The sequence below is a fragment of the Salmo salar genome, chromosome ssa11 (assembly GCF_905237065.1).
Source record: "Salmo salar chromosome ssa11, Ssal_v3.1, whole genome shotgun sequence".
Lineage (NCBI taxonomy): Eukaryota > Metazoa > Chordata > Actinopteri > Salmoniformes > Salmonidae > Salmo > Salmo salar.
Window position 1 is genome coordinate 84397951 of NC_059452.1, and position 71621 is coordinate 84469571.

At 42.8% G+C, this 71621-nt stretch overlaps 3 protein-coding genes across 8 annotated transcripts; 1 reads left to right on the forward strand and 2 right to left on the reverse strand.

The window, feature by feature from the left end:
• Positions 1-7786: 7786 nt before the first annotated feature.
• On the reverse strand, positions 7787-20066 carry LOC106563236 (general transcription factor 3C polypeptide 5). The gene is made up of 11 exons (XM_014128632.2): positions 19649-20066; positions 19124-19322; positions 18291-18489; positions 17811-18006; positions 16812-16916; positions 16228-16342; positions 16021-16101; positions 15819-15904; positions 15611-15693; positions 12772-12914; positions 7787-8059 (listed from the first exon to the last, which is right to left on the reverse strand). The coding sequence occupies exons 1-11, from the start codon at positions 19883-19885 to the stop codon at positions 7908-7910; spliced, it is 1596 nt and encodes a 531-aa protein (XP_013984107.1). The 5' UTR covers positions 19886-20066; the 3' UTR covers positions 7787-7907.
• A 7713-nt stretch (positions 20067-27779) lies between these two features.
• Positions 27780-34402, reverse strand: LOC106563235 (zinc finger protein Gfi-1b). 6 transcript variants are annotated; one of them, XM_014128627.2, is made up of 7 exons: positions 34156-34402; positions 33457-33521; positions 30165-30335; positions 29770-29999; positions 29448-29585; positions 29087-29252; positions 27780-28575 (listed from the first exon to the last, which is right to left on the reverse strand). In XM_014128627.2, exons 2-7 carry the CDS (start codon positions 33512-33514, stop codon positions 28397-28399), a joined length of 942 nt encoding a protein of 313 aa, XP_013984102.1. In that variant the 5' UTR covers positions 33515-33521; positions 34156-34402; the 3' UTR covers positions 27780-28396. The 6 variants fall into 6 exon arrangements, with proteins under 6 accessions (XP_013984102.1, XP_013984106.1, XP_013984104.1 ...); XM_014128631.2 differs by having other exon boundaries at positions 30165-30246; positions 34156-34355; XM_014128629.2 differs by having other exon boundaries at positions 34227-34344.
• A 3000-nt stretch (positions 34403-37402) lies between these two features.
• Positions 37403-58577, forward strand: LOC100380649 (hamartin). Its single transcript, XM_045690001.1, has 22 exons — positions 37403-37690; positions 42297-42499; positions 42667-42770; positions 42927-43079; positions 43241-43385; positions 43540-43694; positions 43838-43911; positions 44062-44240; positions 44553-44665; positions 45306-45471; positions 49888-49988; positions 50112-50190; positions 50342-50431; positions 51803-52421; positions 53042-53085; positions 54181-54347; positions 54689-54871; positions 54974-55084; positions 55261-55383; positions 55701-55888; positions 56038-56214; positions 56356-58577. Exons 2-22 carry the CDS (start codon positions 42391-42393, stop codon positions 57095-57097), a joined length of 3822 nt encoding a protein of 1273 aa, XP_045545957.1. The 5' UTR covers positions 37403-37690; positions 42297-42390; the 3' UTR covers positions 57098-58577.
• The last annotated feature ends 13044 nt before the right edge of the window (positions 58578-71621 follow it).

The window sequence follows — 71621 nt, forward strand, 5'->3', positions numbered from 1 at the left end:
CGAATTGCCGCAACGAAACCACTACTAAAGGACACCAATAAGAAGAACAGACTTGCTTGGGCCAAGAAACACGCACAATGGACATTAGACTGGTGGAAATCTGTCCTCTGGTCTGATGAGTCCAAATTTCAGATTTTTGGTTCCAAACGCTGTGTCTTTGTGAAACCCAGAGTAGGTGAACGGATGATCTCCAAATGTGTGGTTCCCACCGTGAAGCAAGGAGGTGGTGGGGTGATTGTGTGGGGGTGCTCTGCTGGTGACACTGTCTGTGATTTATTTAGAATTCAAGGCATATTTAACCAGCATGGCTACCAGATCATTCTGCAGCGATACTCCATCCCATCTAGATTGCGCTTAGTGGGACTATTATTTGTTTTTCAACAGGACAATGACCCAACACACCTCCAGGCTGTGTAAGGGCTATTTGACCAAGAAGGAGAGTGATGGAGTGCTGCATTAGATGACCTGGCCTCTACAATCCCCTGACCACAATCCCCGACCTCAATCCAAATGAAATGGTTTGGGATGAGTTGGACCGTAGAGTGAAGGAAAAGCAGCCAACAAGTGCTCAGCCCATGGGAACTCCTTGAAGAGTGTTGGAAAAGCATTACAGGTGAAACTGGTTGAGAGAATGCCAAGAGTGTGCAAAGCTGTCATCAAAGCAAAAGGGTGGCTACTTTGAAGAATGTAAAATCTAACATATATTTTGATTTGTTTAACACTTTTTTAGTTACTACATGATTTCATGTGTTATTTCATCATTTTGATGTCTTAAACTATTATTTTACAATGTAGAAAATAGGTCAAATGAAAACCCTTGAATGAGTAAGTATGTCCAAACTTTTGACTGGTACTGTATGTGCCAACTGTTTTGACTGAGAGCCATACGGTATCTTCCCCTAAACCCATACAGTTGGTAACAGAGAAACATAAAACATGGGAGGGACGCTGTCACTGTAGCTTCCATGGTGGGCCCTGGTATATGACATGTTAATTTTCAGCTGATTCAAGATGACCATTTATACTAGGGTCTATAACCCTCAAGTTCAAATCTGGACCTCGAAGGCGTTTTTTCATTGATCCCCTCTAATCAGGGACAAATTTAGACCTGTGATACCAGGAGGGGGCAATAATTATCAGGTAGAACAGAAAGACCTTAGGGTAACATTTGAATACCCCTGGTCTATAAGATGTTCAGTCACACACACAATAATGTAATTTCCTGTCACAAACTCAGATACCTCCAGCTGTTGTTTCTGAAGTTTAACTTTTTATTTAAAAAAAATTGATAAGTGTTTGTGTCAACACCTTATACCAACTAGCCAGCTAGGTTGCAATGGAGCCCACATCGCCTGGAATAGCTAACAAACGTGTCCTGCGCTGTAGAAGCTGTGTTTATTACACTCTTGTCCAGGACAATATTGACAATCAGGAGTTACAATGTGGCAATTGTTTGCTAGTGGAGGATTACAGGAATGAGGTGGCTACGCTTAGCAAGCAAATCTCAATTCTGTCTGAATATATGGGAAAACCGCAAATTGGAACTTTCTCGTTCTCAACTCTTATGGCTGGACGCTGCTCGGGCCTGATGGATGTTTCCCCGCCTTGTCATTTGTCCCTATCTGAATGGCCTGTGCTACCTGGAACTTGCCTGCCAAGGAAGTCGCCTCCATCTGCTTATCCTGCTGACTCCAACTACGCTGACTCCAGTAGCAGCTTCGTCGTTGAGTTTGGCTCTTTTCCCTCTTTCTGGATCTGACGGGGCACTGCCTGCTGTGGGAGGTCTGGACCTATCGCCGGGAGCAGCGGCCGTACGCTATCCTGCTTCTCGTGGACCCTTGAAAGATTCAACAAATTATGTGAGGGGTAGGAATGGGCAGATTTCTCTATTCCCTTCTCAGGCCGTTGTACTGGGCAGTTCAATGGTGAGAAATGTCTCAGTCCCTGGAGTAAAAACATTGTGCTATCCAGGAGCACGAGTACAGGACATCAATAAGCTGCTCCCAAACATTTTAAACCAGCATCAGGAAATGTTGTCTATCATAGTTCATGTGGGATTCAATTACATTATGAAGGGCAGCTGGATTTTAAAGAACTGATTGGGTCACTGCTTGACACCAACAAACGCCCCATAATATCCGGCCATATCTGGCCCTCCCTAAATCATGGCATTGAACGTTTGAGCAGACTTATAGCCCTCCATAACTGGCTACGAGACTATTGCAGCTCTGTGGGTGTAACATTATTGACAATTGTGATACCTTCTTGAAACAAAGCACGCTTTATAAGGAGGATGGGATCCACCCAAATCATTTGGGTTCCTGGATCCTTTCACAGCATTATAAGGCTGCGTTGAGACAATGACTTACCAATGACCCAAACCCAGCTGAATTAATCCCTACCATTGTATTGCTGAGTTATCATAATGCCTCAGCAAATGTACATAATCCCAGGGGCGTTGGAAGACACAATGTAAGTAACCTAATTTATGTCCCTCTAACTGCCCTGAATGCCTCTGCTGGTCCCACAGCTAAAGTATGCAGTATGTGTGCCTATATCATGTGCATATGAACTAGAGCTATACTGTTAGCACTGAGGCAGTGTGCACTATTAGGAATCCACTGTGTGCAGCACACCCAGCACTAACATAAATAGCATGAGCATGTCTACTTCTGCTAAGCTTCCCAGTAAACTAATGAAAACAATCAAGCATCTCAGAAAAGTGCTAAAAATAGCCCACGTTAACATATGTAGCCTAAGAAATAAGGTTCATGAAGTAAATAACTTGCTAGTAACTGATGACATTCATATTCTGACAATCTCTGAAACACCTTTGATGATACAGTGGTTGCAATATGGTTATAACATCCACAGAAATGCCAATGGGGGCAGTGTTGCAGTCTATATTAAGAACCACATACAGTGGGGGGAAAAAGTATTTGATCCCCTGCTGATTTTGTATGTTTGCCCACTGACAAAGAAATGATCAGTCTATAATTTTAATGGTAGGTTTATTTGAACAGTGAGAGACAGAATAACAAAAAAATATAGAGAAAAATGCATGTCAAAGATGTTATAAATTGATTTGCATTTTAATGAGGGAAATAAGTATTTGACCCCCTCTCAATCTGAAAGATTTCTGGCTCCCAGGTGTCTTTTAAAAGACACCTGCCCACAGAAGCAATCAATCAATCAGATTCCAAACTCTCCACCATAGCCAAGACCAAAGAGCTCTCCAAGGATGTCAGGGACAAGATTGTAGACCTGCACAAGGCTGGAATGGGCTACAAGACCATCACCAAGCAGCTTGGTGTGAAGGTGACAACATTTGGTGCAATTATTAGCAAATGGAAGAAACACAAAAGAACTGTCAACATCCCTCGGCCTCGGGCTCCATGCAAGATCTCACCTCGTGGAGTTGCAATGATCATGAGAACGGTGAGGAATCAGCCCAGAACTACACGGGAGGATCTTGTCAATGATCACAAGGCAGCTGGGACCATAGAGTCACCAAGAAAACAATTGGTAACACACTACGCCGCGAAGGACTGAAATCCTGCAGCACCCGCAAGGTCCCCCTGCTCAAGAATACTTATACATGCCCGTCAGAAGTTTGCCAATGAACATCTGAATGATTCAGAGGACAACTGGTGAAAGTGTTGTGGTCAGATGAGACCAAGATGAGGCATCAACTCAACTCGCCGTGTTTGGAGGAGGAATGCTGCCTATGACCCCAAGAACACCATCTCCACCGTCAAACATGGAGGTGGAAACATTATGCTTTGAGGGTGTTTTTCTGCTAAGGGGACAGAACAACTTCACCGCATCATTTGACGGGTCAATGTACTGTCAAATCTTGGGTGAGAACCTCCTTCCCTCAGCCAGGGCATTGAAAATGGGTCGTGGATGGGTATTCCAGCATGACAATGACCCAAAACACACGGCCAAGGCAACAAAGGAGTGGCTCAAGAAGAAGCACATTAAGGTCCTGGAGTGGCCTAGCCAGTCTCCAGACCTTAATCCCATAGAAAATCTGTGGAGGGAGTTGAAGGTTTGAGTTGCCAAACATCAGCCTCAAAACCTTAATGACTTGGAGAAGATCTGCAAAGAGGAGTGGGACAAAATCCCTCCTGAGGTGTGTGCAAACCTGGTGGCCAACTACAAGAAACGTCTGACCTCTGTGATTGCCAACAAGGGTTTTGCCACCAAGTACTAAGTCATGTTTTGCAGAGGGATCAAATACTTATTTCCCTCATTAAAATGCAAATCAATTTATAACATTTTTGACATGCATTTTTCTGGATTTTTTTGTTGTTATTCTGTCTCTCACTGTTCAAATAAACCTACCATTAAAATGATAGACTGATCATTTCTTTGTAAGTGGGCAAACGTACAAAATCAGCAGGGGATCAAATACTTTTTTCCCTCACTGTAGATAATTATTCTGGTGCATGCTGTTTCCATTGATCATCCTTGATATTTTTCTACAACTTCGAGTCCACCTGTGGTAAATTCAATTGATTGGACATGATTTGGAAAGGCACATACCTGTCTATATAAGGTCCCACAGTTGACAGTACATGTCAGAGCAAAAACCAAGCCATGAGGTCGAAGGAATTGTCCCTAGAGCTCCAAGACAAGATTGTCGAGGCACTGAGGGTACTAAAACATTTCTGCAGCATTGAAGGTCCCTAAGAACACAGTGGCCACCATCATTCTAAAATGGAAGAAGTTTGGAACCACTAAGACTCTTCCTAGTGCTGGCTGCATGGCCAAACTTAGCAATCGGGGGAGAAGGGCCTTTGTCAGGGAGCTCCAGAGTTCCTCTGTGGAGATGGGAGAACCTTCCAGAAGGACAACCATCTATTCAGCACTCCACCAATTAGGCCTTTATGGTAGAGTGGCCAGATGGATGCCACTCCTCAGTAAAAGGCACATACAGCTTGCTTGGAGTTTGCAAAAGGGCACCCTAAATGACTCTCAGACCTTAATGACTTGGAGAAAAACTGCAAAGAGGAGTGGGAAAAAATCCCTCCTGAGATGTGTGCAAACCTGGTGGCCAACTACAAGAAACGTCTGACCTCTGTGATTGCCAACAAGGGTTTTGCCACCAAGTACTAAGTCATGTTTTGCAGAGGGGTCAAATACTTATTTCCCTCATTAAAATGCTAATCATTTTATAACATTTTTGACATGCATTTTTCTGGATTTTTTTGTTGTTATTCTGTCTCTCACTGTTCAAATAAACCTACTTTTTTTTTCACTGTAAATAAGGTATGTTTTTTATTTTTAATAAATTACCAGAAACTTTTTTTTTTAGATTATATTTGTCATTATGGTATATTGTGTGTAGATTGATGAGGGGAAAATGTATGGAACCAATTTTAGAATAAGGCTGTAACAAAATGTGGCAAATATGGTCTGAATACTTCCCGAATGCACTGTAAGTCTGTCTGCACAACCGATTTTCAAAAGAACTGCAAATTGAGAAATTATGTGACTAAACTGAAAAAAAGAACAAGAAACTACACGATGAAACAAATATAAATTATATAACGAATGATAGTAAAAAGCTTTGGAACACCTTAAATGAAATTAAGGGCATAAAGGCAAACTCCGCTCCATCATTCATTGAATCAGGTGGCTCATTTATGACAAAACCCACTGATATTGCCAACTACTTTAATGATTTTTTCATTGTCAAGATTAGCAAAGTTATGCATGACATGCCGGCAACAAAACGATGACACTATACATCCAAGTATATTTGACCAAATAATGAAAGACAAGCATTGCAATTTTCAATTCCATAAAAAGGAAGAGGTGAAAATATTATTGTTGTCTATCAACAATGACAAGCCACCTGGGTCTGACAATTTAAATGGAAAATTACTGAGGATAATAGTGGACAATATCTTCAATTTAAGCCTACTAGTGTGTGCCCTCAGGCCTGGAGAGAAGCAAAAGTTATTACGCTACCTAAGAATAGTAAAGCCCCCTTTACTGGCTCAAATACCAATCAGCCTGTTATCAACCCTGAGCAAACGTTTGGAAAAAATTGTGTTTGACCAGATACAATGCTATTTTACTGTAAACAAATTGACGACAGACTTTCAGCACGCTTATAGGGAAGTACATTCAACAAGCACAGCACTTAAACAAATGACTGATGATTGGCTGAGAGGAATCGATGCTAAAAAATATTGTGGGGGCTGTTTTATTAGACTTCAGTGCGGCTTTTGACATTATCGATCATAGTCTACTGTTGGAAAAACTTTAGGACTAACTTATTCCTTGCCAGCCATTCTTTAACAAACTGAAGCTCTTTGTTAAGTGTTGCAGTCATTTCAGTTGCTGCAGTAGCTGACGTGAAAAGTGTTGAGTCATCTACATACATAGCGACATTGGCTTTACTCAAAGCCAGTGGCATGTCGTTAGTAAAGATTGAAAAAAAGTAAAGGGGCCTAGACAGCTTCCCTGGGGAATTCCTGGTTCTACCTGGATTATGTTGGGAGAGGCTTCCATTAAAGAACACCCTCTGTGATCTGTTTGAAAGGTAACTCCTTATACACAATATAGTGGGTCTATCGGATGACTCAACACTATACACGTCAGCTACTACAGCAACTGAAATGACTGCAACATTTAACAAAGAGCTGCAGTTAGTTTCAGAATGGGTGGCAAGGAATACGTCAGTCCTAAATATTTAAAGAAAACTAAAAGCATTGTACATTGGACAAATTATTCACTAAACCCTAAATCTCAACTAAATCTTGAAATTAATAATGTGGAAATTGAGCAAGATGAGGTGACTAAACTGCTTGGAGTAACCCTGGATTGTAAACTTACGATCGAAACATATTGATACAATAGTAGCTAAGATGGGGAGAAGCCTGTTAATAATATAGCACTTGTCTGTGTTTTTAACAACACTATGAACAAGGCACTACAGGCCCTAGTTTTGTTGCACCTGGACTACTGTTCAGACGTGTGGTCATGGTGCCACAAAGAGGGACTTAGGGAAATGTTGAATGCACCGAGCTGTCTGTTTGAACTACTGGCACACCTCTCAGACCCCCATGCATACCCCACAAGAAATGCCACCATAGGTCTTTTCACAGTCCCCAAGGCCAGAACAGACTATGGGAGGCGCACAGTGCTACATAGAGCCATGACTACATGGAACTCTCCCACATCAAGTAACTCATGCAAGCAGTACAATTATTTAAAAAAGAGATAAAATTACACATTATGGAACAGCGGGGACTGTGAAGAGACACAAACACAGGCACTTGCACACACGTAGATTTTGTGTCATAGATCTGTGGTAGTAGTGGCCTGAGGGCACACAATGTGTTGTGAATGTATTGTAATGTTTTAAAAATTGTATAACTGACACTTTTGCTGGACCCCAGGAATCCATAATAAATACAAATCAGAGCTCATCACGTTACTAAATATTTCGCAGCTCATGCAACTCAATCTATACAATTTAGAGATAAGTTATGTGTCAGAGAATATGCAGACAGGCAGCAAGACAAATGGCATCCTGGTGGATGGTGTACAGGTATGTGACCTTGGGTGTGGGCAGTAGTATGCATGGTGACAGAGTTAGATTGCAAACACATGCTATTTTTGGAGGTGTGTTGACAGTGTTTCCTGTCACTTTTTCCATTGGTTATGTGTACAGCCAGAAACTCACCAACTGATAGCTTATTGATAATTGATACACTTCTCCTGAATACATTTTTCCATTGTGGACAATAAAAGGGGGAAAGATCACTCCTTAATTTAAACATATTTATTCACACTAATTTGCAAATACACAAAAATGTTTGTATAGTGAATGAAGCAAGTTTGTACAATTCCAATCCATTTGTCAGGGCAGGAATAGACCGTGTCCTTCCTCACATATAATCCAGCATCTCTGTCTGCATCTCATTGTCACTCCCCTCTGAGGGATGAAACTCATCTTCCTCATTCTCCTCTTCATCATCCTCTCCACTTTCTGGGGTCTTTCGCCTGGTAGTAGAACTCTCAGGTCCAGAAGAGTATGGAGCTGCAGAAAGCACAGATATACTGTATGATGGACTTAGAAAAAACAAACATTCAATGTCCCCATAATTGACTCAAATCTTACAGCAAGTCAACAAAAGATACACACAAAAACTCACTTATTTAATGGACAATTAATTTATGCACACGGAACTCTACACAATTCCTGGAAGCTGAAAATGTCCCAGTTCTTCCATGGGCTGCATACTCAGACATGTTACCCATTGAGCATGTTTTCGATGTGTATGACAGCGTGTTCCAGTTCCCATCAATATCCAGCAACTTCGTACAGGCATTGAGGAGGAGTGGGACAACGTGGTACAGGCCACAGTCAACAGCCTGATCAACTCTATGCAAAGGAGATGTGTCGTGCTGCATGAGGCAAATGGTGGTCACATCAGATAGACTGATTTTCTGATCCATGCCCCTCATTTTTTTAAGGTATCTATGACCAACAGATGCATACAAACTCAGCAAAAATATAAACGTCCTCTCACTGTCAACTGCATTTATTTTCAGCAAACTTAACATGTTGAATCTTATGTTCATACAAATATTTACACAACTTTTTTTATTTCACCTTTATTTAACCAGGTGGGCTAGTTGAGAACAAGTTCTCATTTACAACTGTAACCTGGCCAAGGTAAAGCAAAGCAGTGCAACAAACAAGAGTTACACATGGAATAAAAAAAAACGGTCAATAATACAGTAGAAAAAGTCTATATACAGTGTGTGCAAATGAGGTAGGATAACAGAGGTAAGGCAATAAATAGGCCATAGTGGCGAAATAATTATAATATAGCAATTAAAACACTGGAGTGATAGATGTGCAGAAGATGAGTGTACAAGTAGAGATACTGGGGTGCAAAGGAGCAAAAAAAAAAAAATGGATAACAGTATGGGGATGAGGTAGTTGGATGGGCTATTTACAGATAGGCTATGTACAGGTGCAGTGACCTGTGAGCTGCTCTAACAGCTGGTGCTTAAAGCTAGTGAGGGAGATATGAGTCTCCATCTTCAGTGATTTTTGCAGTTCTTTCCCATCATTGGCAGCAGAGAACTGGAAGGAAAGGCAGCCAAAGGAGGAATTGGCTTTGGGGGTGACCAGTGAAATATACCTGCTGGAGCGTGTGCTACGGGTGCGTGCTGCTATGGTGACCAGTGAGCAAAGACTTATAGATGATGACCTGGAGCCAGTGGGTTTGGCGACGAATATGAAGCAAGGGCCAGCCAACGATAGCATACAGGTCGCAGTGGTGGGTGGTATATGGGGCTTTGGTGACAAAACGGATGGCACTGTGATAAACTGCATCCAATTTGCTGAGTAGAGTGTTGGAGGCTATTTTGTAAATGACATTGCCGAAGTCAAGGATCGGTAGGATAGTCAGTTTTACGAGGGTATGTTTGGCAGCATGAGTGAAGGATGCTTTGTTGCGAAATAGGAAGCTGATTCTAGATTTAACTTTGGATTGGAGATGTTTGATGTGAGTCTGGAAGGAGAGTTTACAGTCTAACCAGACACCTAGGTATTTGTAGTTGTCCACATATTCTAAGTCAGAACAGTCCAGAGTAGTGATGCTGGGCAGGCGGACAGGTGTGGGCAGCGATCGGTTGAAGAGCATGCATTTAGTTTTACTTGCATTTAAGAGCAGTTGGAGGCCACGGAAGGAGTGTTTCATGGCATTGAAGCTCGTCTGGAGGTTAGTTAACCCAGTGTCCAAAGAAGGGCCAGAAGCATACAAAATGTTGTCGTTTGCGTAGAGGTGGATCAGAGAATCATCAGCAGCAAGAGCGACATCATTGATCTATTCAGAGAAGAGAGTCTGCCCGAGGATTGAACCCTGTGGCACACCCATAGAGACTGCCAGAGGTCCGGACAACAGGCCTTCCGATTTGACACACTGAACTCTATCTGAGAAGTAGTTGGTGAACCAGGCGAGGCAGTCATTTGAGAAACCAAGGCTGTCGAGTCAGCCGATAAGAATGTGGTGATCGACCTGGCCAAGGCTTTCGACTCTGTCAATGAATACAGCTGCACAGTATTGTCTCTTATCGATGGCGGTTATGATATCGTTTAATACCTTGAGCGTGGCTGAGGTGCACCCGTGACCAGCTCGGAAACCAGATTGCATAGCGGAGAAGGTACGGTGGGATTCGAAATGGTTGGTGATCTGTTTGTTAACTTGGCTTTTAAAGACCTCAGAAAGGCAGGGTAGGATAGATATAGGTCTGCAGTGGTTTGCTTTCCAATCTTTGGGGATCTCAGACGATACAAAAGAGAGTTTGAAAAGGCTAGTAATAGGGGTTGCAACAATTTCGGCGGAAAGTTTTAGAAAGAGAGGGTCCAGATTGTCTAGCCCGGCAGATTTGTAGGGGTCCAGATTTTTCAGAACATCAGCTATGTGGAACTGAGACAAACTGAACATGTTCCACAGACATGTGACTAATAGAAATTGAATAATGTGTCCCTGAACAAAGGGGGGAGGGGGTCAAAATCAAAAGTAACAGTCAGTATCTGGTGTGGCCACCAGCTGCATTAAGTACTGCAGTGCATCTCCTCCTCATGGACTGCACCAGATTTGCCAGTTCTTGCTATGAGATGTTACCCCACTCTTCCACCAAGGCACCTGCAAGTTCCCAGACATTTCTGGGGGGAATGGCCCTAGCCCTCACCCTCCAATCCAACAGGTCCCAGACGTGCTCAATGGGATTGAGATCCGGGCTCTTCGCTGGCCATGGCAGAACACTGACATTCATGTCTTGCAGAAAATCACGCACAGAACGAGCAGTATGGCTGGTGGCATTGTCATACTGGAGGGTCATGTGAGGATGAGCCTGCAGGAAGGGTACCACATGGAGGAGGAGGATGTCTTCCTTGTAACGTACAGCGTGCAATGACAACAAGCTCAGTCCGATGATGCTGTGACACATCACCCCAGACCATGATGGACCCTCCACCTCCAAATTGATCCCGCTCCAGAGTACAGGCCTCGGTGTGACGCTCATTCTTTCGAAGATAAACGCGAATTTGATCATCACCCCTGGTGAGACAAAACCGCGACTCGTCAGTGAAGAGCACTTTTTGCCAATCCTGTCTGGTCCAGCAACGGTGGGGTTGTGCCCATAGGCGACGTTGTTTCCGATGATGTCTGGTGAAGACCTGCCTTACAACAGGCCTACAAGCCCTCAGTCCAGCCTCTCTCAGCCTATTGCGGACAGTCTGAGCACTGATGGAGGGATTGTGTGTTCCTGGTATAACTCGGGCAGTTGTTGCCATCCTGTACCTGTCCCGCAGGTGTGATGTTTGGATGTACCGATCCTGTGCAGGTGTTGTTACACGTGGTCTGCCACTGCGAGGACGATCAGCTGTCCGTTATGTAGTGCTGTCTTAGGCGTCTCACAGTACGGACATTGCAATTTATTGCTCTGGCCACATCTGCAATCCTCATGCCTCCTTGCAGCATGCCTAAGGTATGTGCACGCAGATGAGCAGGGACCCTGGGCATCTTTCTTTTGGTGTTTTTCCAGTCAGTAGAAAGGCCTCTTTAGTGTCCTAAGTTTTCATAACTGTGACCTTAATTGCCTGCCATCTGTAAACTGTTAGTATCTTAACGACCGTTCCACAGATGCATGTTCATTAATTGTTTCATTGAACAAGCATGGGAAACAGTGTTTAAACCCTTTACAATGAAGATCTGTGAAGTTATTTGGATTTTCACGAATTATCTTTGAAAGACAGGGTCCTGAAAAAGGGACGTTTCTTTTTTTGATGAGTTTATGTATTCCCAGTTATGTGAAATCCATAGATTAGGACCTAATGAATGTATTTCAATTGACTGATTTGAAACTGTTTGAAGTTGCCCGTTGCGTTTATATTTTTCTTCAGTATAGATGCACTCATTGTTCCCACACTTGCACACCGGCAGTGGGGAAGTAACCAAAACCTCAGACAGACTGTTGTGTCCAGAGCTAGAGGAAAGTATTCTCATGGTGACTGGGCCTACAGTATGGTTAATCTTGGACCACACTAGTTCACTTCACATCAGGGATAGAGGAAGTAGGGGGCACGGAAGGTGTGGCCGAACCCCCTGGTCAGCAAACCGTTGAAGTTCAGATGGGTGAAATGGACATCGACTGTAGAACTATAACCTCTCACATGAAGTATAATATAACATTAATTCCTGCTGAATTGGATGCATTTCTTGCAGTAAATTCATAAACCAAATGTTAATTTTGTCTCGGGAACAGGAGTGTAGAAATGCTATCTTTTTCAGCAATATAAAAGCTGACAGTATTCCAACCAAACACAAAATATGCATCCAAGAAAAACTGCAATATTACCAAAAAACAAGTTGGATCATTTTCCCGGCCTTTAATTTCCTTAAAAACAGTCAAACTGAGGTTCTTTGGACATTTTGAGTAACAAAATTGCCTACCAAATGTTGGAAATTATATGTAAAAAGTATCTAAATTTGGCATAGCAACTATTTTTTCACGCACAACATCTGAACATTAATAAAAAGCAGCTTGACCTGTGGGAAGGACACTTGTTGTGTTTAGTAACAGTTTTATCCCCGACCAGGGGGTTCTCCTTCAACTCTTATGAAAGAACTGCAATTCAACACAAACTCAAAACCACCTATACACCATCAAGTTCGACCCGGCAGAGTTTATCATAGGTGAATGCTGCACCAGTGTTAGAGAGAGAGGTCTCACCTGGCCTCTTGGCACGGATAACCTGCTTGATCATGGAGGACATGATATCTCGGAGGTCATCAGAGGTGTGGGACAGACACCAGCCATCCCTCTCGTCACACTCCTCCTCCTGGCCATCGTTCCGACTGATCACGTTCCTTATGCTGAGCCAGGAGCAGGGAAATAACATTAGACACAAACAGACAACAATATGCTGAGACCTTTGCCACTGCAAATCCAAAAGGAGATTGGTCCAAATATACAGTGCCTTCAGAAAGTATCCTCACCCCTTGACTTTTGCCACATTTTGGTGTTACAGCCGGAATTTAAAATTGATTAAACTTAAGATGTTTTTTTGTCACTGGCCTACACACCAAAACCCATAATGTCAAAGTGGAATTATGTTTTTCAAAATGTTTACAAATTACTTACAAACGAAAAATTGAAATGACTTGAGTCAATAAGTATTCAACCCCTTTGTTATGGCAAGCCTAAATAAGTTCAGGAGTAAACATTTGTTTAACAAGTCACATAAGTAGCATGGACTCAATGTGTGGAATAATAGTGTTCAACATGACTTTTTAATGACTACCTCATCTCTGTACCCCACACATTCCTGAGTGGCGCAGCAGTCTAAGGCACTGCATCTTAGTGCTAGAGGTGTCACTGCAGACCCTGGTTCGATTCCAGGCTGTATCACAACCGGCCGTGGTTGGGAGTCCCATAGGGGGGTGCACAATTGGCCCAGCGTCATCCGGGTTAGGGTTTGGCCGGGGTAGGCCGTCATTGTAAATAAGAATTTGTTCTCAACTGACTTGCCTAGTTAAATAAAGGTTAAATGAAAAAAAAACATAGATAATTGTAAGGTTCCTCAGTCGAGCAGTGAATTTCAAACAGATTCAACCACAAAGATCAGAGAGATTTTCCAAAGCCTCTCAAGGAAGGGTACCTATTGGTAGATGGGTAAAAAATAAAAAAGCAGACAATGAATATCATTTTGATGCATGGTGAAGTTATGAATTACACTTTTGATGGTGTATCAAAACACCCAGTCACTACAAGGATACAGGCATTGTTCCTAACTCAGTTGCCAGAGGGGAAGGAAACCGCTTAGGGATTTCACCATGTGGCCAATGGTGACTTTAAAACAGTTACAGGGTTTAATGGCTGTGTTAAGAGAAAACTGAAGATGGATCAACATTGTTGTTACTCTTCAATTCTAACCTAATTGACAGAGTGAAAAGAAGGAAGCCTGTACAGAACAAAATCAAATAAAAATCAAATCTTGCATCTTGTTTGCAACATGGCACTAAAGTAATACTGCAAAATAATTACCTTTTTTTCCTGAATACAAAGTGTTATGTTTGGGACAAATCCAATACATTACAGAGTAACACTCTCCATATTTTCAAGCATAGTGGCTGTTGTATCATGTTATGGGTATGCTTGTAATTGTTAAGGACTGGGGAGATTCCAGGAAAAAGAAAGAATGGAGCTAAGCACAGGCAAATTCCTAGAGGAAATCCTGCTTCAGACTGCTTAACCAACAGACACTGGGAGATGAAATCACCTTTCAACAGGACAATAACCTAAAACACAACGCCAAACCTACACTGGAGTTGCTTCCCAAGAAGAATGTGCATAGTGTGGCCGAGTTACAGTTTTGACTTAAATCCACTTGAAAATCTATGACAAGACCTGAAAATGTTTATCTAGCAATGATCAACAACCAATTTGACAGAGCTTGAAGAATCTTGAAAATAATAAAATGGGGAAATGTTGCACAATCCAGGTGTGGAAAGCACTTAGAGACTTACCCAGAAAGACTCACAGCTGTAATCAATGCCAAAGATGCTTCTACAAAGTACTGACCCAGGATTGTGAATACTTATGTAAATGAGATTTCAGTATTTTTCTGACAAAAAAAAAATATGAATAAAATGTTTTTTGACTGTCATTATGGTAGTGTGTGTAGATGGGTGAGAAAAATAATACATTTAATTCCTTTTGAATTCAGGCTGTAAAACAACAAAATGTGGAATAATTCAAGGGGTATGATTACTTTCTGAAGGCACTGTAGTTATGTTTAGAATCTATTATTAAATACATCCATAGAAAGGTCCCTTGGTGGAAGGATGTTTGGCATACCTTAGAATAATTGATTAAGTTAAGCAATTTTTCACGTTGGCCTTAAACACACCTTATTTTAGACACTACAACAATGACTCTGTAGATGCTAAAAAGCCATTCTTGGTGTCAATTGAAACCTCACCGTGTGCTCAAACCCATTTTATTTATTGAAATTAAAGGCCAATCACAGCCCTCCTTTAGGATTGCATATTCAGTAAGTCACCAGCAGAGGGAGTTCCTTTGAATACATTTTCCCATTCAATGTGTTGGTGTTGCCCATAAAATATATCATAACTTCAAGTAGCAGAGAACCAACTGGAAATGTTATGTATTTGTAGAGTATATTGTTTAAAACAATATGCAAAATAATGAAAATCAACAAGGGTACTTAAGAAATGTAGGTTTATATTTTTAATGAAGCATAAACTAATGTACAGAAATGGTATTCTTAATCTCAACACTACTCATATTTCAGAGCACACAGTACTATTTCAAATGACACTAAGTCTGGCTTTGTAGCATCTATAGACTCATCATTGTAGTGTCTTAAAGAAGACTTGGTAAGGCTAAAATGTTAAATATAATTATTTTGGATACAGATTTAAAAAAGGTACGACAAACATCCTTCCCCCAAAGGACCTTTCTACGGATTTTATTTCAGGAAGATCGAAAACAAATATATTTGGGCCAATCTCTAATGGAATGGCCCGTATACCATGTTGGATTTTACCTCTCCACATCCAGATCACAGAGCTGGTAGAACATCTGCCTGTGGGGGGGCAGGGTCCCATCTCGGAATATGTATGAGGAATCCTGGACATACAGGAGACAGGGTAAAAGGAGATTGGTATCTGAGGTCTTATTACTGTGACATTCTTGTTAGTACAGTATAATATGTATAGAGTGAGTAAGTTGTGGGGAAGTCTTTAGTTCCTTACCTTGAGCTGGTACCTGGTTATATTAGCACTACGCCCACTAGCAGGGCCCTCAGGGGGTAAATCTGTCACATTAGCAGCCTGGGGCACTGAACAACAAAGAGGGACATTAGTGAAACAATCATCACTAATACACACACGCACGCACACACGCAAGCACAGACCCAGTCACACAAACACACCAGACATATGCCCAGTTACCCACCTGTTTTGTTAAGTGTGATTGGCAGGGTATAGTTGAAAGTGCTCCTCTTGGCCTTCACTGGCATGTCATTTATAGTATATCCTAAAGACAGTCACAGGGGGGAGAACATGGTCTCATAAAACAATGCATGATTAACCAAGGCTGTGGGATTAAATTGTCCCTCCAGATTAGATTGAACCAAACCTCCACCCTGCCCCCACTCCTCACCGTGCTTGGTACTGCAGCGGATCCTGAAGTCCAGCACCTGGTATTTCTTGGCCTCTGGTGTCTTGCAAGGGTCGTAGCCAAATCTCACCCAGAGGCTCCTCCAAGGCCCTGTCACCTAGAGGATACACATATCAGATTTCAATGGAATTTGTATGGCAAATAAGAACAATGGGCTGTTCTGTTGACTCACTCAATGATTATATTGCGAGGACTCTTTCTGTTTTTCCCACTACACTTTTATTTAATATTCTATTGATCAAATAGATTTTCATGTTTGCGTCTTCTTTCTCTCTTGCCACCATCCACTTCTACTTCTCTCAAGAGGTTAATTTCAAGTCAAGTGAATTGAATAGGACATGGCATATAAATAGAGAGATGCCCTATTTCCCTTTATTGAGCCCCTGCTGGTGTGGGTCTGCTCACCATATAGATTAGTTAGGTGTCAGAGAATATGCAGACAGCCAAACAATTTGCATGCTGATGAATGGTATACAGGTATGTGACCTTTGGCTGTAGTATCCATGGTGACAGATAGACATATGCTTTCTAACGCATTTTCCATTGGCTGGTCTAGGTCTCCTCACCATATAGTAGGCCACGATAGGGAGCAGCAGCTTCAGTTTATCAGGGTGTAGGTCCAGGTTGGCCTTGACCGCGTACCCGGACCAGATGGGCCGGCTCTCAAACATCTACACACAGTGTGGTTTGGGGAAAGTTAACTGAGGATATATCAAAGCAATAGACTTAACATTTCCGATGTGTACATTTTCCATAGAAAAATAACATAGGAACATCATTTGTACATGGTGATGTAAAAAATAGGTGGGCAGGTAACGCCAGTGATGTAGTTGTAAAAAAAAAAAAAAAATAAGCGGGTAAACTCTGATCACCGGTCGCAGTGAAAAAAGTAACGCTCCCTATACTTTCAATGTACAGTACCAGTCAAAAGTTGACACACCTACTCATTCAAGGGTTTCTTTATTTTTTCTACATTGTAGAATAGTGAAGCATCAAAACTACACATGCGGAGATCATCTGTTCACCTACTCTGCGTCTCACAAAGACACGATGGTTTGAACCAAAAATCAGACCAAAGGACAGATTTCATTGTTTGTCTTCACTATTATTCTACAATGTAGAAAACAGTAAAAATAAAGAAAAACCCTTGAATCAGTAGGTGTGTCCAAACTTTTGACTGGTACTGTATTTCTCAACAAAAGGTGGGTAAACTGTTGGGCAATAACAACAAAAAAACTGGGTAAACTGTTCACCCTCCACTAGCACACTGGGTATCGTCATCAAGTTCTATGAGTGTCTATTGTAATTCCATCTAAATTAGAGAGACCAAATACAAACTAACCTACAGGCTAACACTTAAGTAAACACTTCTGTCTTGAAATAGCATTAGAATTAAAAAAAAAAACAAAGGCTCAAACTGAAAAAAGCTATGTTCCTATGCATATGTGATTAACATAATAAAAAATAGTTTCAAACATGAAAACATCCCCCCTGCGTTTGACTTCATGCAGTCTTCACAATGGCTTGTGAATAAACCTCACAAGCCCAATGCAAAGTATACTAACCTCCTTCAGTTGTTCCTCTGCCTTTATGTCACTGGGGTGAACACACACTCTCTTCCAGTTGACCTTGGCAGCCTCCAGCGGCTCCGTGGGGATGTTCTGGTCGTTAAAAGTGAGGAAGATGGCATTATGAGGCCGGCGGGCTCGACTCAAACCAATCAGATTATCCCTGGAGACTGTTGGGGGACAATGGCCTTCTCTGCACAGAAGACACAAGACCACAATGGTTTAGCTAATAACCCCTATGGGTTGGCCAATGGCGACATCTATTAGCACCTGCATCTTTATAACTAAATAAGGGGCTTCCTGTCTTGCTCCTGTTGTTGAACACACCATTTTGTAAAGTTGTTGTTGGGAATTCTTATGCATTATTGCTGACACACATGTTGACTTCCATTGGCATATTTGTTTCTGAGCTGAACACACTACCTCTGATGAGGGTGAAACTGTGTAGTATAGCGCTGCTCCAATGCCCCTGCTTACTTGTGTTGGATTTCAGGTCGGTAGTTATAGTCCACAGCACTGTCCAGGCGAGAGAAGATGGGTGGAGGAAGGAAGAGGGGCACAGGCTGCTCAAAGAACTCATTATTCTCTGGTTTACGCAAGATGATCTTATCGTAGAGGGATGTGTGTGAGCCGTCCTTTTCTGAATGCACTGCAAGATACTGGAAGTCTGCCATCCCTGCAACAATTAATATACAGTGAGTGTACAAAACATTAAGAACCCCTTCCTAATATTGAGCAGCGCAACCCCCCCCAAACAAAATTTGTCGTAAGCATTCTACAGGGATGCTGGCCTAGGTTTTAGTCCAATGCTTCCCACAGTTGTATCAAGTTGGCTCGAAATCCTTTGGGTGGTGGACCATTCTTGATACACACGGGAAGCTGTTGAGAGTGAAAAACCCAGTAGTGTTGCAGTTCTTGACACAAACCGGTGCACCTGTCACCTACGAACATACCCCCTTTCAAGGGCACTAAAATCTTTTGTCTTGCACCTTCAACTTCAATTGAGACATACAATCCGTCTCAAGGCTTAAAAACCCTTCTTTAACCCTTCTCCTCCTCTTCATCTACACTCACTGAAGTGGATTTAACAAGTAACATCAATAAGGGATCATAGTTTAGCCTGGATTCACCTGGTAAGTCTGTCATGGAGCAGGTGTTCTTAATGTTTTGTACACTCAACTTACATCAACAAATACACAATTAAGAGTAATTAACAGCACAGATCAGAGTAGGGAGGCAATGGCAAGGAATCATAAAGCGATATAAAGGGGTCACAGACACTCAAGTGTTTGAAGTTTAAGAAGTTGAACCTTGGAATTTGTATGTCGTCCCGATGACACCCAGGATGTCCATGTTGATTTGGGCTTCCTTGGGGTTGCCTTTACGCACCCTCCTTTTCATGCGCAGCAGCAGGTTGGTGGAGGGGTAACGGTTTCCACAGACAGGGTGACAGAACGGGTCCTGGGGACGAAAGCGAAGTTCCAACCGTCTGCTGGGGTCAGCATAGGTCTGTGGAGAAACACTTCCTTTTTAGTTCATCATCATTATTATTATGAACACAAATAGTGGTGGTGATTATGGGAACAACATCATGTGAGCAGGTATGCATGTCTGAAGTAGCTAGCACCCGTTACCTACAGTAAACTAATATGGTGTGAATGATAACATTTTTTATTAAAACATGTAGCTAGCTGTATATATATATATATATATATATATATATATATAGAGAGAGAGAGAGAAACATTTCAAGCAGAGTAACGTAGATAGCTAGTTAGTGACAAGTCGCGCATGCGCTGATTGGCGTGTGTAGCTAGCTAGAATTGCTTGCTCACCTTGGACATCCCTTGTATACCCCCAATACTTTCCAGCATCTTGTCCACATTGGAGATAATACCTGGATATTCCACACAGACGAGTTTATTGTCCTCTGATAGGGAAAGAGTCGACGAACTCTCAGGCACAACACTGGCAGTGAACGTCTCATCACTTGTGCTGCCCGAGACAGACTGGCGCGTGCCGGTTATCTCTTTCATTGTAAAATTCAAATCGTCCAACCCCGATGCTGCCATCTCACCTTTGGATAAGTAACTGTCACAGTTTGAGTTAATAGCGTTATTTGAATATCCTTAAGTTGACTAATTAGATAAAAAATGTACAGATTAAAGTTTGGTTTCCTGGTTCGTAAAAAGCTCAAATATTTCGACCAATAAATCCTTACGGGTGGAAACAATTGGACGTGTTTATAGTTCCGGCCTGCCAGAGAGCATGATTAGACTTGACGAACATCGGCTATGGAAGAAGCATGTTTGATGTGTTTAGTTTATCCATATAAAACACTTCGGCTATATTCAGCCTGGTCTAATAATTCTCACTACGGTCAGTATTATGCGTGATCCTTGGAACAGCCCAAGTTTCCTGATATCACAGACCCTCAAACTAGATCTGAAGTCTAAGCAATTTCAAGCCAGAAGGGGGCAGGAGAGAGACAGACGAGTGTAACGATTGTCAGTCTGTACTGCAAGAAAAAGGCTATACAATTAGATGTGTCCTTGTAGTCTCTCTCGTGCTGCTAACAGCTTAGTTTCCTTCACCGACCCCATACTGGGCTTAAACCAGTGATCCCTCCTTGACATTCCAACAGGTTGAACCACCTGAACGCTATCAACTGGATGGATCCATCCAGGACATTTCAAGCTAGCTGTGGAGTGAGCTTATGGCACGTTCTTAATTGCGTTACACTAGCTAAAAGTCAAAAGACAATTCCACCACTTAATAAACAGTTATTATGCATTTAATATATATGCGATAAAGACTTGATACACATTTTGATGTTTTATCGTTTTTGTTAGTCATACTGCACGATTCCTCGGACAGAAGATGGCGCCAACAGAGAAGGGCGATATCTTACGAGCTCCAACCCAACTTTGCCATTAAGTGACTTTTTTTGGTACTCACTCCCGGTGTGCTCCCACCCAAGTCAAGTACCGTACTTAGGTAAAAAGACAAATAAGGTTCCGTTTGCAACACTGATGTAAAAATGGTATCCACAAGTTCATTTGACTCGGGGGAAGTAGATACAGGGCCTCACTGCCAAAATCCTGAAACCTCCCTTTAATGTATACTTATGTCTTACACGGGATCCTGCCCCTAGGGTTTTCTTGTTATTTACAAAAGGAGTGATCTGGTCTTGCTGTTAGAAACTTTGAAACAGTGGTTTGTGCATTTGTATCATGTCCTCCTCCCTCAAGTGTAGTGTAATCTGTATAAGGCAATACACTCATAACATCCTCCATCAGAAAGAGATAATCTGATTCTACAGAGGCGTAATATTACATCAAGAAAGCAAGTTGTGTTAGAATATGTTTGAAAGGCCTACAATTTAGCAATGTTCTATTTAGTGATAGACATTTCTGTTTACTTATTTAAAATCCGACTTTGTGCCTTAAGGGCAATATAAGCTAATATGATGTGACTCAAGATAAACAGTATATGTTTTCCATTGGCTTCTTGTTTTTTTGTAGGCTTGATGATGGCTGGTTTCCTTCTGATAGATAGTCAAGTCGTGAAACTTTTGTTTTGGCGCCCTGTTTCAGTTTTACCACTTCAGATCCATTCCAACACAGTCACAGTGTATATTACAAATAACTACATTTCCCTCCATCCCCTGAAATGGAGAGGATTTTGGTGTGTAACAGCTGTTTGAATAAGAACCCTAGTGCCATGCTTTTCTAGAGTAGAGCCAGATAAGGCATTTGTGCTTCCTGCGTCGGGACGTATTATGAAGTTCTGTGCTTTGCGGGAGATGATGAGACAGCAGAAGAGGTCATGCTGGGAGAAACAATTTGTCATGTGGTGTGGTGGAGCCAGGGTGTCACACGGAGTGGGATCTAGCACCTCTGTCTATTGGTCCGTGCTCCTGTGTCTCCCAGATTACTGCTGTGTTGGGTGCTATCTCTGTGGAGGGACTGTTCACTCCTCCCTGTCGAGCCGCTGGCATGTTTCCGACCGTTACAGTGTGGGGCAGCCATGATAAGACTATCACCCACCCACCATTGCCCGGCTTGCCCAGCAAGGCCTGCTGCATGGCCCCAGATTTCACCCTCTCTCTTTCCACCTCTTTCTCTCTCTCTCTTTCCTTGTTGACCCTGCTCAGTCCTTCTCACTCCTTTTTCATCTTCTCTCTCCTCTTCTCTCTCTCAATGCATCATGTGCGGTTGGAAAGGCAAAGCCATTTTTGCATGACGAACTGCCTCAGAGCTGCAGCGAAGATGGCTGCTGCCATTATTGTCATTCTGATCCACTACACTCTTCCCTCTGCTAACTGTCATTCAAATGGTATCACCAGCCCAACACTGAAATGTGATCAGAGACCTACTTCCTGTGTCTAGGCAAATGGAAGAAAGCTGCCTCAGTTTGACTTCTTCTTTAGTCCACTAGTCCAGTAGCATTGAGATTCAAGGCTAAACATAAACATGTAAAAGTCAAATACATTTAGCAAAAGGATGATATGAATGTTGTATTAGCAAAAGTAGATAAAATCAAGCTTCATGCCTCTTCAATGTTTTACCTCTTCAGCTTTCCCAGCTGGGTTCTGGAGAAGAGCATGACTTTACCTCTCATTTGATGCTTTACACAAACAAATAATCTACTCCCTGGATTTAAATAATGATTGCCTTTTATCTTCTCTTCTTTGGTAATCTGTGTGTGTGTTAGACTTGGCCTGGTCACTCCTCTCCTTCTCTATGTCTCTTCTCTATCTCATACCATCCGGTACCTGGCTCTGAGGTCATAAACATGGATGATAGGGTTCTTTGTCCTTCAGTTGATTTGGAGTGGGGCAGTTCATGTAGTTGGGATGTGTAACTATTTAAAAATATATATACTGCTCAAAAAAATAAAGGGAACACTTAAACAACACAATGTAACTCCAAGTCAATCACACTTCTGTGAAATCAAACTGTCCACTTAGGAAGCAACACTGATTGACAATAAATTTCACATGCTGTTGTGCAAATGGAATAGACAACAGGTGGAAATTATAGGCAATTAGCAAGACACCCCCAATAAAGGAGTGGTTCTGCAGGTGGTAACCACAGACCACTTCTCAGTTCCTATGCTTTCTGGCTGATGTTTTGGTCACTTTTGAATGCTGGCGGTGCTTTCACTCTAGTGGTAGCATGAGACGGAATCTACAACCCACACAAGTGGCTCAGGTAGTGCAGCTCATCCAGGATGGCACATCAATGCGAGCTGTGGCAAGAAGGTTTGCTGTGTCTCAGCGTAGTGTCCAGAGCATGGAGGCGCTACCAGGAGACAGGCCAGTACATCAGGAGACGTGGAGGAGGCCGTAGGAGGGCAACAACCCAGCAGCAGGACCGCTACCTCCGCCTTTGTGCAAGGAGGAGCAGGAGGAGCACTGCCAGAGCCCTGCAAAATGACCTCCAGCAGGCCACAAATGTGCATGTGTCTGCTCAAACGGTCAGAAACAGACTCCATGAGGGTGGTATGAGGGCCCGACGTCCACAGGTGGGGGTTGTGCTTACAGCACCAACGCCGTGCAGGACGTTTGGCATTTGCCAGAGAACACCAAGATTGGCAAATTTGCCCCTGGCGCCCTGTGCTCTTCACAGATGAAAGCAGGTTCACACTGAGCACATGTGACAGACGTGACAGTTTGGAGACGCAGTGGTGAACGTTCTGCTGCCTGCAACATCCTCCAGCATGACCGGTTTGGCGGTGGGTCAGTCATGGTGTGGGGTGGCATTTCTTTGGGGGGCCGCACAGCCCTCCATGTGCTCGCCAGAGGTAGCCTGACTGCCATTAGGTACCGAGATGAGATCCTCAGACCCCTTGTGAGACCATATGCTGGTGCGGTTGGCCCTGGGTTCCTCCTAATGCAAGACAATGCTAGACCTCATGTGGCTGGAGTGTGTCAGCAGTTCCTGCAAGAGGAAGGCATTGATGCTATGGACTGGCCCGCCCGTTCCCCAGACCTGAATCCAATTGAGCACATCTGGGACATCATGTCTCGCTCCATCCACCAACGCCACGTTGCACCACAGACTGTCCAGGAGTTGGCGGATGCTTTAGTCCAGGTCTGGGAGGAGATCCCTCAGGAGACCATCCGCCACCTCATCAGGAGCATGCCCAGGTGTTGAAGGGAGGTCATACAGGCACGTGGAGGCCACACACACTACTGAGCCTCATTTTGACTTGTTTTAAGGACATTACATCAAAGTTGGATCAGCCTGTAGTGTGGTTTTCCACTTTAATTTTGAGTGTGACTCCAAATCCAGACCTCCATGGGTTGATAAATTGGATTTCCATTGATTATTTTTGTGTGATTTTGTTGTCAGCACATTCAACTATGTAAAGAAAAAAGTATTTAATAAGATTATTTCATTCAGATCTAGGATGTGTTATTTTAGTGTTCCCTTTATTTTTTTGAGCAGTGTATATATTGTCAATTCATACTTTCCATGGCCTTTCTATGTCAAGCATTGCTAACTGTAAATATGATACTATATGTCTGTTCATCGATGTTATGGCTTCCATTGCTTGAAACAGAGTAAATACTCAGTGTGTGCTAATTAAAGTACTACATAAAATATTACATATTTCTTAAGATAGAGCAGCCCATGGGAGATATCCGTTCTTCAACATGTCTCCCCTAGCTTTTAGCCTCGGGCTGGCACACCTTTCCACCTTCCAACCCAGGGATATTTTGCATACTCATTTGCAAGACAAATTCAATTCATTTCTGGCCTACTCTCTACCTGTGTGTGTGTGTGTGTGTGTGTGTGTGTGTGTGTGTGTGTGTGTGTGTGTGTGTGTGTGTGTGTGTGTGTGTGTGTGTGTGTGTGTGTGTGTGTGTGTGTGTGTGTGTGTGTGTGTGTGTGAGAGAGAGTGCTTGGTTTGGTTAGGTTAAGAGTGTGTGTTAAGAGTGTGTGCAGATGTGTGCCATGATTTTCTTGTGCTCTACAGGGTCTTGGCTGGGTGGAACAGATTTTGAGTTTTTTTCTTGTTTTCTGTTAATGTGTTTGTCAGTGTTAAGTCGGTTTCTGGTATCTGATTCCTCCATAAGCTTGCTGGAAAGGCAGTTTAGACAAATTAGTGCTGCACAATTGAAAAGAAAGCAGTTTGCTTTGTTGATTTCACCTTTTGTTTCATTATCTTGCAGTTGAAAAAATTAAATCAAATGAGGGGAAAATAATTTGTCTTGATTTAGCTTAAGTTTGTTGTTGAGCTGGAAGTGTTTAAAGATGTTAATTTTAGCTTTACTTTGAGTGGACAGTTTAACATTGAAGTTCCAGAGAAACATACAGTTTAGTTCTTTGAAGGATTAGGATGCCACTGTACCCCAGGCCGGCACAGGAGATGCAAATGAAGAGGGGGAGGAGAGAGAGAGCATAAAAGCATACAATAATTAATATATGCTATTGAGACGTTACTATATTGTGTTGTTTTAATTAAAACCCTGCGTTGTGTTGTACTAAATGATAAAAATCACAGACACACCTGTATGCGAATGTTGAAAAGGGAAGTTCAGCTCAGGTGCATGTGGGTGGACCTGGTCCCCTAATTTCCCCAGTTTCCCCCAGGCTACAGTCTGGGCCCCACCCCTCCAATGCAGGACCCATGTCCTGTTTGTTTAGGCCCGCTCGTCCTGCTCCTCTCTCTGCCATTGGCTGCCTGTGCAGCATTTTGATTTGCTCTGTACCCTCACACCAGGATGCAACCCTAACTGTTTCCTGAGCACAACGGACCCTATTGCCTGGGTTATATAAACACTAATTTGCATGGCACCACAGATTTGTTTACCAACTGTACCAGACAGTGGACAGGCTGTATGTTTCATTCCGCACCTAGACACTGATTTCTGTAACAACCCCACAACATATACTCATACTGCTGTTGTGACCATGTATGGGTGTTGTATTTTTCACCCACTGAAATTCCTTTCCTGCCAATTTCTCTGTGTGTGTTAACTTGGTGGTTAAACTCAGGTTGAAATCAGTTTTTTTAGGCAAATCTGGAACCCTCCAACCAGGATTTCCGGAACATCAGGGAATTTATTGAAAGTTCATGGAATGCTGCTACCCTGCAGCATAAAGTGGGAATTTAATATATTTTTGTTAGAAATTAGCAAACAGTTGTGGACAGTGGTAGATCTAAAACCTCAAAACCTGATTTAACCCATAGTTGTACTTGGCCAGCTACTTATACAGTATTTGATGACAGATTTTACTAAGAAAGGGTCTGATTTGACTGTAACAGCTTAAATGGCCTAACTGGATTTGGTGTTTGAGGAAGGTGTTGTGTCTTCATGAAAAGTGCAATATGTATGTCAACGCAAACCCGTCAGAATGGATGGGTGTGGTACAGTATGGGGACAGGCTGTTTGAGTACTCCATCCTCTGTCTGTCTGTTGTCATACAGTATATCCAATATCATAACACAGAGGGAATACACTTCTTCTTCCCACTTGAAGACCAACAGTGTGACTAACTAGAGATTAAGCTGAATGTGCAGACCTTTGCTTACAGGTGTGAAGAACTGCATCATACATGGGGAAGGCCTAAGCAGTTTGTATATTAGTGATTGAGATTTTGGAAGGATTGGGGGGATTGATCCTCCCTCTCCGCTCTTTAGTGAGCATGATGGCATGCATGGGCAGTCCATTCCTCTGTGTGACATTTGAAAACCTGGTGGACTTGAGATTTGCATGGTTTTCCAGGTATAGATTTGAATTAAGTCTGACACTATCTCTGACTGGTCATGCTAGAGATTTCAGCCCCAGATAACATGAGCTCAGCCTTGCAGAGGACTGCTACAGAGCCAGTACAGATGCACAATCGAGAGCATCCAGGTGGGCTGTATCACCGCCTGGTACGGCAGCTGCTCCGCCCATAACCGTAAGGCTCTCCAGAGGGTAGTGAGGTCTGCACAACGCATCACCGGGTGCAAACTACCTGCCCTCCAGAACACCTACACCACCCGATGTCACAGGAAGGCCAAAAAGATCATCAAGGACAGCAACCACCCGAGCCACTGCCTGTTCACCCCGCTAACATCCAGAAGGCGAGGTCAGTACAGGTGCATCAAAGCTGGAACCGAGAGACTGAAAAACAGCTTCTATCTCAAGGCCATCAGACTGTTAAACAGCCATCGCTAACATTGAGTGGCTGCTGCCAACATACTGACTCAACTCAAGCCACTTTAATAATGGGAAAATTGATGTAATACATTTATCACTTGCCACTTTATATTATTTATATTAGATAATGTTTACATAACCTACATTACTCATCTCATATGTATATACTGTACTCTATACCATCTACTGCATCTTGCCATCTTGATGTAATGTATCACTAGCCACCTTAAACAATGCTGCTTTACATGTTTTTATACCCTACAATACTCATCTCATATGTATATACTGTACTCCATACCATCTATTACATCTTGCCTATGCCGTTCGGCCATCACTCATTTATATATTTTTATGTACATATTCGTATTCATTCCTTTACACTTGTGTGTACAAGGTAGTTGTTGTGGAATTGGTAGATTACTTGTTAGATATTACTGCATGGTCGGAACTAGAAGCACAAGCATTTCGCTACACTTGCATTAACACCTGCTAACCATGTGTATGTGACAAATGCATTTGATTTGATTTGAGTTGGAAGACAGTCTGCATGCAACCTGCGCCATGAGTAAGCGGTCACACATAAAGGCTTACCATGAGCCATCTCATCTGACTAAGCTAACATACTGCTTGTATTTGACCTTTTGACAGTTTTCTTTCTTCTTCTTCACAATGTTTGTCAACTTGTCACATGACAGTGAATGTATGATTATGTTAAATATGGGCGGAGTGTGAGTTGTCTTTTCTCCGCAAACCACAATGATTACGAGGATTATAATAAAATCTCACCGTTATTTGGAGAGCATTTGTTCATTCATACCATTGCTTCCTTTTATTTGACATAAGATTCATTTATAACTATAGTTTGAATGGCACACGCACTCTTTGTGAACATATAAAGCTTTTTCTTAAATACATTATGCAACAAAATCATGAGACCTATCTCTCTTCACATTTTACTTTAAAGGCCTCTGTCATAAGTATACAACATCATAATGCACCCAAAAGATGCATATCAGTTGAAATAGATTTTATTCCAAAGGGCTGTTCCTCCTTAAGTGATAGCAAATACTTTATGAAAAGTATTGCTCTTAAATCTTTTTAATGAATTTTAATCTTATTAACACTTTGTTCTAGCTAGCTATTTGTGTAGGTAGCTATCAAGTAAACACAATAATTTCTGCTGGTTAGGTGCTGGCTAGCTGCTGGCTCTGACTGACTTAAAAATGCCTTTTCACTCTCAGGATAAGATTCAATACGATATGTGTAAAGCAAGTTATTGTGTCTGTAGTGGCCATTTTGTGTCATGATGTACCATGATGCTCACCACTAAGGGACATGTTTGGTCTTTCTTTCTCTTTCTTTGCTATGTTGTTTTGCTAAGGCACTCTTTCCTCTTCTTCTCTATCCATTGTTCTCAACCTCGTCACTTCAGGCCATGCTGGCTCTCATGGTGTCTGCGGAGGTCCACCTTGCGTTGGAAGCCCTTGACACAGATCTCACAGCCGAAGGGCTTGAAGCCTGTGTGTTTACGACTGTGTGTGATGAGGTTAGAGCTCTGGCTGAACGCCTTCCCACACACCTGGCATTTGTGGGGCTTCTCACCTAAATAGACACATACAAAGACATGTTTAAACTGTGGCATTATCAAATCTATCAGAATCAAATATCACAGTTTCATTTTGTATTGATGCTCTTGCTGTACATGAAGTATAAAAAGTATGAAAACAGATAACATGTAACGCATGAGGTATATCTGTGCTGTAAAGTCAGTATCAGTGACTGGGAGGAAAGAATCGTGCCATTGTTAAGATTTGTCAAACATTCATTGGAGACGTATTCCACCTGCACAGAGTTCCTTTCACAGAGGCCTTGGCAAAGTAGGAAAACCAGATATGCAAATCAGATGGACATTTGTTTAAGTTCATTTTTCTGATTCATCGGCAGTTATATTACTCTAGGAAACAATTCATGTTAACACCACCAAGAAAGCAGAGAACTACAGTGTGAGGCAATCACTAACGTTGCTTTTTAGTTTTCTGAGAAATTACAATACAATCAAATCACTGGTTGGATCCCTAACTTTGGTGCTCTGTGGATGCTCTTCTCTCCTAACCTGTGTGGATGTAGGTGTGTTTCTTCATGTCCGACTTCTGGTGGAACCTCTTTCCACAGTACTGACAGGGGTAGGGCCTGGTGTCGGAGTGGATGAGTAGATGGGTGGAGAGGGTGGAGGAGCGCTTGAATGTCTTTCCACACATCTTGCATTCAAAACTTCTTTCCTTTGTTTAAGGAAACATGTACTTAATTTATCATCTCATCTCAAATATCATTGTCATGAAAGTATGTAGCCTACTTTTCTATGGAAGTATACACATAACTTAGGGCAATTTGGACAATGTGCCAGAGTACACATCTCTGGTTGTCTGTCTTGTCTCCTTAACCATCTCCAACAGGACACTGTGCATTGTGGGTACCTGTGAGTGAACGTTCATGTGTTGCTCCAGACTGACAGCATGGCCAAAGGTTTTCCTGCAGATGCTGCAGCCGAATGGTCTGGTCCCACTGTGGGAGCGTCTGACATGTACCTCCAAACCATGAGGGGTTGAGAACACCTGCCGTGGCAGAGGAGGACAGGGAAGTTATCAACTGACTAGGAGGAGCTTATCATGAAGTCACAATGTCAATGTGTAGTCTTTTAAACAAGTGTTCTGGCAGTCTAATTCTGTATAGGCCCATTAGTTATTGTCAGTTACACAGTGTAAAGAGAAAGCTATGACACCACTCCTGCATATGTACCTTGTCACAGGTGATGCAGTGATACGTTTCCGAGGTGGGGTAGTAGTGTGTGCTGCAGTCCAGAGGTTGCTGGGGCTCAGGGCTGTGGCTGACTTTAGCCCGAAACAGGCTGCTGGAGTGCTGCAGGAGGGAGGGGGGGAAGCCCATCGGACAAAGGTCATAGGGCACAGGTACAGAGTCCCAGGTGTAGGAGGGCTTGTAGTATGCAGGGAGCTCTGCCATGTTAGCCTCTGAGGGTAGAAGTAATAAGAAAATTGACTCAATGAACACTTCCTCTGAAAAAACCTTTTGAATGATATGTTGTCCCATTTAGTACCAATAAGGTTCTATTATATTCTATTCCCAATGATTTTTGTCTCTTCACAACATCCCAGCCCAGTTGGAGGGTCTCTCACCTGATAAGTAGTATGGTGGTAGAGCAGGGGTAACAGAGTGTCCTGTTGGGTCAGGGTGAAAGGGGACTGGCCGTTCAGGCTCCTGTTCATTTTTCATGTAAGAATAGGGGTCAGGATGAGTGGGCTGACCCAGTGACTGAGGCCTGACTGGAGACTCTGGCCTCTTTGGTTCTGACAAGATCAAATAGAATGTTTTTTGTCACATGGACCGAATACAACAGGTATGGAGCCCCTTTCCAACAATGGAGAGTTAAAAAGTAATAAAATATATTTTTTTATATGAAAAAGGTTTATCTGTGAAAATGTACATAAATGTACAGGTAACTGCGAAAATAAAGGAAACACTTGAGTAAATGATGAATAGAAGGTATATTAAAAGCAGGTTCTTCCACACAGATGTGGCTGTGGTTCCGGAGTTAATTGAGCAATTAAAACATTCCATTATGCTTAGGTTCATGTATAAAAATACACAGTTTCCCATTATGCTTAGGTTCATGTATAAAAATACACAGATTCCCATTATGCTTAGGTTCATGTATAAAAATACACAGTTTCCCATTATGTTGGCTATCATGGCTAGAAGAAGACATCTCAGTGGGCATGTCCTAATACCCATACTAGCATACTAAATAGTATGCAATAAAATTAATTTTATAGTGTGCGAAATTTTGAAAATATTATTCCCAATGCATCATCTAATGCGCGATTGCGTTGACTCCCGCCATTCGTTCATTTTGGTACAGTGCATCAATTTATCTGATTATCAGCAATTGTCAAACAGTTGAGTTGGAAAAGACAAGTGAATTAAATTAGATCAAACACCGAAATGAGTATGCAGGTTAATAAATCCTGTTAAGGATAGGGGGCAGTATTTTCACGGCCGGATGAAAAACGTACCCAAATTAAACTGGTTACTACTCTTGCCCAGAAACTAGAATATGCATATTATTAGTAGATTTGGATAGGAAACACTCTGAAGTTTCTAAAACTGTTTGAATGGTGTCTGTGAGTATAACAGAACTCATATGGCAGGCAAAAACCTGAGAAAAATTCAACCAGGAAGTGGAGGATCTGAGAATTGTAGTTTTTCTTTCTAGTCCTTTTCGAAACTACAGTATCTTTGGCTGTCAAAAGCCTTCAGAAAGTTGTTTGAGCATTCTCCTGTCACTGGGCAGAGTATAGAAGCTCATTCACTGAGTGGACTGCCTGGGGACAAAGAGATTGGATATGTGCGGTCCCGCGAGCACGCTGTTACTTATTTTTCTCCTTGAACGAATACGCCATTGTCCGGTTGGAATATTATCGCAATTTTACATTAAAAATACCATAAAGATTGATTTTAAACAGCGTTTGACATGCTTCTAAGTACGGTAATGGAACATTTTGACTTTTTGTGTCTCGAATTGCGCTCGCGTGTTAGCCTTTGGACAGTGACCTGAACGCACAAACAAAATGGAGGTATTTGGACATAAATATGGATTATTTCGAACAAAAACAACATTTCTTGTGGAAGTAGCAGTCCTGGGAGTGCATTCTGACATAGATCAGCAAAGGTAAGAGCATATTTATAATACTAATTCTTAGTTTAGGTGACCCCGAACATGGCGGGTGTCTGTGTAGCTTGCTGTGATGGCGAGCTATGTACTCAGAATATTGAAAAATGTGCTTTCTCCATAAAGCTATTTTACAATCCGACACAGTGGTTATAAAGGGGTACTGTATCTATAATTCTTAAAATAATTGTTATGTATTTTGTCAACGTTTATGATGAGTATTTTTGTAAATTCACCGGAAGTTTTTGATGGGAATACATTTTCTGAACATCATGCGCCAATGTAAAATGCTGTTTTTGGATATAAATATGAACTTTATCGAACAAAACATACATGTATTGTGTAACATGATGTCCTAGGAGTGTCATCTGATGAAGATCGTCAAAGGTTAGTGCTTCAATGTGGTTGGATTAAGGAGAAGTGTATCTTTAAAATGGTGTAAAATAGTCGTATGTTTGAGAAATTGAAATTATTAGATTTTGAGGTTTTGTATTTCGCGCCATGCTGTTCCATTGGATATTGGCTAGGCGTTCCGCTAGCGGAATGTCTGTCCTCAACAGGTTTTAAGTATGTACACTGAACTAAAATATAACACAGCATGTAAAGTGTTGGTCCCATTCTGATTGGTGGGTGGGCCCGGCTGTCCCGGTGGGTGGGCCCGGCTGTCAAGTGGGTGGGCCTATGCCCTCTCAGGCCCACCCATGGCTGCACCCCTGCCCAGTCATGTGAATTCCATAGATTCGGGCCTAATAAATGTATTTCAATGAACTGATTTCCTTATATGAATTGTAACTCAGTAAAGCATTTGGAAATGTTGCGTTTATATTTTTCTTCAGTATAGTACACTAGTATGGGTATTCGGACACGGCAAATGAATTTGAAACAGGGGTCTCAAAGGGTTTAAAGTGTGTGTGTGTGTGTGTCACCAGATCTCAAGCTAATGGAACACTATGGGAGATTCTGAAGTGGCGCCTGAGACAGAGTTTTCCACCACCAACAAAACACAAAATGATGGTATTTCTCGTGAAAGAATGGTGTCGCATCCCTCCAATAGAGATCCAGACACGTGTACAATCTATGCCAAAGAGCATTGAAGCTGTTCTGGCGGTTCGTGGTGGCCCAACGCCCCATTAAAACGCTTTATGTTGTGTTTCCTTTATTTTGGCAGTTACCTGTACAGCGCATACTCTGACGGCTATTCTTCCGAATAATTTCTCTTTTGCATATCCGTGAAACCAGCCCTAACCGCTCAGTTTCAATAGACGAATTCAGATGAATTCAAAGAATTCAGTGAAATGTGAACGCACTGACAAACCCGACCATCAATAACAGTCGGAGCATATTTCCCTTGCTTTGGACGATACTTCGTCTAATAGTCCAACAGGTGTAGCCTCTGTCCTCAATTGTATTTATTTTCTATGATGATGTTTAACATACATTTATAAAAGTCCCACTGCATGCTGCAACTCATCATTATGGATTCACTTTCCTCAAGTCAAATAAATGTCATTTGTTTTTCATTTTTTTGCAATAGCCTATATTGGCGCAGATAATTAAAAACATTACTGATGTCTGTGATCCACAGGGGTGTGAATAAAGGAAATGTAAACTTGTCATTGTCAATTGATGAATTATAAACTGGCAATGCATGAAATAACTGGCAAATCATTATACACGTCTCATTATACACTTAAAAAGTATTGATGTGTCTCCATGATAATCTTGACATTCTAACTAACCTGTAAATGCAGGGACCCTTGTGCACCTCTTGTTTTTCACCAAAAAAGATCGTGGCATGACGACGCTGTTGGAAAAAATTATTATGGCAAATGCTTATAGGCAACTCAAAATAGTTGATGTATTTATGCAGGACTAGGCCTAACATGTTATAATGCAGTTTACGAGTCTGTGAACTTTCAACATTTTTAGGTGGGCTGATACAACATTTCTGAAGGAGCGAGTTTTAGCGAGGGAAACAATGGGCTAAATAAATTATTATATGTTTAGGTTGGTTGTTTGACTTTATGCTAACACTAATGTTTTAAATGTAGGCTAAATAAACTGTAGGCCTACATGAATTGTACATTTAAAATAACCAAGCCATACCAACTAATTCCCAGAATATGCCACAAATAAATATGCTGTCAAATCCAGTACAACAGAATGATCAATCAGTATTTGAGTTACCTATTTAAGTATGTAGGCTTATCATGAAATAACGCTGTAAAAGACTGAAAAAAAGCATATGATAGGCCTGTGATGTTTAAAATAATTATAATACATTACTGACTTGGATAGGCTAATTGTAAAATGCATTAATTTATTTATAACCTAAATGAATCTATCGTAATTTTCTTTATTCGAATTATCAATACAAATTGACATAAATTATGCTACAGGAAAAAATCGTTATAATAATATGCACTTGCTGCGCTTACCGTTAGTTTATAACAAGTAGGCTAGGTAGGATAGTGGTCGTATTACTGTATATTGGCAATGGCTTGCTTACTTATTAAAACAATATCCAATCAGCCGAAATAAAAATATTTCCGAAAATCCTTTCGCAAAACTCAGAATCCAAACCACTGTAAGACATCGCACTTTTTGCTGTTTTCTTTTGCTCCCCTCCCTGATTTTCAATCAGATAGTGTTGTGTTGGAATCTGACTGTGGTTTCAACCAATGAGAGCCCCAACTCACAGGTGGAAATTTGCGTAGAAAAACATACGAACCTAGACACAGCTCCTCGAACTGTTACAAACGATTTTAAGTTTCAAAGAGTTCACAAATAAATTGAAATAATTATTGAACATCATGTGTCTCACGTGATTATATTTTGTTTGGCATATAATGGTTTTCAAATTGGAAGGAACAAAGGTAATTTCACCAATTACAGAATAATTTACAACTATTAAAATTGATTAGAGAAACAAAAATAAATCCAATCCAAAAGTTTCACTCATTAGCCTACAACTTGCAATATTTGATTTACAAGATTTACAGTAGTCGTTACATTCTCTGTGTTGTGAAAATAAAATTGCCAATACATAGTCTTGGGTGACTAAGATTTAAATAAGCAAAACTAGACACCAGCTCCTCCATAGATACACACACCAAACCAGTCTCAGATTATTCATGTTTACACAGTCTTGTTTGCACTGGACTGTATTTTGTGTACCTGTCCATCAGTTACTGACATAGCCTAGATTTTTTTTCTCATATTTTTTGTCAGACAGTAGGTCTACTCTATCCAAACTGTGATAAATATGTATCTTAATGGATCAGTGCGTTGAAAATTTACGAACATATTATTTTGAATAAAACAAATACAATTAAGTTATTTTGTGTTACAATAACAGTAAAACAATGAATGTCATCTTTGTAAACTACACTAATATACTGAATCTTGCCAAGACGAGTGTTTTAAGTGCATGAACTGACACCGTAATGAAGTGCAGAGGCACACTTGCGACATCACGTGGCAGTTTCTCGTCAATACATTTTTCTTATGCAGTAGCCTCACATAGAGAATTACACAGATATCATGTTTGTTTTTGTCCCACCATGGCGTCTGTGAGCGCACGGGGAGCGCCATTGAGGGAATCTCCTTGTCGAAGTAGTCAATTTTCTACTACTTCTGAGTTGGCAAATAAAATGAAAGAGTGCCTAGTGTTTGCTGACTAGTATAATTAATTGGCTGATCCCTCCTAATGACCCGGATGGAATCATGTGATCCTGCCTTTACCCAAAGGAAGTCCCACCCAGTTGACTACTTTAAAATGCTTGAAGCCCTCAATGGCGACGTCTATTCCAGAATGGGTTTTATCCATCTAAAGTCCTCTATCTAACTCTATAGAGCCTTCACAAGTCTCTAGTCTAGCGTCTAGATCACCAGTGGTGGTAGTTTGTTAGCTTTCATTCTTGAAAGAACAGCCAGCTGCCACCCGATATAAGCCCAGGCAGGGTAAATGCACTCTGCGAATTCCGATATAGGTCAAGGTTTAATTAGAGCAACCACTCAACTTCAGGAGACAAATTAAATATAAGGAGAAATAACATCAGCAGAGCTATGGCACCAAACTCTAGACTGAAGAGCTATCCCAGCAACCCATGCTATTTATACCCAAAGCAACAGTTCAAGTTCAAGATTGATTATTAATCATATATGATATATGTGGAATACACAGTGCAACAAAATGCTTACCTGCATCTTTACCTCTTGACAATGCAACAACAGTAGAATAGTAGGCTAATTAAGTGAATAAAAAAGTAATTTTTTTTATGCTCAATGGATAGAAATAGGATTAAAATGAGCTCAAATATAATACAAGAAGGCACACAAATGAATTGAAGTAAGATATTTACACGTGCCAAGGAATTGTGTAATAGATTGTGCAATATTAAATAGACATAGTGTTGTAAAATAAATAGGTGTCCAGTTGCAGCATTCATGTGGTGTGTGTGTGTTCGTGCTTATGTGTGAGGGAGTGCATGTGTGTAAAATGCAGGGAGTCAGTGCAAGAGACTGTTGTGCCTGTGGTCAGTCCTGGTTCAACAGCATCTGCTATCAAAATAAAAGTCATCCAATTACAGCCCCAAAATAGAAATGTACCTAAGATGATAATAATAATTTGGGGGGTGCTTACATTTGTCCTGTTACACATAATTGTGTAGTGGAAATGTCTTTCTTGCATATCCCAACTCCCCCAGAGATACCCACAGAGAGTGGGGTCACAGCCAGGGTCCCCGTTGTCCACCGCCCCTGGAGCAATTGGGATTTGATGCCTTGCTCAAGGGCACAGTGACAGATTTTTTTCACCTTGTCAGCGCCAGGATTTGAACCAGCAACCTTTTGGTTACTTGCCCAACGGTTACAAGCAAAACTTTCTAACCTCAAAAAAATGTTTGTGGTTGCTTATGTTTTTCCTATATCACACACATATGTATTATACATATCCCAGTGGGGTCAAAGCCAGGGTCTACCTGAAGCAATTTGGGTTAAGTGCGTTGCTCAAAGGGCCAAGAGCAGCTCAACAGATTTTTCACCTTGTCGGCTAGGATATTGCAAACTAGCAACCTTTCGATCACTGGCCCAACGCTCTAACTGCTACCTGTCATCTCATACTGCCATTGTTCGTTCCATAACACGTGTGGACTGCAGCAACCCTAATAGGTAAACAGGGCTGTGTATTTTATCCCTTGCCTACTTTGCACTTTTCAGGACACAATTTAGTTAATAAAATGAAGTGTCTATAAAAAGCTAATAGAAAGAGGCTAGAAAGAGGGGAGGCATGGTTTACGGGCGGCAGGTAGCCTAGTGGTTAGAGCGTTGTGCCAGTAACTGAAAGTTCCTGGATCGAATCCCAGAGCTGACAAGATAAAAATCTGTCCTTCTGCCACTGAACAAGGCAGTTAACCCACTGTTTTCTGGTACTTTAACCCACTGTTTTCTGGTACTTTGAGTGGAATGCTTGGTTTATGTTGGGTAATGTTTGATCTGTATAAATATGCCTATGTTGGCTAATAACACCATCAGCTAACATTTAGAAAATATTTCTGTGTTGCATAATTCAATTTGTGAGGTGAGAATGGGATATGATATTGGAGTTATTCAATATAGTGCTACAGATAATGTGTCCATTATGTTGAGCGCATGCGCTCACTACATGAGTCACGCGAAAACGCATTACTTTTTAAACTCATCCCTCCACCTGAGAAAAACAATGCTTAATTTCTCGTAGAGTGAGGAAATTAGTAGTTTGGTGCACTAAAATATGATTACAGCAGAATGGAACAATTTGAATAAGCGTAGCTGTAGCGTTATTTAGATAAATAGACTAGCCAGTGTGCAACTGCAGAGTCTGAATGTCTCAGGGATTACTTTGCGTGCGAGTCAGCGGAGGCTGCTTGCAGAGGAAGGGGCTGTGAGGTGTTCAAGATGGCGGCGCCCTGTGGAGTGCAGCGACTCTGACAGGTAAACAGGTCCATGTATTGAGGTACTTAAATATATAATGGTGAATTTCAGATGTTAAAATGTCATTAATATAAGGCGTGGGAATTATTGTGTTTCTGATGCTCTTTCATGACTGTCAAATGCACGTTTTGTTTCCCTTCGCCGTAGCTGTTTATAATGACTTGTTTTTTTGGACTCTCAGCTAACGTTAATTCTATTTCTGTAGACGCTGACAATAATGGTTTGAGTCATAGCTAGCTAACTACTTTCATGACCATGCATCTGTTGAAATAGTTTTCAGCTTGCCAAGATTAACTAATGTAAGATACTCGGATACAACAAACCGAGCCCTGTCCATTGTTCCCCCTGAGTTGTTTACGACAGTAAGTGGTCGTTCCAGATAACGTTAGCTAGCTACAGTAGTCTGCTTGCTGGCGACACATCTAGCTAGCGTTTAGCCAATAATGCTCAACTCCTCGATACTGTAGTTGAGAATTCTTGGCTAGTTTGCGTTTGACTGCATAGTGATTTAAAAAAAAAAAAAATTAATTTTTTTTACATGGTCAGTTACAGGTGAATGATGTAACGTTCGCAAGCTAGCTATATTTGTTGTATTCAGCTGCAACTTCTTGCAATGTTGCAGCTGCTTTCTGCATCACATTTTGAGCAAAGCTTGAGGCGTCGGCGTCATAGGTACTAATTTAGCTAGCTAACGTTATCTCATTGCATTTAATATTACAGCTACAGTACATTCCTACTTGTAGGCATATTCTGTTGTATAACTAGATGGCCATAGGTAATTCATCTCATGCAACCGTAAATAAAAAGGAATAACATTATCATATTGTATTTGGTATCTAGCTACTGTACTACTTTAAATTATGATACAAGTTGCATTACTAGGCTAGATGGGGTGTCCCTTTGCAGTTGGCTATTTAGTGCTATAGACTAACTCATTATCCTCCCTCCTGAGCACTAGCATTGAATAGTCCCTGCGATATGCAACTTTTCAGGCAAGTCAGGAACCAATATACAGTTAGGAAAGCAAAGGCTAGCTTTTTCAAACAGAAATTTGCATCCTGCAGCACTAATTCCAAAAAGTTTTGGGACACTGAAAGTCCACCCCGCATCAACTGGCCCAAGCCCCCCCTGCTTCTCCTTCACCCAAATCCAGACAGCTGATGTTCTAAGAAAGCGGCAAAATCTGGATCCCTACAAATCAGCTGGGCTAGACAATCTGGACCCTCTCTTCCTAAAATTATCTGCTGCCATTGTTTGTCTGTTCAACCTCTTTCATATCGTCTGAGATTCCTAAAGATTGGAAAGCGGCCCCGGTCATCCCCCTCTTCAAAGCGGGAGACACTCAACTCGGTCAATCACCGTATTCTTATCGGCAGACTCAATAGCCTTGGTTTCTCAAATTACTGCCTCACCTGGTTCACTAACTACTTCTCAACTCGAGTTCAGTGTGTCAAATCGGAGGGTCTGTTGTCCGGACCTCTGGCAGTCCCTATGGGGGTACCACAGGGTTCAATTCTCAGGCCGACTCTTTTCTCTGTATATATCAATGATGTCGCTCTTAATGCGGGTGATTCCTTGATCCACCTCTATGCAGATGACACCATTCTGTATACATCTGGCCCTTCTTTGAACACTGTTAACAAACCTCCAAACGAGCTACAATGCCATACAACACTCCTTCCGTGGCCTCCAACTGCTCTTAAATGCTAGTAAAACGAAATGCAAGCTCTTCAACCGATCGCTGCCCACACCCGCCCGACTAGCATCACTATTCTGGACGGTTCTGACTTAGAATATGTGGACAACTACAAATACCTAGGTGTCTGGTTAGACTGTAAACTCTCCTTCCAGACTCACATTAAGCATCTCCAATCAAAAATGTAATCTAGAATAGGCTTCCTATTTCGCAACAAAGCATCCTTCACTCATGCTGCCAAACACACCCTTGTAAAACTGACTATCCTACCGATCCTCAACTTCGGCGATGTCATTTACAAAATAGCCTCCAACACTCTACTCAGCAAACTGGATGCAGTCTATCACTGTGCCATCTGTTTTGTCACCAAAGCCCCAGATACCACCCACCACTGCGACCTGTATGCTATCGTTGGCTGGTCCTCGCTACATATTCGTCGCCAAACCCACTGGCTCCAGGTCATCTATAAGGCGGAGCTTTACCTAGCAAAGACTTATCTCAGCTCACTGGTCATCATAGCAACACCCACCCGTAGTACGCGCTCCAGCAGGTATATTTCACTGGTCATCCCTAAAGCCAACACCTCCTTTGGCCGCCTGTCCTTCCAGTTCTCTGCTGCCAATGACTGGAACGAATTGCAAAAATCACTCAAGTTGAAGACTTCTATCTCCCTCACTAACTTTAAGCTTCAGCTGCCAGAGCAGCTTACCGATGGCTGTGTACAGCTGCAGCAAATCTGTAAATAGCCCATCCAACCAACTACCTACTTCATCCCCATATTTGTTTTAGATTTTCTGCTCTTTTGCACACCGGTATTTTTACTTGCACATCCTCATCTGCACATATATCACTCCAGTTTAAATTGTAATTACTTCGCCGCTATGGCCTATTTATTGCTTTACCTCCTTACATCATTTGCACACACTGTATACAGATGTTTCTATTGTGTTATTGACTGTATGTTTGTTTATCCCATGTCTAACTCTGTTTTTGTCGCACTGCTTTGCTTTATCTTGGCCAGGTCGCAGTTGTAAATGAGAACTTGTTCTCAACTGGCCTACCTGGTTAAATAAAGGTGACATTTTTTAAATCGGGTCCATTGTTGCAGATTGTGGAGAGGACTAGGGAACAATGACAGAATTATTATAAAATCCTAGTCCAGTTGAGTCCATAGATCTAGCCTAAGGCTTCAAATGGATTTTGTTTGTGAAATGATTTGTGAGAGAATGAGGGTGGTGCTTAACGGCTTGCACACAGCCAAATGTAATTTCCAGTGTTTACATGGAAGTGCATGGGGCTGCATAAAGGCTCTTTGTGTTCTCCTGAGTGCTCCAGAGCTGCTGCTTCTTGAGGTCACTGAGGGTTGTTCCTGGTTGTGCCACTGACTGTGGCCCTGGTCCTGCAAGTTTGAAAACACCCTAATTCAATTCAACACACCCGTTAGGCTCCCGAGTGGCGCAGCGATCTAAGGCACTGCATCTCAGTGCTAGAGGCGTCACTACAGACACCCTGGTTCGAATTCAGGCTGTATCACAACCAGCCATGATTGGGAGTCCCATAGGGCGGTGCACAATTGGCCCTGCGTTGTCCGGGTTTGGCCGGTGTAGGCCAACATTGTAAATAATCATTTGTTCTCAATTGACTTGCCTAGTTAAATAAAGTAAAACAAAAACAAATATTAAAACCCTAGACCAATGCTAAGACCAAGGAACTAATTGATACCTTGGGAGACTAGTGAGGGAGAGCCTCAGAGTAGTCTATAGGCTAACAGTTGTAGTCTATAGGCTAACAGTTGTGCCTGCCTGTCAACCTTTCTTCTCAGCAGGGCCACGCACTGACACCATAAAGATTAAAACGGGAGTAGCCTAGTTTTAAGATGGAGTGTCAGAAATAGGCTAGGCCTATAGCCTTCCCCCTCTAAGGTAATGCTGTCATTGGAATGGGAGTAGGAGTTAAGAAAACAATAACATGCTTGCTGTTTCTCTCCAACATATAGGAAGAAGGGGATACCTAGTCATTTGTACAACTGAAATGTGTCTTCCGCATTTAACCCAACCCCTCTGAATCAGAGAGGTGCGGTGGCTGCTTTAATCCACATCTTCAGCGCCTGGGGAACAGTGGGTTAACTGCCTTGCTCAGGGGCAGAATGACAGATTTTTACCTTGTCAGCTCGGGGATTCGATCCAGCAACCTTTTAGGTTACTGGCCCAACGCTCCTACCCACCAGGGACCATGGGGGATTGACATCCGGGTGATATTGACCTGCCTATCATAATTATTTATGCCCACTTGTCAGCTGGAGATTTGGATGCCTCCTTTGGCCTCTTTTCCTTTGAAAGGTTGAGTCGCTGAGACGGAGAGGGATTCTGTGAACACTCAGAATATGACAAACCACTGTTGGCTGGAGAGGATCATTTTCTGTCTCTTGTATTAAGCATGGTTGTTTAAGTTGTGGGCACAGAGATGACTAAGATTGTGTTTTTGTCTGTTCTATTGGGCCAAGTGTGGTCAGAGAAATTCATTTGAATTTGTCAGTGTTTCACTGCTTTCTTAACTATTGTGCTAGATTTCTCATGGCTATATTAAAAGCACACTGTGTACCTATTGGTGGCCTTATTTATACCCTTAGCAATTAGGAGCTGCATTGTAACAAGCCTAATCATACCAATGTGTATCAGCTACAGCAGGCTAAGTTCCATTAATAACATTGCTAATTTCCTACATTTTGTCTGTGCACTATGACTTTTTTTTTAGATTAGGCTTTACGAGGGTCATAATCATATGTTAATACAATTGATGCTTTTCTAGAATCCCAGCGGTGTTAAGTTGTATCTAATAACCTACATATCACTGAAGTTCTCTGACTTGTGTTGAGTCAGGTTTGACCCTGTTGCTTGCCCTGTCCTGTAGTGGTGCCTGGAGACTGTATTGGCCGGAGGCTCAGGGAGCCCTCCAGGCAGGGCAGCAGGACACTGAGAGATACGACTGGGACACCACTGTCACCATGGCGAGAGAGCAGCCCAACATAGGGGACCTCCTCCCTCTCCTGGAATCCTCCGACATCCACGAACTGGAGGAGATTAAAGGCCTTATCAATGAGCATCTCAGCACTGGTGAGAACTTGGCTTTTTAATAAGTTGTTTTTGGACTTGGTCAGGCAGCCTTTTATCCTGTACTCTGATTTTATTAGAGGGCTCTGGCCATTTCAATTATGCAGCCATATTGTGGACCATAATGTGGATGTTGGGACTATGTTAATTATTCCCTCCTCTCTGTGCAGAGCGAGGGGCCATGCTGCTGAATGGACTGGTGGACTACTTCCTGGAGACTAATTCGGCCCAGGCCATTCATATTCTCTCCTCAGTCAGAGAGCCACATGATAAGGTGAGATCTGCCGAACCCCACCATCACCTTATATTGCAAGAGACTGATGAAAAATGGGGTTACAATGTTAATTCAATAACTTATACTCATGCATTGTGAAACAATGAATACATATGATTGTCTTATAGCTCAATGTTTTTCATTTACCCACCACAGCACCTACTGGACAAGATGAACGAGTGTATGACCAAACAGGCCTGCCGGCTGCCTACCCTCACCCTGCTAGGCCACGTGGTCCGCAAGCAGCCTTCCTGGATCCACAAGATTGCCCGCTACCCGCTGCTTCTCTCACTGCTTAAATGCCTCAAGGTAAGAGGGAAAGATGTGCCATTAGCCACAGAGGTCTCCTATATAGACAGCTTTTGTTTAAAAAAAATAATACTTTGAAACACAAGTTTATTAAATCAAGTGTCCTGGACATCTTTCATATGTATGCTAATGTTGACTGTTTTTCTTCCCGTTGTGTACAGACGGATTTAGACGTGATGGTCCTCATAACTGGAGTCCTGGTGTTGATCACTCTGCTCCCCATGATCCCCCAGGCTGGCAAACAACACCTGTATGAGTTCTTTGACATCTTTGGTCGCCTGGCTTCCTGGAACCTGAAGAACCCAGGTAATCCCTGAGAAAAGACTCCGAGGAGCTATTTTATTAAGATAGAAGACAATAAAAATATTGGGAATGGTTGAGAGCCAGGCATGGTTTTAGATGGACTGTTTTTGTTCACACTGCCTCTGACCTGACATCATGTTCCTCTTGCTTCCCCCAGGGCACATCTCCGAGGTGTTCCTCATTCACCTGCACGCCAGTATCTACTCGCTCTTCCACCGTCTCTACGGCATGTACCCATGCAACTTTGTGTCCTACCTGCGCTCCCACTACAACATGAAGGAGAACGTGGACACCTTTGAGGAAGTGGTGAAGGTGAGAGATTTTGCATTTGAGCAATCTTTAATTTAGATTTTTATTCTATTGATTTTGGCTTCAGGAAGATGTTCTACCGATAGAAATTGATCTAATCCTTTGTGCTTTCCCCAATATTTTTTTTTAATGTGTTTTTTTTGCAGCCAATGCTGGAACATGTCCGTATCCATCCAGAACTAGTGACTGGAACTAAAGACCATGAGCTTGATCCCACCAGGTCAGTCAATCACAGCTCTCCAGCTTCACTTGTTTATGCACCATATTCTGTCAACCAAAAAAAGAGCTTATCTGCTGACAAATTAGAGATTATTATTATTATTATTACATAGTTTTCCTCAATGTGATTGACCATGCTGGACCTCTGCAGGTGGAAGAAGTTTGAGATTCATGACATCGTTATAGAGTGTGCCAAAGTGTCTCTGGACCCCAAGGAGGCGTCGTGTGAGGAAGGCTATGCGACCATGCCCGGGAACTTCTACCCCCACCCGGAGCTCCGCCCGCAAGAGTCCGTCTCCAGCCCCTACACAGACTTCCACAACAGCTACGGTGAGAACACACCCCCTCCCTCACCTCCCATTGGTGGATAGGAATGTCATAAGTTTGATTGGTGTTCTCACTGTTCATGTCTAAAATGTGTTCTTTTTTTTTTTTCACTGAGTCACGTGAATTCTCAGACTATCAATCATCTGAAATGTGTCTAATGTTTGGCTGCCAGACGCTTTAGTTGGATTGTAATAATGACTTGTCATGAGGTGATGGTGTTGTTGATAACAATGGTGAATGAATGGAAGATTTAACACATGGATATGGGCGTCAGTGAGTCAGACTGATTTGATTATTTTCCTCTCTACCCCACAGGAAGCTCCTCTTCAACACCTTTCTCTACCCCCCGCCAGCCACTGCCACCTCCCCTGGCCCCTCTCCCGGGGACACAGTCCTTGTATCGCAGCCCCCAGACCTCCAGAAGTCAGGTAACACATAGTCACACAGCATTCCTGTTGCACAACATTTCACTGCACTGACCTATGGTAATTGTGTCCAGATTAGTCCCTAGATGGAAACAGGGTTTGTTGAAGAGTGGGCAGCCACTGCTATCTGCTGCTTCTTCTCTATTCACTTCTTGTTTTGCAGAGTTTGTTTACACTTAATATATTGGCTGTGTCAGACGCTGGTTAGTCAATTGTCCCTGATCCCCCTCCTCCTCTCCGGGCTGATGAATCGCCCCCTTTATTTCAGAGAGGAGTGGTGGGAGGGTGCGCTTCGGAGGGGGGGTGCTTTGAATCATCGGCGCGGGCGGTGGTGTCAGGCCTTAGAAAGCAGAAAACACGCCCCCGCCCTGTCACTCCACTGTGGTTTGTCACAGGGGCTGGTTGCCCTGGCGACACTGTCTGTCCCTCTCTTTGTGAGCCGCCCGTGCAGGGGGTTCTGGTGTTGTTCAGCCCTCTGGGTCTGTCTGAGGATTCGTCGGTAGGAAACTGAGATCCTGGAAAACACTAGCCTAATTTCCAGATACAATTTTATAGTATATTACATCTGTTATTTATCAAACATTTAAGCATAATTATGCGTAATTATCACTTAACCTGTAACATTGTGAATGTCTTCCTATAGAACTCTAGCTGTGAACTCGACTCCACCTGTGGGGTAAAGGAACTTTGGAGTCCCTCCTCCCTGTGTGGCATGGCCACTCCCCCTTCCTCTAGGGGCATGTCACCCAACCAAGAGCTCTCCCATAGTGCCTCTCACCTCCCAGGCCACCGCGTCCACAGCACATCAGGTGACAAGGGATCATTCAACTATTACAACATAGTCAGGTCCATCATTATTTGCACCCTTGATGAAGAGGAGCAAAAAAATACTAAAATGAATAATACAAATACTGAGCTATTTTGTATGCACTTTTTTTGTTTAACGAGTAATAATAAAAAAGATTGCCTCTCCTGCTTTCAGTAATCTAGCACCCTCCCCTTGCAATAAATGTTTTATTAGATTGGAGAACATGTTTGGATGGATCTTGACCATTCCTCCATACAGAATCTTTCCAGATCCTTGATATCCTTTGTCTGCTCTTATGGACTGCCCTCTTCAATTCAAACCACAGGTTTTAAATGGGTTTAAGTCCGGAGACTGAGATGGCCATTGTTGATTTTTTTTGTTTGTGGACAATTAACCTTTTTCTTTGGATTTTGATTAGTGCTTGGGATGATTCACTTGCGGCCAAGTGTCATCCTCCTGGCAGAGGCAACCAGGTTTTTGGCTACATGGTAAAGTTCATGATGCTGTTGACCTTAACAAGGGGCCCCCCCCAGGACCAATGGTCTAATATCCCTCCCAATGTGTTCTCAAATCTCATAAGATTTTAGAAAAAGGCTGTCTTTACCCTCGCAGGGTGTACTGAAAACAGGGTTGCCAATACGTTTCACCCTTATCTTTTTTTAATAATACTTGTTAAAATATTTCTCTGAGCAGTTGTGTTAGCATAAAATATAATTTCCCCCCTTTTTTTTGCATACAAAATAGCTCAGTATTTATTTTTTGCTCATCTTTATCAGGTCGATAACTAACTAATGGTTCCCTTGACTGAATTAAGCGTTGTGAGATTGATATAGATTGAATAAACAATATTGATTTGTATGATGTAACATGCTGTAGAAAATGATCCTAACATGCGTCTTTACACGTATGATCTGTCTTCAACTTTTCTGTTTACACTATTTGTATTGATTAAGGATCCCCATTAGTTCCTGCCAAGACAGCAGCTACTCATCCTGGGATCCTGCAACATTAAGGCAGTTATACAGTTTAAAATATTATGACATTTCATAACTTTACCCAATACATTTAATGTGTTCCCTCAGGCCACTACTATAGGGTGGCAGGTAGCCTAGTGGTTAGAGCATTGGACTAGTAACCGAAAGGTTGCAAGATTGAATCCCCGAGCTGACAAGGTAAAAATCTGTCGTTCTGCCCCTGAACAAGGCAGTTAACCCACTGTTCCTAGGCCGTCATTGAAAAATAAGAATTTGTTCTTAACTGACTTGCCTAGTTAAATAAAGATAAAAAATACTCCATGATCACATATTTACAATGCAACATCCGTGTGTGTCTAATCCTGTGTCCACAGTCCCCGCTTTTCCATAAGGTGTATTTTTAAAATGTTTTTAAAATCTGATTCTACTGCTTGCATCAGTTACCTGATGTGGAATAGAGTTCCATGTAGTACTGTGTGCCTCCCATAGTCTGACTTGTGGGGTATGCCTGGGTGTCCAAGCTGTGTGCTAGTAGTTTAAACAGACACCTTGGTGCATTCAGCATGTCAACACTTCATACAAAAACAACTAGTGATGAAGTCAATCTCTCCTCCACTTTGAGCCATGAGAGATTTTAAATGCATATTATTGTTAGCTTTCCGTGTACATTTAAGGGCCAGCAATGCTGCCCTGTTCTGAGCCAATTGTAATTTTCCGACTTCTCTCCATCTCAGCTACCTTTGTATCAACATGTTCTGACCATGACAGTACACAATCCAGGTTTACTCCAAGTGGTTCAGTCCCCTCATCTTGCTCAATTTCCAAATTATTTATTACAAGATTGTTGAGGTTTAGTGAATGATTTGTCCCAAATACAATGCTTTTAGTTTTTTAAATATTTAGGTTTAACTTATTCCTTGCCACTCATTCTAAAACTAACTGCAGCTCTTAAGTGTTGCAGTGATTTCACTCGCTGTAGTAGCTGATGTGCATAGTGTGGTAATCTACATGCGTAGACACACTGGCTTTACTTTTTTCAAAACTTAACTAAATACATACCACTGGCATTGAGTAAGGGGCCTAGACAGCTGCCCTGGGGAATTTAAGACTCTACCTGGATTATGTTGAAGAGGCTTCCATTAAATAACACCCTCTGTGTTTTGTTAGACACTACTCTTAAATTAGCCACCTTCACACTTTATGCGTGTCTGCACCATTAGAAATAGACTGGCATTGGAAAGCAATTGTCTTTACCCCCTCTGAATGGTACAGTGTAATCTGGTGTAGAAGTGTCCCACACTACCTCGAAGTGGCTTGGGAATGTCAGATTTGATACCAGAACCGTCTCTTTACACTTCAAAAATGTGTTGTGGAACCAGTTTCTCTATTAAACCGGTTTAAAGCTGGAATAGTCTACAAAGCCATATTACCACATTATGTGTTGTGTGCTTTATATAGATTTGATAGGGGGGGTAAAAGTTGTTGTGATTAATACTAGAACCGCTGGGCCTCGCTTGGGGAGCGTGCGCCCCCCAGCTAATGAGCAGTCTGCACCATTCTAACAGTGTAATATATTTCATATGCTGTAGCAAAATGAATCATTTGGTTGTTTGAAGGCCTTGGGTAACATTAGAATATATATATTTTTTTTTCAAGTAAACGTATGTTACTGTAGGCTATATGTAAAAGCAAAACTGTTTCAATCAGGTGCTCAACAAAACATTTTTGGAGTGTGTTTTGTTGCAACTTGAAGGCATATGTGTTGGAACACGGTAACACATTTATTTTTATAAATAAAATACCCCACCCACCAAGATGCACGGTCCAAAGGATTGATTGAATGTTCATTTCTTTACCGTAAGCTGGAGGCCAATGTCATTTTAGAGTATTTGGCAGTATATCCAACCGGCCTCACAAGCGCAGACCACCTGTAACCATGCCAGCCCAGGACCTTCACATCCGGCTTTCTTCACCTGCGGGATCGTCTGAGACCAGCCACCTGGACAAATGAGGAAACTGTTTGCCCAATCAAAGAATTTCTGTACAATGGTCAGAAACCGTCTCAGGGAAGCTCATCTGCGTGCTCGTCATTCTAACCAGGGTCTTGACCTGACTGCAGTTCGGCATCACAACCGACTTCAGTGGGCTAAGGCTCACCTTCGATGGCCAGTGGCACGCGGGTGAAGTATGCTCTTCACGGATGAATCCAGGTTTTCAACTGTGGCAGTGTGAAAGGCATGTGGGCCAGCGGTTTGCTGATGTTAACGTTGTGAACCGAGTGCCCCATGGTGGGGTTGTGATGTGGGCAGGCATAAGCTACGGACAACAAATATTTAAAAAAAATCAATGCACATGACAAGATCCTGAGGCCCATTGTTGTGCCATTCATCTGCCGCAATCACCTCATGTTTCAGCATGATAATGCACAACCCCATTTCAAGGGTCTGTATAGAATTCCTGGAAGCTGAAAATGTTAGTTATTGCATGGCCTGGCATACTCACCAGACATGTCACCCGTTGACCATGTTTGGCTTGCTCTGGATCGACGTGTAAGACGGCGTGTTCCTGTTCCCGCCAATATCCAGCAACTTCGCACAGCCATTTGAAGAGTGGGACAACATTCCACAGGCCACAATCAACAGCCTGATCAACTCTGCAAAGGAAATGTGTCGTGCTGCGTGAGGCAAATGGTGGTCACATAAAATACTGACTGGTTTTCTGATTTACGCCCCTACTTTAAAAAAAACCCATTGCATATCTATGTTTCTTATTCGTGTGAAACCCATAGATTAGGGCCTAATGAATTTGTCAATTGACGGATTTCCTTTCATATGAACTAACTCAGTAAAGTCTTTATTGTAACATGTTGCGATTTATTTTTGTTTAGTGTAATTTCAATGGATCAATACAATAGAATTGCCCGCCCTGTTCTTCATTCACAATTGGTGATTTACATAATTGGGCATCGTTCGCTTTCTCTCTCTCATCCATTCTCCCCCAACATACTTTACTTAATATTTTTCATCTGTTATGTGTAAAATTCATTTCGGTATAGTTTCTGTTCAGTTTCGAGGGTGATTACCAGCTGGGCACTTTCAACTGTTGGAACAAGGAGCTGAGCAGGCCCTATTTTATTATTTGAATTTTTTTACTTTTTGGAGGCGGGAAAACCATTTAACAAAAATTGCATGCCCTCCTAAAACTGCTTCTAACTTTGATATTAATATTCTGACACTGAAAGTATGTAGACTTATTCAGGAAAAGCCAAGGATGGAGGGGAACTTTAAAAATGACAGTGTGTGTGTAATAAAAAAATAAATAATATATTTTTTTTTTTTAAAGCTTTTCATGAGCAGTGAAAATGACTGCTTTAGCGGTTCTAGTGTTAATCCTACATGACATTTTTGGTTGTTTATTTTCTCCTAATTACTGGGTTCTGTCAGCAGGTGGCAAAGGCACTCCTGCCACCTCCTCCCCGCCCCACACCCCCTCTGATTTCACTATCATCACCCTGCTCTCCAACACCACCAGTCCACCACAGAAGGTACAGTATGACATCAATTCCCACAATGGGCATTCTGGCCTTTTGTAGTGTAGTAAGTAGAGAACTTGGCAGGACTTCCTTGTTAAATAAAAACTTGTGAATAACACAACTGTTCACTTTCAGGATGGTCACCCTGTAGAAGCAGCCAAACCCAGCCTGGTGAGGCAGGAACCAATCAGAGATCCTGAAAAGGGGGGAAGAAGTCATCAACAGAGGTCAGTCGTCAAAAAAAAAATGTGGAAATAGATATTACAATTTGTATGCTTTTTACAAAGTCCTTGGTTTTTAAACATTGTCAGTCCATGTTCTCTGTTTTACATAAATGTTTTTATTGGCTGTCTTTTGCCTACTAGATGTAGGTGGTGAGACCATTTCCATGATGCTGTCAGTCTTTATGAAGGAGCAGGAGCTTCAGCAGAGGACAGAGAAGGAGAGGGAAGAGAGTGAGTACAAGGATTGGGAGTGAGCTGGTCTAAATGAGGTTGACATAACATTTCAGTTGAATGAGAGTGAACCATATACACTACATGACCAAAAGTATGTGGACACCTGCTCGTCGACCATCTCATTCCAAAATCATGGGCGTTAATATGTAGACGCGCACCCCCCCCCCCCTTGCTGCTATAACAGCCTCCACTCTTATGGGAAGGCTTTCCACTAGATGTTGGGACATTGCTGCGGGGACTTGCTTACATTCAGCCATGAGCATTCGTGAGGTCGGGCACTGATATTAGGCCTGGCTTGCAGTCAGCGTTCCAATTCATGGGTGGCCTTATGTTTGATGGTGCCACCTTGTAGAAGCAGCCAAGGTCAGGGCTCTGTGCAGGCCAGTCAAGTTCTTCCACACTGAACTCGACAAACCATTTCTGTATGGAACTCGCTTTGTGCACGGGAATTGTCATTCTGAAACAGGAAAGTACCTTCCCCAAACTTTTGCCAACAAGTTGCTCCAGAGTCCAATCTTCTAGAATGTCATTGTGTGCTGTAGAGCTAAGATTTGTCTTTACTGGAACTCAGGGGCCTGGACCCAGACCATTATTCCTCCTCCACCAAACTTGACAGTTGGCACTATGCATTGGGGAAGGTAGCGTTCTCCTGGCATCTGCCAAACCCAGATTCGTCTGTCGGACTGCCAGATGGTGAACCGTGATTCAACACTCCAGAGAACGCGCTTTCACTGCTCCAGAGTCCAAGCTTTACACCACTCCAGCTGACGCTTGGCATTGCACATGGTTATCTTAGGCTTGTGTGTGGCTGCTCGGCCATGGAAACCCATCTCATGAAGCTCCCGATGAACAGTTATTGTGCTGACGTTGCTTCCAGAGGCCGTTTGGAACTCGGTGTGTTGCAACCAAGGACAGACAATTTTTACACGCTTCAGCACTCGGCGGTCCTGTTCTGTGAGCTTGTGTGGCCAACCACTTCGCGACTGAGCCGTTGTTGCCTCTAGATGTTTCCATTTCACAATAACAGCACTTACAGTTGACCGGGGCAGCTCTAGCAGGGCAGAAATGTGATGAACTGACCTGTTGGAAAGGTGGCATCCAATGACGGTGCCATGTTGAAAGTCACAAAGCTCTTCACTGAGGCCATTCTATTGCCAATGTTTGTCTATGGAGATTGCGTGCCTGTGTGCTCGATTTTATACACCTGTCAGTAACGGGTGTGGCTGAACTAGCCGAATACACTAATTTGAAGCGGTGTCCATATACTTTTGTGTGTGTACATTTCATAGAGCTAGTCACCAATGACTCAAAAGCCTGTTCCACTACAAGCCTCATGTCTCCCGTTTTACTTCTCCAAAAACTCACCAGCTGCCATCTCAGAGGAGCTCCTGAAAATCACTGAGGACAAGCGGGACTTGGCCGGCCTGAGGAGCTTTGATTCCCCGTTCTACCGCACCACCGAGACCCTGACAGGTACCCAGGAGAAGCCCCTGCCCAACCCCCCACTGGGAGGCCCCGTGCCGCCCCAGGACCCCCACATTGCTGTGTCGACCTCAGACGATGCACTGGAGAATACCCAGGGGGCTGTTGGTGGAGATGGGGACAGTAGTAGGGGCTCGGCCCTGGACCAGTCCTGGTCTTTTGAACCCGTCTGTCCTTTCAGCCCCATCCAACACCCTCTCCACCAGAGCCTCTCTGCCCTGGAGGACGAGGTGGCCAAGTTCGGTGGCCTTTTCTCGCCAAGCCGCCAAATGAAGAACCCATCCCTGCCCTACGAGGCCCTGTTCGACCTGGCTCTGCCCCGGGCTGCATCCCTCTTCGTTGGGAGGAGGACGTCGGAAGCCCGGGGCAGAGCTGCCCTGGAGAGGCTGTGCCAGCGGCAGGAGGGACTGGAGGAGGGCGAGGGGATGGTGTCTGCTTCCCCCCTGGAGGTGCTAGATCACCTTGTTCAGCAGGGCAGCGACACCCACGACAAGGTGCTCAAGAGGTGAGGGGCCCAGCTTTTAATATCTATCAGGTCACAACTGTCTGATCAACTTTATGCCAATCAGTCTATCAAAACCATTAATAATGGGTTGTCTTAGTATCTAGTCCAAGAACATGGGTTTCTGTGTGCTGTATGTGTTGGAGGCAAGGGGAAGACGGAGTGTATGTGATGTGAACCTCACTGTTTGGAATTGGGCTGGGTTCTTTCCAGTCCATTGCCCTAGCCCAAAGGAAATGCTCAGTGGAGAACTACAGGCATTGTCTGACACTCTCCACTCCCCTCCTACACACACACACACACACACACACACACACACCGTCCTCGCTCCTAAGCCAATAATACAATAGCAGAGACCGTGTCAGCAGAGTTGGCGTTCTGTGCAGAACGATCTGGCTTTGCAGGTTTCCCCCCCACCTCTTTAGTATCTTCTCCAAAGATGAATGGCAGGCCATGCCCTGTTTGAGGGATGTAATTCACTGGGACAGAGGGCCTACACACACAAAAGTGTGTCTCCAAGCCCAGATGGGTCGAGAAGGCCGGGATCTACCATTCAGGTCTTTTATATGGGGTCTGATGTACTGTCCCAATGCTGCCCCTGTTTTGTTTTTTTTCTCTTACAGATTACCTTTGCCAAGCAAGTCGGCTGACTGGACACATTTTGGAGGTAAAGAACCAGCACCAGAGCACCACAGGAACACTGGACTAGCTAGTGCAACAGGGGAACACTGAAAGCTTTCAGGCTATTTAGGCCTCATGATGTGTTTACCATACAATGACTACAATGTAGTTTTCATACATCATGCAGAAACAGAGGGCATTTGACAATATGCTCACACTTTTCTGCCGTTGAAATCCTTTGGTGGGCTTCTGAAACGTTTATTTTATTATACATTTTCGGGATGGAAACGCTTTCAGTAAACTTAAACAACTCAAACCTGATATAACGTATGTAGAAAAGATGATGGACTTTTTTTTTTTTTTCTCTCTAATATCTTTGGGAACTAACGATCACCAAAGTAAAAGCTGGACAGTCATGGAGAATTATTATTATTTATTTTTTTTAAGAATAAAATATTCCAAAAACACGGCATCCAGCTCAGCCCCTTTTTTGATCCTGGAAAAAACCTGGACTCATTAAGTACCTTGGCGATAGAATAACAAAAATAAAGACTAGCAGAGTTCACATGATCCTAGATGCTATATGAGAATCAGATCCTCTCTGGATGGGTACAAGGGGCTCTGTCTTAACCATCTCCAGCTGCTGATCACTGTATAACAGCCTTGTCTGGGCCAAAACTCCCGCTCCGCTTGCCAAATATTGGAATTGAATAAGATCCCCTGGTTATACAACTTATAGAAGTAATGTATAAGTGATTGTGAAGCCAACTCCACCAAGAGCTTATGTAAGTTCCCGGAATGACAGGGGCATCGGCGTAAAATTCTCATACATGTTATCTGCCAGTTTATTTTATGTACACCTACTCAGTTCCCTCTGTTAGTTTGACTACATATGCACTAGTCATACAGCTTTCATTCATTAATAAAAGATGAATAATCAATGTTCAAGATATTTTAGCCCAGAATAGCATTTGACGGAGAGATGGAACTGTGATTAGAAATAATTTCAGAAATACAATCAAGCAACTCAATATTAGGTGTTCTTAATGTTTGGTACACTCAGTGTAAATACAGTCTATCCTGATTTATCTGTCTATGACCGTATCATTAACCCTCTGTGTGCCTGCCCTCCCTGCCCCAGGCTCTGCTCCGCTGGACGAGCTGCACACGCTGCGTAGCCAGCTGCTCCTGCTGCACAGCCAGCTGCTGTACGAGCGCTACAAAAGGGAGCAGCATGCCGTCCGCAACCGACGTCTACTGCGCCGCGTCATCAACGCCACTGCACTGGAAGAGCAGAACAACGCTATGGTAACGAACGCTCCTCCCTTCCCTGGATTTGTCCCGTAGCTTCTCCGAACCAGCGCAAATCTGTTTGGAGATTCCAACGTCCTTAACTGTCAAAGCGGTGATCAATTCAAAGAATCCGAAAGAAGCAGGAGCCTGCTCTTGATCCATTTCACTCGCCAACTTTGTTATACTCACTCACACATGGATGTGAGGGTTCAATAGAGTATTGTAGCTTTTCCTCTGTGTTGCACATGGTGGAGGAAAAAAAACATGTTTTATTAAATCATATGACATTGTTGATTACTTCAGAAACAGTGAGTGGTGTGTCATCCTGGCTCCCTGTTTTGTGTGTCCGCCTGAAGAAGGACCAGCTGAACCTGCAGAGTGTGGACGTCGTGACTCTGAAGGAGAGTCTGCAGGTGGAGCAGCAGCGCTGCAGACAGCTGTGGGAAGACAGAGAGACCGTGGTCACCAGACTACACAGCCAGGTCCGCCAGCTACAGCAGGGCCGGGACGACTACTACACCAAGAACCAGGAACTGCAGGTAGACGCATGACCACATTTACACACACACACACAGAATACCGTATATCAAATCGTCCATGCACTGTGTTGAATTCTCTCTGCTCTGGAATGTCCTCTCCAGAGTCAGTTGAATGAGTATCAGAAGAAGATGAATGACCTGGAGGCAGATCTCCAGAGAGCCAACAACAAGGTGTGTCACACAGGGCACCTTCTCAACCAGATGACCATCAAGGTGAGGCACCTCACCTAGCTCTACTTCCTCTGCTCTGTAAAATATCAGTCAGATGCTTTATGTGCATAGATTAAAGGACTAAGAAGCTCGTTTTTTTTGTGTGTTTCCATAAATCAACCAAACAGAGGGCTTTGTGGGGTTTGTCTCCCTTCTGATTGGTTATGTGTGTTCTTCAGCTGAGCACCAGTGAGAGCACCCAGCAACAGATGAGTTTCCTGAACAAGCAGCTGCTGCTCCTGGGGGAGGCCCACAAGCTGGATGTACTGCAGCAGCAGCACACAGGCTCAGACAACACCAAGGTAGGGGGGCCAAGGGCCACAGACAGAGGAACTGGGGGGGGAATAACTGACTCCATAGTATAGCATGTGTAGAATCTGAATCAATGAAAAGTTGCTATGGATTTCTTTCTGTAACCACCATGAGAGAATGCCCGTCTTCCATATTGTGTTCCATTGTAGTAAAAGTTGTCTGAGACCTGTTCCCATACGTATGTATTGGCAAAAGAACAACAACCTATACATACCAGAGACAATACCTCTCAGGGAGGCCACTGACCAAACTAGTTTAAATAGTCCCCTGTCACCCCCATGCCACCACCATCTCTCTATCCCTGCAGGAGGCCCAGATGGTTCAGGCGTCCTGGGGGAAGGAGGTTGAGAGGCTGAGGCAGAGCCTGCTGCAGCAGGGCCAGAAGCTGGAGGCAGCGCAGCAGAGGGTGTGTGAGCTGGAGACTCAGCTCACCAAGAAGGAACACCTCATTGTGGAGCAGAAGAAGTTCCTGGAGGATGTCAAGGGCCAGGCCAAGTATGTGCACTCTGGGTTTAGAGGTGGAAAAGGCCTCAGACTTATTTGGATCAAAGCAGTTGGATTGTGTTTTTCTGTACAAATGTATGTGTTAGCATAACAGCTTGTCTCTAAGTGTGTGATATGAACATATCCATCTCTCTGTGCAGGGGCGAGCTACAGGCGTCAGAGAACAGGTACCAGGCCCAGAGGAGAGCGACACAGCTCCTGCAAACGGAGCTGCTGCACCTCTATAGCAGGCTGGAGATGGAGGGTCATGCCTGCCTTACCACAGCCTCAGCAGCAGGGGGCAGCAGTACCGATCCTGGCCCTCCTATAGACTCTAGGTGAGATGGCAGTCAAACTGTTAAAGTTACATTTTCTTACTTTATTGCTGTGAATGCACATGCAGAAATGTGTGTTTGTGCCATTGGAAGCCAAATGTATATTAAAGTAATCACCCTCCATGTTTTCCTTTGTCGCTATGGTAATGGCAGTATCATGGAACCAGATGGACCTGTCACATTGGGGACCAATGAGTGGTCTGACAGCAGACCATCTCAGTCCCCACGGGGCAATGGCAGCACTTTATTGCCAGGGCAACCAAAGGCAAACAACCCACCCAAAGCGCCCCCTGTCAACTCTGCCAGCAGCACCCTGGCCATCCCGCTGCCTCTCCTTGTGGAGCCCTCTTTTTCCTGTCCCCATGCCCCCCTGGCCATCCCGCTGCCTCTCCTTGTGGAGCCCTCTTTTTCCTGTCCCCATGCCCCCCTGGCCATCCCGCTGCCTCCTGACGCCCCTCATGCCCCCCTCACCGTTGGCTCCTACCCCAGCGCCAACAGCTTCCTGGGCATGAGGGCGCGGGAGCTGTTCCGGAACAAGAGCGAAAGCCAGTGTGACGAGGAGCCCCCCCACCTGGCCGGCCTTTCACAGGGCCTGAAGACTGAGCTGTGTGTGGAGCCCTTATTTCCCCCACTGGGGAATGCTCTGACATGTCCTGTCCCTACCCTTGCGCCTGTCCCTGCCTCTATACTAGGGGCCCCTCTCACTGTGCCTGTCAAGGAGCACCCGCCTGAAACCAGGCAAAGAGCTATCAAGCAGGAGAGTCCTAGGAGGAAAATGGGAGGAGCAAGGGGAGGGGGAGCGGCAGCGGCCAGCGCAGCACAACCCAGACAGCAACAGCAATTTAGGATCATGGACTACAACGAAACACAACAAGAGCACAGTTAGAGAGACACCGAACTGAGAGAGAAGAGGTTGTCTGGAGCAAGAGCTTCAAGCAGTAGAACCATAAGAGTTGAAGACAAAGCTCTGTTAAATTCAGTGTTATCCCATTCCCTCAAGTGGACAACAGGATTTGAACCACTGATTTAATCCCAGATGTAAAGATGGGAATGAAGGAAGGTTTAAATAAGGTAATTTTACAATCTACCAGCAGAGACCACATTATATATCTGGTCTGATTGCAGTTATACTTAGACATTTATATACCTAGACATTTGGGAGTTATTATTTTCCAGAAACAATTTCATATAAATAGACCCTATTTCCAAATTTGTTGTTTGAAGTTATAAGAATACGCCATATTGGGTTCAAAACAACTTAGACAAGTATAAAACACTAAGAAAGTATGAGAGAGGGCCTTTTCATTCGTATGTATTAGTCTTGTAGGGTGTGAAGGATGGTTATGAAAGCCTGGTTTTGGTTGGCTGTTGTCTTGAGCACCTGTTCTGATGTTGGGGTGGTGTGATCCTCAAGGCTCGGGGAGGAGCTGTGCCAAGTATGAGATTGTTGTCAATGATTCCAACTCCTCTGCTATGCTTGGGGAGGAACCTGGGAGTTTCATTGTAGATAAAATATAGGAGGAGGATTGCTTTTTCCATGCTGGTTTCATTATGTTCCTGACAGAAATGACCTTTAGTGTGTGTGTGTGTATGCATGCATGCAAGTATGTTTAAGTCATGTTGCAATCATTTAGAAATGCTTTTTTATGAGTAGTGACAAATATGATACTTAAAGTACTTGTAACTTTCTGCAACCAATGTTGCTCATGATAACCACTTATCTTGACTTTAAATCAGACTTGTTATGTTAATTCTGACAAATAATTTGCAATACATCAACCTGTGTGAAGCAGTATTTTCTGTTCCAGTTCACTAACCGAAAGTGTACAGAAAGACGGTGCCAAACATTTACCAGATACAACCATTTCAAAATGACTCATTGACCTCACCAAGTGCTCCTATTCTAGTTCGGTATCTGGGTGTCTCTCAAAAGGGCTGATTGCTGTATAAAAGGTTTGCATGTGTCATCCTCTTGTTATAGCTACAGTGAGTCTGAAAAGGAAAAAAAAAAAGTTTCTGCCAATTGATTCTTATTGGTCCTACTGACCTATGACAGTCAGAATTGCCTCTTTCTTTTGGGTTCTTCCATGTGTTTAAATGGTCATAAATCCTGTTGTCCACTCTGAACTTCAGCTGTTATTCCCTCTGCCTTGCTATCTAAAGCATGTTCAACAATCAACTTTAATGCCAACAGTATAGTAGTAGGAACTACAACAAACCCAAGATGGAAGGTACAATCAAGCGTGGACTGAATGGAAAGCTTGAACTGGGATTTTTGAAAAAAGGCAAAAAAACGAAGTTCTTAAAAGCAGTTGCTTGTGTTTAACTGTGAACAATAAAAATCGTCTTCAATGTTTTGCACTACAGATCCTCTGAATGTTTTTCATTTCATTTTCTATAGTCACACAACTCGACTTCAAGGCTCAAACTGACCCCTAAACAATTCTCTCATTCCCCACTAGAGAGCACTGTTGTTCTAAATACTCAGCCTTTTCCTGCAGTGGTTCAATCATTTTACATTTTAGTCATTTAGCAGACGCTCTTATCCAGAGCGACTTACAAACAATCAACAGGTAAGCCAGTCTGGTAGATTGGAGCGAACAAGTCCATAGACAATAATTGTCTAAGGTCAAATACTGTCAGTGGGCGCTACAGGATGTATTTGTGTAAATACTATATATAAAATGTGCAATTGTTATCTGTTGCATTATTACTCGTCAAATATATGAAATGGTTACTGGTACAAAAAGACAGCTTAGAATGTAATAGTCATGTATCAAACTAGCTCAATCATAACACTTCAACCTTGCTGAAATATACAGATCAAAAATATAAATGCATCATGCAACTTTTCAAAAATGTTTTTACTGGGTTACAGTTCATTTGCGAAAATCAGTCAATTGAAATATATTTATTAGGCCTTAATCTATCGATTTCAAATGACTGGGAATACAGATATGCATTTGTTGGGCACAGCTACCTTAACAATTTGAGTGTCAGGGTCTCATCACGGTATTTTTGTGCATTCAAATTGCCATTGATAAAACACAATTGTGTTTGTTGTCTGTAGCTTATGCCTGCCCATACCATAACCCTACTGCCACCATGGGGCACTCTGGTCACAACTTTGACATAAGCAAACCGCTCGAACACACGACGCTGTACACTTGTCTGCGGTTGTGAGGCAGTTTGGAAGTACTGCCAAATTCTCTAAAATGACGGAGGCGGCTTGTGGTAGAGAAATTAACATTCAATTTTCTGGCAACAGCTCTGGTGAACATTCTTGCAGTCAGCATGCCAATTGCACATTCCTTCAACTTGAGACATCTGTGGCATTGTGTTGTAACAAAACTGCACATTTTAGTGGCCTTTAATTGTACCCAGCACAAGGTGCACCTGTGTAGTGATCATGCTTTTTAATCAGCTTCTTCATATGCCACACCTGTCAAGTGGATGGATTATCTTGGCAAAGTAGAAATGTTCACTAACAGAAATGTAAACAAATTTGTTCACAAAATGTAAGAGAAATAAGCTTTTTGTGCTTATGGAACATTTCTGGGATATTTTATTTCAGCTCATGAAACATGGGAACAACATTTTGTTGCGTTTTATATTTTTGTTCAGTGTAGTCTGACTATTTCCGAAGCATCAAATAGTTCTAAACTCCTCTCCTTCCTATTACCTGAAATAGTTTTTTATTTAGTACATTTCTAACCCATATATGAATATATTGGGCAAAGCCATAAAATGAATAGTGACCGTTTTATGCAGATATTGTGTGTTGTCGACAAAGCTCAGTTCCCTGGGTTAATACTACTTGGTTCTATATCAGTTTGTGAAAGAAAATAAATCATTGTGGGTATAACTGAGCAAGTATGATTAGTTTATCAAACATGTGCCTATGTATTTCAGGAGTGAGTAAAAAAAGGTGGTATGATTAATTCACCAGTCCTCCATGGGGTCAGGGAAATTGATGCAGGATAATTGGGCACAGAGGGAATCCTTGGCAATTTGTGATTTCAAATTTCTTGAGAAATTCGATGTCAGTGCAAATGTGAAATTGCTCAATGTTCTCATAGATTCCATGAACATTTTAATATAAATCTAAAGTATTTCCAGCAAAGGGATTCTTCTCTCTTTGCCAACTTGAAATGAAGCCCTGTGAAAATGATCTGAATGAGGAAAAGAGTTGCAGAGAAAAAGACAGCAGGCTATGCGAAGTTAGAATTGGGCTCTAAGGAGAATGTCTATCTCTTGCCAACAGTAAAGCCCTGTGGATAATATTTTTTTGAGAGACAAAAATAGTAAAGTTTGAATTATTTCATAACAATTTTCAGAAATACACCTGTAATGCAGAGTATTACTTTGCTACATTGATTCTTACACAGTTACATTTTAGTCATTTAGCAAACATTCTTATCCAGAATGACTTTCAAGAGCAATTAGGGTTAAGTGCCTTGCTCAAGGGTACATCATCAGTTTTTCCCCCCCTAGTCAGCTTGGGGATTCCAACCAGCGACCTTTCGGTTTCTGGCCCAACGCACTTAACCGCTAGGCTACCTGCCACCCTTCATTTCAAACCTCAATTATACACTACATTGCAGATTTTTCCAAATAAGTTAATATAGGGGTGCTAGTTTAAGCAACACAAAATATTTATGTATAAAATTGCAAGCAGACATAGTTGCATTTACACGGGAAGCCCAATTCTGATCTTTTTTCCACTAGTTGGTATTTTTTCATATCAGATCTTTTTCAGAGCTGATCTGATTGGTCAAAAGACCAATTAGTGAAAAAAAGAGCAGAATGGGCTGCCTTGTGTAAATGCAGCCCATTAATCTATACATACAGGCGAACACATCTCTCTCTTTTACAGCAACTATCTCCTGAATAATATCCACATTTTTCAATGAACTGGAGTATCTGTTACATTCATGTGGCCAGTAAAGTTTTTAACTTTTCAATACTTAATGTCCTCCTTTTCCTAATAATATCATAATGACATATTTAATGACCAGGAAATATTCTTTGAAGTTGCCCAGAAGAAGGGTTTCCTCAAGATAAGACTGTTTGAAAGTCTATAGGCACTTGACAACATTCTATCCTATTAATATAATGAGTTTGAAATTGTTCTTTCTGTCAATTGCACTGGACATCAAACTCAGTTTTATTAATTCAAGATGTTCCCTTAAATTATTGCAATAATCTACATTAATTGAAATCTAATTTAGACAGAAAATACCATGCAGCTGTTAAGTATCATGATTTGAATTTGATAAGAATTTATAGGAGAAATATTTAAGATAAGGAATTTATGCAGGATCAAGTTAAAATCATGATCATTTTAAGTCTCCCTTTCAAAAGCCTAGTTCTATTTAAATGTTTGTGTTTATTCCACATGGTCACACACTGGAGGAAAAATGCAAAACAAGAACATTTTTGGTAAGCATACTACATACTGACACTGTGGAAAACGGCTTCATTTGTCCTCATTAAAAGCTTAAAAGTCCATGAATAAATAATCATTAAAGAATATACTTTTTCCTTTTTTTAATACGAGGCCTTATGCAAAACACCCTAAAATAGACTAAATAAATATGCACTATAAAGTCTGTTTAGAACATGTGCCCTTCCCCCACTATCACATTTAGACAGCTGACATGCACCTCTGCATCAGACTCTACATTGGTTGCTGTTTTTGGATGAAAAAATTGGACCTCTGAGAGGAGAGTTAATGCAATTAAACGAGGGTGGTGAGTCTCTCTCTCTCTCTTTCTCTCTCTCTCTCTCTCTCTCTCTCTCTCTTGAATCAGTAAGCAAAGCAGATTCAAAACTTAAAAAAGGAGAGAAGAAAAGAGAGAGAGAGAGAGAGAGAGAGAAGAGGAGCATGCACAGGCCAATCCCTATGGTTTAATTATTTTAATTATCTTTCCTCTTTCAGCTTTCCTAAAAAAGAGGCCATTAAAGGATGCCCGTTTGGGTTAATGTGATTTTCAAAAACAAGATGGAGGGAAAGATGAAAGGCTGCAGATGTCAGAGCTAATCAGGGGAGTTAAAACTGCTATTTGTGAACTGGGACGGTTTTTAAAGTGGGTAGAAAGATTTTTTTATTTTATTTCCTCACTTCAAAACACCTCTTTCCTCATTCTCTGTTAAACTTCCCTCATACCCGAGAAGCTCTCTTCATTCTCTCGCAGCACACTGCCAGTGTAATGACTGACACAGTGCTTGATATTCTGGTGTGCTCTACAACACTGAGTCTTGGCAGGAGGGAGGGACATGGGAAGATTGCTAAAAGATTTTGAAAGGATGTGTTTTTCCCCTAATGATACTGACTTTTCATAAAAAAAAAGCAATTATATGGGCAAGTGAGTAACATTAGCTTAGCAATTAGCATCACTGAAATAGATTTAGTTTATGATAGCAGTATTATCAAATGGAGTGTACACCCCTTAATTCAAGTTATCTCCAACTAATAAGTACACTGAACAAAAATATAAACGCAACATGTAAAGTGTTGGTCCCATGTTTCATGAGCTGAAATAAAATACATTTTATAAACGCACAAAAAATGTATTTCTCTCAAATTTTGTGCACAAATTTGTTTACATCCCTGTTAGTGAGCATTTTTCCTTTGCATCCAGCTGACAGGTGTGGCATATAAAGAAGCTGATTAAACAGCATGATCACTACACAGGTGCACCTTGTGCTGGGTACAATTAAAGGCCACTCTAAAATGTGCAGTTTTGTTACACAACACAATGCCACAGATGTCTCACATTTTGAGGGAATGTGCAATTGGTATGCTGACTGCAGGAATGTCCACTAGAGCTTTTGCCAGATAATTGAATGTTAATTTCTCTACCATAAACCGCCTCCAACGTCGTTTTAGAGTATTTCGTATTAGGTCTGACCGGCCTCACAACCACAGACTACGTGTGCGGTGCTGTGTGGTTGAGCGGTTTGCTGATGTCAACGTTGTGAACAGAGTGCCCCATAGTGGTGGTGGGGTTATGGTATGGGCAGGCATAAGCTACGGACAACGAACACAATTGCATAATATCGATGGCAATTTCAATGCACAGAGATACCGTGACGAAATCCTGAGCCCCATTGTCGTGCTATTAATTTGCCGCCATCACCTCATGTTTCAGCACAATAATGCATGGCCCTATGTCGCAAGGATCTGTACACAATTCCTGGAAGCTGAAAATGTCCCAGTTCTTCCATGGCCTGCATACTCACCAGACATGTCACCCTTTGAGCATGTTTGGGATGCTCTGGATCAACGTGTACGACAGCGTGTTCCTGTTCCTGCCAATATTCAGCAACTTCGTACAGCCACGTGCCACATGCCACAATCAACAGCCTGATCAACTCTATGAGAAGGAGATGTCTCGCTGCTTGAGGTACATGGTGGTCACACCAGATACTGACTGGTTTTCTGATCCACGCCCCTACCTTTTTTTTAAGGTATCTGTGACCAACAGATGCATATCTGTATTCCCAGTCATCAGAAATCCATAGATTAGGACCTAAAGAATTTATTTCATTTGACTCATTTCCTTATATGAACTGTAACTCAGTAAAATCTTTGAAATTGTTGCATGGACCAAGCAGACACCATTAACATAGATGGGGCGGGTAGAGAGTGGAGCGGGTAGAGAGTTTCAAGTTCCTTGGTGTCCACATCACCTCGTTATTGTTATGTAATTTTCTTGTGTTACTTAAAATATATATATATATATACTTTAGTTAGTTTAGTAAATATTCTCTTAACTCTATTTCTTCAACTGCATTGTTGGTTAAGGGCTTGTAAGTAAGCATGTGACAAATAACATTTGATTTGATTTGAATTGATGTAGCGTTTACATTTCTGTTCAGTATAATTTTCTAGTCCATCATGTTGCCTCTGCTGCCAGCTTACATGTTTGGTTCAAGCCTACTTTCTTGTAGAAATACTGTACATCTATTGATCAGAATATAAGCGCCTAGTCATACATTATTGACCATTTGGTGTTATGCTGAATGATATTATGCCTTACTAAATATATTCCGTTTTGAGAGCTTGACATTTGTTCAGGCCAGGGTGGACACAGAACCAGCACAGGTGTTGAGCCACAGCATGGCGATGAGAAAAACCCCAAAGATCTACTTTCAAACTAAATCAAGCAGAAGGAATGTTCTATGTGTGTAGAGAGATGGACGGGAGCCCATGTAATATTAAAACGGCGTGTCTGGCAATGCCAACAGTGCCACTCCTTTCCACGGCTCCCGCCCTCCCTGCTTCCCGGCCATCGGCTCTTCCCTCAAGGTGACACTTCAAAGCAGGCACACAGACGTGGCAGGCCTGGTTGCCGGCATGGAGCCAGCCCCCACGACTTCGCCTCGCTCCTTTCTGCCCACCTCTATCTTCCCCCCTCCTCAAAGATGCAGCGAGTACCCCCGCTGGGCTAGGTCAGCGCCAAGAATCACACCGCTTTGCACTCTGGAGCCCCTGTCAAAAACTCTACCCACAACCTTAATTAATAACAGCCCATTCCTATTGCAAACACTTGGAATCTAGCTGCATCTTATGGGGAATTCTGGAGCCTCTTCAACAGAAGGCAGTCAAGGGAAAGGGGGATGGTTGGAGGGATGGCTCCAAATCATTATAATTTTTATGATTGGATTTCATATGCATTATTCTCAGTATTTCCATGGCCTATTTTAGATATCTTTCCCTCTAGTCATTCTCTTTGGGGTGTCTGTGTCTGGATGATTGGAACATATTGGGTAGCAGCATCTGAGACACACACACACACACACACACACACACACACACACACACACCCACTGTCTGCATCAGCTGGGCCTGGGTCTATAATCACCTCTCAAACCTGGAGGGAGAATTTTACGGAGCACGCCATGATCGATCTTTGACGATCCGTCCTCCCACATCAACCCCAAATAAAAGGGGAGCGCAGGAGACAGGGCAGTGGAGGGAGGTCGCTGGGAGGTCTGTCACGGCCTGTTTGATGTTTGTGCTCATCAGTCCTCGCCTTGGCTGTGCAGGAAACAGCGGGTCATCCCTCTGTCACGCCACCCAGCGCACGGCTGATGGTATCACTGTCGGGGCGGGTGGATTGGTTTTTCCACAACAGGAAAACATGTATCCTTACGGCAAGCTGCACTCCAGGTTTATTAGGGCCTGGGCTCCAACACCTTGCAGGTCACTCTGCTCATTGCTCAGTTCAGACCTGCAGGTTGATGAGGATGAGAGCTCGTACAGTTTGGGCTGCTTGTAACCTGGAATCTGCAGCCAAACCTTGGCTCGTGTTGTTACTGTGTTTTTATTCACTGCATGCAGCTCAGCTACCTGGAAATTCTTATTTCATTGCATTTTTTGAGGCTCCATTGCAAGGCTCAATGGAAGTGGTGCTCATGTGAATCAATAGCCATGGTTAATTATGTTATGACCTATAGACGGGGGCGGACTGGGACCGGAAATTGGCCCTTGCATTTCTAACACATTTGACCGAAATGCCAGATGGCCAATCTGCCCATGACTATAGAGGCCTTTTCACATGATAACCAAAAGGTTGACCATGAGATAATTTATGGTATTTAGTGCAGGATGATGGGCATATAGACACCTTAGCTAATGTCTAATTAGCTAAGGTGTCTATAAGGTGTCCCCCATAGGACACTTCCACAGCCATTCAGCCTATCAGGCTGCATTCTCAGCTCTTCCCCAAAGCCCCAGCCCTTAAATTAGTTCCTCTAGCTAGTGCAGACAAACAGTGGAGACTATAGTAGACCCATATCACTGCAATTAGTACACTTACTTCACAGCTAGGGCTGGCAGGACAGAGAGCCAGATGCCCCCCTGTACGGCAGTGTATTTTATAGTAGTCCCATTTTAGCCAGCATGAACACTTAGAAAACTATTGACTTAATTCGCTTTTTGCTTTGTCTGTTTTGAATGTACGCTGTGTTCTCAGAAATAGTATACTGTATTTACAGTATAATTTCATATCGTTCTCTCTCATCGTCCCGCATTTACATTTTGATAATATTCCTATCCGTTATTTGATTTTCTTCTACCTGGCATGCATGTGGATGAGAGGCGGCGTACTGAATCAGCCATGGAGTTGGAATAAACACAGTTTAACCTACAGACATCCATCCACCATCAGGATCCATGTTGAGCAAGAGACGTAAGCTACGGCCATTGATTCATGGGGCTCATCCCATATTGGAGGGAAAGAGGGGAGCCCATAGATTTATGATCAGGCACGGTGACAAACGGGAGGAAGAGAGCGTGCATATGTTAATCCTCTGACTGAACGATGATCAAAGTCTGGAACAAGCTGGGCCCCGCTGATTGCCTCGGGGCAAACAATGCTCCTCTCCTGCAGCTGGGAGGGAGTGGAGGCCTACGAGGAGTAAACAGATAGTTATCAGAATCAATATGTGACGTTTGGGACCGCAGCAAGGGTGAAGGTCAAAAGGGGAGGGGAGAGAGGGCTGGAGGCCCAGGGCAATTTGCTAGTCAATTTAGGGGGAGTTATGTGTTTAAGTGAAACTGCACTGGGTTTAGAGATATGAGAGTTGAAGCTTTCCTGGTCAGTTTATTGCAGAAAAAAAAAATATACGAGCTGCCATGTTACAGTTTCGACCAAGTGGATTAACTCTAATGGCGCGATGCGTAGGGTGTTTGCCTTTCACGTCAACAACCCAGGTTCACTTCCCTTCCACTTCGTTCACTACACTGGTGTCAGAAATGGGATGGTGGCCGTGAGGCCATCGGAATGTACGGTCTGGACATCTGAGGGGGCTTTGGTAGGTCAAAACACAGGGACGTGTGTTCGCAGAGGGCAATGTAGCAATCCTTGCTATATACGCCACGTTACAATTCCCACCAACTGGGTTGCCGTGATAGTGGTGTTTTTTCCTTTCATGCCAGCGACTTGGGCTCGCTGTCCTGCTGTTCGCTGCAATACATGATCTGTTTCAAAGGCAAAACATGTGTGAAAGGACTACGATCCGAGTGCAGTCCAACGGCAGTTCAGCGGGTTTTGATTACTACACATCTTAGTTATTGGACGGGAGACTATTGGCTCATTTGAATTTCAAAGAAAATGGGATTTATTTGAAAATGTTGCGCACTGTATGGGATTCAATTTATTCCCTGTCTGTTTTCTCTTGCATTCTTCTGTAGAATTCCCTCCAGAATACCACCTCTGGTTTCTTCACTGGTAGGCTGCTCGGGGAATAAGGGCTGTCCCTGTGGGTAGGTTTTGGGCAGGTTTTGTAGTCCACTCCTCAAATATGACGCGCCTGAAACCACAGTAATGGCATGATGGATAGGTGTTCTGCCAGTAACACTAATCTGTCATCAAGAATAATCATCATCCGTCTGGTGTCTAACTGTTTCTGTTTAAAGAATTTGCTGTCATTCAATTCTGCCCATGATGCTTTTCGTGGTTCCCTAATGAATTCAGGGCATTGCTTTGTCCCAGAGTTAAATAATTAAGACGGTTAAGACAATTTACTTTTTCTACTTTTGAAGATGATTGTTTTGTTTAATCTAGTAGTGATGCTATTGCCTCAGGCTAAAAGCCTGATAGTAGTTATCTGTTTATTTAATTTTAAGTCTTTATCTACATAAAGGCATGGAGCTCCACCAGGAAACCTCTCTGATGTCTCTTTGTACTTGTCAATCACAACAGGCAACTCTCAGAGCGATGGCTGAATCTGACCTGTTATCTCCTTATCAGAGCAGAGGTCTGCCTGACAGTACCCACCCACCTCCTCCCTTTCCTATCACACACTGAGGGAGAGATTGAACACCACTTAATTATCACAACAAATCAACCTTAATACACTACAAGTACTAGTAACGGAATCTATGAGAAGCTCTTAGCAATGTTCAGTTGAGGCAATGTATATTATTTATAATGAGGGATACCTGGAGAAAATCTAATCTCTGGAATTGAAATGGATTGCCCTCCCTCCAGTAAAATGTATTTTTACCCAACCCTCCCTGAACTCTTAAAAAAAAGTGGCACTCCCCTATACCCAAAAGAATCATTAAAACGTAAAGTGGATAGCAGAGAACATGCCTACCATTTACCCTCACTCCTAGGACCCTCACTCCTTAGATATGCAGTTTAGAAACTGTTCTTCATTTTGTAAGCATTACATGGCGAAGTAGCCAGAAGGTTGTGGATTTGCAGACCACTTGCTGTCAAGGGGGATGAAAAGACTTCCATTGGAATAAAAGTGCTGTATGAATCATCTTTCTTAGAAATCTAACTTTGCCCTGTGCTTCTCCAAGCACGCTCTTCATATAGACTAGGCCTATAGCCTGTAGTATAGGCTATGGATCAATATGATGTTTAATCGATCACAAATTACATGACCCTCCCCCATTTTCCTCCAGGTAACTATTGTGTAAATGTCAATCTCTCTTGGAGAATATATTAACTGAGGAAAGTCTTCCAACTTCAGACGTGAGGGGTGAGGAGAATTTACGTTAGCCTATATACTGTAGCTTAAATGTAACTGACTAGCCCTCCTTCCTGACAAGCAGCCTAGTCATTAGTAAATCCCCAGAATGTTGTCAGGGACCTGTTATTTAGTGTGGTGCTGCAAGCCACTAGCCCAGCCTCTGGTAATTTCATGTACATTTTTCAAAATAAAGTGAATGGGAAATATCAACAGCGACTGATAAAAAATGCATGGAGTGGTGGTGGACTGACTCGCAATGCACTCGCTACCTTCCTCCGTGGTGAGGAAGTTATCTCTCATTACCCACACTGTAATAACGTGCCATAGTGCCCTTACCAGCTATATGTTGCTGTATCTAATAAAGGTTGCTGCCCACAATACACATACACTTGCACTTGTTCACCATATGTGCTGGTTTGTTATTGAGGAGAAAGATAGTGTCTACAACAACGATTAATTATCTCTCTCTGAGGTTTGATGCTTTTCTTGATAGTTAAGAATCACTGCTTCAATGTTTTATTCATGGTTCAATGGTAAATGTAATATGTATACAAATGTGTACGCATATAGCCCCTTACTGTATGCCAATCTTTCCTAATTACACCACCTCTGAAACAATGTTTTTGACAAACAACCACCATACTTTCAACCATGAGTATTGTGCTCTGTCCTCTTGTTGATATGTTATCTCACCTGAGCAAATGCTAGACCTTTGTCCTCCTCCTATCCCTCTCCTCTGTATGAGAAGAACAAACCCTTATTTATTCTGCCATGGAAAACAGCTGTTTGGAGCCAGCGCTTCACTGTCTGACAAAATAAATGTGAATGGTAATGAGGACAACACAACGGCTGTCTCTGCGTGCACCGTGGGGGGCCACAACTCCACCAGACAAATACAGAAAACAAAACGAACAGAATCGGGAGAGGAGGATAGAGGATGGTGTTGAGGCAAAGTTGAACATTCTTTGTAATTTCATCTGTGGAGGAGAGATGAGGAGAAATGGAGGGATGGAGGGAAGAGAATGGAAGGGGGGATATTTGGCTGGTCTCTCTGGCTCAGACCTTTGGGGAAAGGTCAGTCAAGCAGGTTTGCCCTTCATTCCCATTGAGCAGCCTGGCCCGGGCTTCCCAAACTTTCAGGATTAGATACAGTAGCCTGCTATCCTCTGTAAACAAGTGGGCTCAGAGCCTAAGCACTCCCTTCATGAGCCCAGAAATGGTAGCTGCGAAATCTAAACTGAATCACGTAGCAAGATTTAGTTTAGCTATAGAAGTGTGAACATTTTGGGAACTCGTTCAGTAGAAGAGGCATAGAAAGAAAAACTCACTCCAGACCAAAGGCTTGTGGTTATTTCTGAAAACAATGCCCCCCGCTCATCTCAGTCAAACTTCTTCTCTGTCCTGGTCCCCAAATGGTGGAACAAGCTTACCCCTAACGTCGGGACAGCTAAGTCCCTGCCAATCTTCCAAAAACGTCTGAAAGCCTACCTCTTAGCACCTACCTTGACCTTTCTTGCTCTAACACTTGCACTTGTCTTTTCTTACTAGCACTGACAACGTCAAACTCACCACTGGTGTGCATGGATAAGAGCTCTCTTTTCATGTCATCCAACAAATGTAAATGCCTGGAGTTTGCTAAAAGACATTGGCACTTGGATTACAACCGATGCTATGGTCAGATGACATGAAAATAGAGCTCTTTGGCCATGCACACCATTGGAAGGTTGCCGTTGAAAGCATACATATGCAGGAAATAACCCCATACCTACTGTAAAATATGGTGGTGGATCTTTGACGTTAATGGTCTGATTTCCTTCCACCGGTCCTGGGGACCTTGTTAAGGTCAACCGCATCATGAACTTTACCCAGTACAAGGCCATTTTTGCCAAAATCCTGGTTGCCTGCCAGGAGACTAAAACTTAGCTGCAAGTAGATCTTCCAGCAAGACCAAGAACACACAATGTATATTTTTTTTTTTTTAAATAAACATTTGGGAATCTATCTGAACCAATGTAAAGCCTACAGTGTTGCCTTCAAAAGGAAAACAAGCTTTTTGAAAAAAGATGAGTCTCTCTGTCACAATTAAAGGGTGGCCTTTATATGTGCTGGTGGATCAGAGTGTTGGCTCTCTCTATGCCACAGGAAGTGCTAAGACAAAGGCCCTGCATACCTCTATCTCTGTTCTGCTACCTCTGTGTCCCCACAACGCAGCTCCGCGACAGGAACCCCACCACCTCTGTGTCCCCACAGTGCAGCTCTGCGACAGGAACCCCACCACCTCCGTGTCCCCACACCACATCTCCGCAACAGGAAAAGGAAAGGACCCCCACCCTCAGGGAGCACCCATGGAGGACAAGGCTTTTGTAATAGAAAAAACACACTGATAATGATTATCTTATTAGCACTGGGGTGACTAATTATCTAATTAGACTGTCAAAGGGGGCAGAGGGAGGGGGGCCTTGCTGGAGGGCCAGTAGGGGAGGGGTGTATGTGACAGGACTGGGGGGTTTCTCTCTACCCCTCTCTCTCTCCTCTCTCTTTCTCTAGACTTGGCTAGAGGTGGGTGGGTGGTGACAGTCCCTCTCGCTCTCCCTGCGGCCTACCCCTAACCTGCTGTTCAGGTCCCTGTGACATCTGCTCTGCACTCGCCGTACCCCCCCCCCCTTCAGAGGCCGGTGTCCCCCACACACCTCCCTGTGCAGATGTTGTTGTCCCTGGGTCCGGCCCGCACGGCGCAAAGAGCGTCAGGCCTGTTTGATGTGTGATGAAACGGAATGGAGCGAGCCGCTCAGAGGCTCAGGGAGCTGTGGGGGGTGTAGAGAGAGAGTCATGTTGAAATGGTGCGGCAGAGACGGGGGTACATGGGATGTAGAGGGGATACTGGAACTAGGGATCAGGGTTGGGATGTCCCTGCA

What these genes read in the sequence shown, in the direction of transcription:
- LOC100380649 (XM_045690001.1), top strand. Translation starts at nt 42,391, where the DNA reads ATGGCGAGAGAGCAGCCCAACATAGGGGACCTCCTCCCTCTCCTGGAA. An exon ending in CCTTTGAGGAAGTGGTGAAG is followed by an intron (nt 43,695 to 43,837) that starts GTGAGAGATTTT and finishes TTTTTTTTGCAG; the next exon opens with CCAATGCTGGAACATGTCCG. An exon ending in TCAACCAGATGACCATCAAG is followed by an intron (nt 55,085 to 55,260) that starts GTGAGGCACCTC and finishes TGTGTTCTTCAG; the next exon opens with CTGAGCACCAGTGAGAGCAC.
- LOC106563235 (XM_014128627.2), bottom strand. Translation starts at nt 33,514, where the DNA reads ATGCCACGATCTTTTTTGGTGAAAAACAAGAGGTGCACAAGGGTCCCT. An exon ending in AAGGGTCCCTGCATTTACAG is followed by an intron (nt 30,336 to 33,456) that starts GTTAGTTAGAAT and finishes TGATCTTGTCAG; the next exon opens with AACCAAAGAGGCCAGAGTCT. An exon ending in ACTGCATCACCTGTGACAAG is followed by an intron (nt 29,586 to 29,769) that starts GTACATATGCAG and finishes CTGCCACGGCAG; the next exon opens with GTGTTCTCAACCCCTCATGG.
- LOC106563236 (XM_014128632.2), bottom strand. Translation starts at nt 19,885, where the DNA reads ATGGCAGCATCGGGGTTGGACGATTTGAATTTTACAATGAAAGAGATA. An exon ending in CAGAGGAACAACTGAAGGAG is followed by an intron (nt 16,917 to 17,810) that starts GTTAGTATACTT and finishes CACTGTGTGTAG; the next exon opens with ATGTTTGAGAGCCGGCCCAT. An exon ending in TATCCGTGCCAAGAGGCCAG is followed by an intron (nt 8,060 to 12,771) that starts GTGAGACCTCTC and finishes TGCTTTCTGCAG; the next exon opens with CTCCATACTCTTCTGGACCT.